This window comes from Lolium perenne, chromosome 5 (assembly GCF_019359855.2).
Source record: "Lolium perenne isolate Kyuss_39 chromosome 5, Kyuss_2.0, whole genome shotgun sequence".
Classification (NCBI taxonomy): Eukaryota; Viridiplantae; Streptophyta; class Magnoliopsida; order Poales; family Poaceae; genus Lolium; species Lolium perenne.
Window position 1 is genome coordinate 108,167,881 of NC_067248.2, and position 72,089 is coordinate 108,239,969.

Below are 72,089 nucleotides of genomic sequence, written 5' to 3' on the forward strand. Positions count from 1 at the left end.
GATATTGCATCCCCAAGCCCCTCTGCCTTTATGCTGCCAAAGGTTCCTTTCCAGCTTTCCTCCAAAAAGGACTGCACAAACTGGGGTGCTTATCTTCGACGCCACATGAAAAACAAAGGCCCTGTAACAGAGAAAGAACACACGGCCTTATTAAACTTCTGGTTGGAGCACTTCATATTTTGTGGCCCTTCCCTTGCTCCCACCAAGAATTACATTTCCCTGGCCTATGAACTCGCCAGGGGCACCCAACTTGGCATTGGCAAACTGTTCCTTGGAGAGGTCTATCGATATCTCCAGCTGATGTCTGTTAAACTGTTTTCCCAAAAGACAGTCAAAACAGGAGGTCCTTGGTGGTTTATTCAACTATGGGCCCAGCTATACTTCTAGAACCACATCCCAAACTTCCCTCGTCTGGCCACTCGCACCTTTCCAGATGCCACTGGGAAGCAAATCCGATGCACTAGCTACGGCCAAGATTTGTACAGCCTTCCAGGCAGTAAGCTGATCCCCCAAGAAGCCTCAAAATGGTTCAGCATCTTCTTCCAAGGCCTGGACAATCCCCTCTTCTTCCCTTACACGGAGTCTGAGCATTTTGAGAATCCAGTCTCCTTCAGGCTAGACAGCTTTGCCGATGACACCAGCACCCGACAATTATACTCCATCATGATTCGTCCCTGCTTTCTTCCAGTGGGCATGAGCACCTCAAACAGGATCACCAAACCTGGCTATGAATCCTATCAGCCGGTCGTATCAGCCCGGCAGTTTGGTCTTGGGCAGGTGCCTCCCCATTTCTTCCTCCATTACTTGACAGAGAGTAGAGCTGACTTGCCCGATGTCCTCACTAGTCAGAGGTGTTACTCTTTCTTTGATGCTCTAGCCATCCCAATTCCTCACAACCTCTCTTTCACCTCATCAACGGATGATTTCGAGGCCTGGTGGGCAATGTGGAAGACTCATGCCTTCCGGAGGGCTCTAGGACCATTGCTGAAACAACTTGATGCTGAATATGATATCCCTGCTCTGTCTTCTTGTAGCAACAAGATGGTCCAGAGCCTGTACATGATGATGGTTCCCCTTTCACACTCCTCCCACCAGCTCCGGTGGTCCTCTTCTGCAAAAACTCACCATCCTTGAAGAAGGTCGTGATGGAGAGCCAGCCGATTTTACCAAAATCGGCTCCCAAGAGCGGAGTGTCTTCTAGGCCAGCTGCCCCCCCCGAGCCTCAGCTAAGGCGAGAACAGCAGTGAGGAAAGTAGCTGCCAGGAAGACCTTGAAGCGCCAAACCTCCCCTCCAGCCCAAGAAATTTTGCACGTAAGCTAATCCATGCCTTGGCTGGTTTCATCCATTCTTCTAGGCTTCTGTAACATGTTCGTATTTCTTTCACAGACCTCTACTGAAGAAATCTCCAGCGAGGATACACAGTCCAGTCGAGGAGACTCAAGCTCAGGCACCTCCGGGCAGAACACCACGCCGAACCAGCCAGACTTGCCACCGTCGGCTTCCAAGAAAAGGTCAGCTCCCGAACCTGTTGCTTCCCAGGCTTCACCAAAAGCAGCACAAGGTGGTCTACGCACAAAGAGCCGATGCATCAAGAGAGCTCGCCAGACGCCACAAACCTCTTCATCAGACCAGGAGATTTCGAATGTAATTGCTCTCCACATTCTCCTTGACTCATATTTTGTGCTGACCTATTGCTGTTCCTATCGGTTAACCACTCCCTTTACAGATTGATGACACCTCTAGTGGGGAAGTCGCGGAGGCAGTGATGCCATCCACCACCCTGGACCTAGCAACCTCCAAAAGTGGAGCTGACAACGCTGCTACCTTGGCCAAACCCTCAGCAGGAACGCAAGAGCCGATTGCCTCTTCATCAGCTGCCCCTATGGTCTTAGGAAAGGTATACTTAATTCCCTTAGCTCTTCCTTGCTTTTTCGCTGTGTACTGACGTTGTTCTCGTTGTTTGTCAGGGTTATGACCTCTCACGCTTGCTAACGTTCGACCCTGAATTCATCGAACCAGCTGCCTCTAAAGCAAGTGAAGAGTCCGGACCCAGTGCCACCCATGGTCAACTCCAGCAGCTCAAGGCCTTGCTCTCCTCCTCAATCGAAACATTGGTTGAAGATACCGAGGGAATAAAGAGCATTCTTGAAGACCTCCAGCCTCATCTCCCGGTGACATTGCAGGTGAAGCTCTGGCCAGTTGTGACTCTGTCTGCTTACAGGTCAAGGGTGACATTGGCTCGTCAGAGAATCAGCTTACGCCACGCCCAGCTTCCATTGAAAACCGATATTGCAGACAAGTGTCAGCGGCTTAATGAGAAAAAGGCAGCTTTGGACGCAAAAACTGACACGTCTATCAGCACCGCTGAACTGGAGATCTTGCGAAAGGAGTTGGAGGACCTTGAAGAGAGGGTCCGGGTAACCAAGCAGCTCATCCAAGATAAGGAAGCTCTCATTGCCCGCTCCCACGAGGAAGCAGAAGGTCTCAAAGCTGAACTGAAGACTGATCTGGCCGAAATACGCGCCTTGAACAAGCAGCTGGCGACGGGCCAGGATGAAGATGACGAGGCTGAGATCGCCGAGGTAGATCGTGTTCGTGCTACCGCACTCCGTGCCCTTGAGGCATTCCTTCAGTAGAGCTCCTCCATGTAACGATAACTGCTCCACTGAGCTCGTACCTCTGTCTGTAACAGCTTGTACCTCTTGAGTCGATGGCTGTGCATCGGTTTTTTTTCTAAAGTCGATGTCCGAGCATCGGCTGAACTTAAAATTTTTCTATTTTCGATTTTTTACTGGCCGATCGATTTCATGAATCGGCTCCTCCTGGGTACATACTTCGTGGTCGTACCTTCTCCGTGTGTATGCCCCCCCGAGCCGAATCTTTCAAGTAATTGAAGATATCGGCTTTCCAGCCATTTATAAGCCTGCCACAAAACAATGCTAAATAAGTGCTGCACAGAGTCTAATACGTGTGGCGAGGATAATTTTAGCCGATTGCTGGAATCGGCCTCCCTTGTAGTTGTATCGCACAATAAAGGTCCATACTCTATCTGTATTCCACCATTACGTGACATGCTTGAGGTGAGATCATTGCTTTTTTTATTTTTTTGGGGCCGATCGCAGGGATCGGCCTTGCCACGTACGTCCATAGACTTGGATCTTGCTACTCTGTCAGGCCGGTGGATAAGACCAGCCTCACCCCGTTTTTTGAAGCTTCGATGCGCTCACAGCCGTCCAAATTGATTCCAGAGAGCGGCTCTTGGTCGTCTGCATCCCAAATGTTCATGCCAGCTAATGAGATCTCGATCGAGTCATCCGCATGAACAACCTCCACCTCATCTCCATCCCATTGTATGATGCACTGATGCATTGTGGTGGAATGCAACAGTTAGCGTGGATCCAATCTCTCCCTAGCAGGACAGCGTAAGTGCTTTTGCTGTCGACAATGAAGAACGACGTAGGGATGGTTTTTCGGCCTACGGTTAGATCTACGTTCAGAACACCCTTGGCTTCTGACGCTTGGCCGTTGAAATTGCTTAGTGTGACGTTGGTCTTGATCAGATCTTCGTTGGAACGTCCCAAACGTCGTAACATGGAGTACGGCATTATATTGACTGCTGCTCCCGTGTCAACCAACATCTTGCTGATAGGCTGCCCATTGATGTAACCTCTCAGGTACAGGGCTTTCAAATGCCTGTAGCTTCTCTCTCGTGGCTTCTCAAAGATGATTGGCCGCGGGCCGTAGTCAAACTCTGCCACTGACACCTCCTCGTCTTTTGGAGCACAAAATTCTGACGGGAGTATGAACACCATGTTTGTATCAGCCGATGCCTCTGCATCGGCTTTTGTCTGTTTGGGACGCCACACTTTCTTTGGCGGGCGAGTCTCCATCTCCAACGTTTGCTGAATTTTCACGGCCAGATCGGGCCGTGCTTTCCTCAACGTGTACAGGTACTGCGCCTCGGCTTCCTCCAAGTTACGTAGCCGCTGCACTCTACGCTTTTGGGAGTGGCTGAGTCCATCAGGGCACCACCTTGGCCGGTGATACCTATCTTCTTCTTCATCTTCTGATTCCTCGAAATCTTCATCTCGAGATGACTCAGCTCGTCTGTTCTGAGGTGGGAGAGGCCCTAGACGCTTGAACACTGAAACTTCATTCGTTCCCTTCCTCTGCTCTCTACATTCTGGGCAGTTCTCGATTGTAGGCAATCGGCTCATTCCTGAGTCCCAGCAGTGTTTAAAGAAAGGACAATTCCAATGCTTATCCAGGTCTTCCTGCTCTCTCGGCCTCCCTCTAGCGTGACGCTCATACCCTTCATTGTCTCTATCATATCGACGGTATTTCCTGTCATCTGCATCAGACCGACGATATCTTTCATCATCTACGTCGTAGCGCCGACGTCGGTCATACTGCTGCTCATATTTGTTCAGGAGGTGCGCGGAGAGTGGTCGTTGATACCGCACGCTTCTCACCTCTTCCTCAGTCAGGTACCGTCTGTCATCATATTGGGGCCGGTCGCGTGGATCGGCCTCCGCTTTATCTTTGCCACGGGAGTGACTGCTTTCTGCTTTATCCTTGCCATGACGATCTACAAGCCCTGCCATGTTGATATCACAAGAGAAACCTGGCTCGCATCTTATGCAGTGACTGAGATCCACCATGTTGACGTCAGGAAACGGATGTGTGTCAACTTTCATGGCAAACTGACCGAAGATTAATCGGCCTTGTTCTATCGCCATTTGAATCTGTCCGCGCAATACTTTGCAGTCGTTGGTGGCATGGGTGAACGTGTGATGCCATTTGCAGTATGGTCTCCCGTTCGCCTCTTGTAACGTAGGGATTTTGTGGCCTTCGGGTAACTTCAGCTGTTTTTCCTTCAGCAGCAAATCAAAAATCTGCTCTATTTTGCTTAAATCAAAGTCAAACCCTTTTGCAGGCCCTGGTTGTTTCACCCATTTGCAGGACACGGGTACTGCCCCCCGAGCCCATTCAGCCACGGCAACTTCCTGATCTTCTGCAGCGTCTTCATCTTCTTCTGCCGCGACCAGGGCGACCGGGAGCTTGAACTTGTCCTGGTACAACTCTGGGTGGCGCTGTTCATACGATGTCAATTTCTGAACCATATGCGCTAGTGAATTGTAGTCTGCTTGGAAAGTCAGATCCTTGAGCGGCGCTGAAAGGCCTGCTATTGCCAGATCAACTGCTTCCTTCTCAGATAAACGAACCGAATAACATCGATTCCCGACAGTCCTGAAACGCTGAATGTATTCAGACACCGTCTCTCCTCGCCTTTGCCGCACCTGCGTCAGATCGGCAATGCCAGCTTCGGTAGCTTCTGAATGATATTGTATGTGAAACTGCTCTTCCAGCTGCTTCCATGTTCGAACCGAATCTGGTGGCAGCGAGGTGTACCATCCAAAGGCTGGACCCGTCAGAGATTGCGAAAAGAACCTCACACGTAGCTGGTCTGAGGCTGAGACCATGCCCAACTGTGCCAAATATCGGCTCACGTGCTCAATTGAGCTAGACCCTTCTGATCCACTGAATTTTGTGAAGTCAGGGAGCCGATACTTAGGCGGTAGTGGGATCAGGTCATACTCGTTGGGATACGGCTTGGAATAGCCGATTGTTCTCTTCTTCGGCAGGATACCGAACTGGTCTCTCAAGATTGCACTGATCTGATCCACAGTAGGAGTTGCAGAGGTTGAGCTTTCATGACTCGTTCCAGTGGCATATTTAGCTAGCCACGCCTGTTTCTCAGCATCTGCTCCAGAACTCCCTCCTGCTCCATCAATCCCTCCTGCTGTAATCTGGTTCGTATGCATCCAGTTGTTGCAGTCCGGCACGTATGTGCACACGTATCCATGCGGGATCTCCTTGGGCGGCTCAAACAGGAATTGGTAATCGCCAGGATCACCTCCAACCTTGTAGACGACGTACGCCGGTGAACCTTGTTGCTGTGGAGCTGCCAACGTGAATGGCAGTGGTGGCCTAGTGTAGAACGTTATTTCTCCTTGGTGAGTTCCTAGAGCAGGTCCCGACGGAGAATACTGATGCTTCATGATTTCTTGAACCACACGAAGCACAACACGCTCAAGAGTGTTCACCAGGCTCTCAGAATGCCGATGTAGAGAATGAGCCACCGCATAGTTAATTTCCTGGCGCAGGGCTCTGGTACGTTCCTCCGAAGGGAGAGACAGATCTAGTCCCTCAAACACGCCTTCAGGCTGGGATCCTTTGAACCTAATGCCGTGCGAACGGGTCTTCTCAAAAGAGCCGATGAGATCGGCTTCGAAGATGGCCTTGAGCTCATCATATTTCTTCTTGTGCTCTGCAGGCAGATCTTCGTACTTGATCGGTTCGTCCGCCATCTTGGATGCAGGTGTTGACGTGGTTCCTGTAGAAAGTGTCCCACCGGGCGTGCCAGAATGTGTTGCCTGCCAAAACCCACCGGCGAGCAGTGGTTAAGCAACACGAAGAGCCGGGAGGCTGCCAAGACTGCTGGGTGGGCCCTGGTCCCTCGACGTCGTCCCGCAATGTTCTGGCACATGTCCTGGCGGTTGCAAGGGCGTGCCACCTGACCTATACCTGGTCAGGAAGGTGTTGGATTGCTTCGACTAGTCTCCTGCATGGTAGACACATAAACATTAAATACGAGCCTGATCGGCTCTCAGGTTGCCCTGTGGATCGGCTCAAAGAGCCGATTGCCCCATGGTTCACGTTGGGTATACGATGACCTGGGGATCCTGCTTGATCAATACAAAGTTAAACCAATCCACGATAGTTTAGGGTTCTCACCGCATGATCGGAACATCCTACGCGTAGTTGAGCCTAATAGACACGAAAGATGATGGAAAGTTAACCCTAAAAGAGGCCTAAAAACCAACATTAAGTCAATTCCCGGAACAATCCATCTTAGGGCTAACAAACCGCACCTCTCGCACTACCGGATCATTCAACCCGTTTGCAAGGCCTAACCATACGGATATTAAACTAATCCTTGAAGAACAAGGAGCAACTATAACAGATTGGATCTACTAAACAACAAACAAGCAAGGTGCTGCCCTTACACCTGGATAGGTATAAGGGCAGCTAGATATCGAGGGACGGCATAGCTAAGCAAATATGCATAAGAAAAGCATCAATGCAAGCCCCAAAACATCTACGATAAATAGTGTTACTCGCCATCAACAACGCTTCAGCACGAGCAACACAAGGTAACGAATAAACGTGTACTGCCTAGATCGCAAGATGCGATCTAGGCAGCATGATGCTTACCCGGAAGAAACCCTCGAAACAAGGGGTGGCGATGCGCCTGGTTTGTGTTTGTTGTGAACGTGATTTGTCCTCCTTTCTCGATAACCCTAGGTACATATTTATAGTCCAAGGGACTTTCTAATTCAGACGTACACCTAACCGTGTACGGGTTAAACTCTATCTTTTAATTCTAAACTAAGATGCAATCTACTATAATATACAGATACACGGGCAATCTAGCCCAAACTCTTCGTGCAAGGCCGCTTCGAGGACGCTCCACGTGTATATCCTTTAAGCCCATCTCAATTACGGCCCATCTCCTGATTTGGCCAAAATCTGGTGATAACAGTGTCGAAGACGCATTGAGCACCAGTGACGGATTCGGAGAAGAGCCTCCACGCCGGAGGTTGAAGATACACCGCCTTTCCGGCAGAAGATCGTAGAGGCGAGGTTACCTCTTGCGTGTTTGAGCTCATCATCACAACACCACCTCCGGAACTCCGCAGATCTGCAAAGTCCAGCAACAGACCGAAGCTTCTCTTCTTAGCCACCACCTCGGTGACCAGAAAAGAAGAAATCCAATCTGGCCGCCTTGATATGGAGAGCTCCAAACGAGCTTTATTTCGGAGGATTCAGATGCAGTGCCTCCTCCCACCTCCGTCTCCATCCACAGGAGCACCATGAGAAGCTACACCACCATCAACCGCCGCCAAAAGCAGCTCGGAAGCCTAAGCGTTGAAATCCCCATTGGCACCTCGCCATTCTCCACAAGGGTAAAGGCTAGACATAACTCTGACGAGGACCTACCCCTACTACTACTGCTGTACAGAGAAGGTCGGCCTCCTCTCCCCCGTCGTCCCCGGCCGACAGAGCCGCCGGAGAGGAGGGGGAGAGGAGCCGGGGCCGACTAAGGCTCTCTCAGAAAGGGGCGGAGAGAGAGAGAGAGAGACAGAGCGGTGGGAGAAAAGAGAGCCCCAGGTGAGTCCGACTTAATATCGAAGAAATATCCACAACCGCCTCGAACAATCTTCCACCGAAATAATATTCTGCATACATGCATCAAACTTGGGGTCTAAGAGCATCCCGGCGGGCCGATCCATCCTATCCTGGGCTGTCCGTTTTGGTCCGCGCGGACTGGCGGACTGGCCACACACGCTTCAGTGGGGCTACGCAAACGGATCGACCCGTCGGCCCCGACGCATCCGCGACTCAAATTTGGGAAACCGATGCGTCGACAACGCGCGTGTCCAGCCATCGACCGTTGGGCCCGGTATGTAGGTGCTAGTAAATTGTTCATTAGCAACAGACAACTAGTTTTACAAAAAGGCTCGCATCCAGAAAATAAACTACCGCTACACTACGCGGCCGTTCACGTCTACACCCCCCGCTGGCGACGTCGTCCTCGTCCAGCACCGCCCGCTCAGCCCATATGGCTGCTTCCTGGCGGCGTGCCCAGTGGCGATTCTCCCTGTGTTGGGTCTCCCGGCGACGCTCGTCCTCATGGTGGGCCAAGGCGGCGTTGAGCTCGGCAACCCAGTGCGCCCTCCTGATAAGAGGTGGCCCGATCTTCTCAGTAAGCGAGGTGGATTGTGATGAACACGATGATGAACTCGATGATATGGTGGATGATAACTTGTATGACGCTGACGATTCTCTCGATTGATTCTTGTCGCCAATGCAACAGCTCTCAACCCAGCAAGATATTCGCAACTCCACACACTTGCGCACGTAGCCGCCGACCATAAAGCGGTAAATTGCAATCTTCTAATCCCCAATGAAACATCATATCACACAAACTTTCAGTAGCATAAAACTCCAGATCGAAACGAATTGGAGAGTATAGAATTCAGTAGTTTTGCGTAGCAAACAACTATGCACTAGAGTTTATCATTAAACATGGTCTAAACCTAAAAGCCACGACTTACAAGCATATATAAAGGCTACTAGACGTCCAACATAGGGTTGGGGTCGAAATCTATCATATCTCTAGCTTTCCTTACATGAAAAATCCTATATCTGGAAACTGCAAGAAATGACCGTCGACTTGTTTCCATCACCGTGGCCAGTACGTGACGAACCGGTATGTAAGGGCTCACCCATTGGAAAGTACATGAAATTATATTTCCAACAAGTGTTTATTTTCCCGATTTGGAGTTGGTATGAAGAAACCACGCCCGTTTTAAATTTGGAACTTCTGTCTGTCCGAACCGAACCAGAACTGATTTCGACTTCCTCTTGTGTTGCGCATGCCTCCCTCTCCTCCCTCGCGCGTTCATGAGTTGTATTCACGTATAGCTCTTCTTGTTGCTCCTCTCCTTCCCGTGCAATGCTTGTTTCACCCTCGAACCTAATCATACACAAGTGCATAGATTTAGGTACTATAACGTTCTCATAAATCCAAGCATTACTATCAACCAGGAAAGAATCCACCTTATAGCAATCGTAAATTAGACTTAATATTTCTTTTCAGCTCAAGCACGCACAATCATCATATTCCATGGGTATGTCCTCATCATCCTCTCTTTCTTCAGAAAAAACCATCCTCGGTTTTGGGTAAGCTGAAAGGGAAGGAGCAAAAAGAACAACGTGTACACACAATATATGTAGATATAACATGTTGTTTCATTGTTGTGTACACAAGTGATAGTCCCATAATTTAGATTGCAACTTATCTTGCATGTATAAGTGAAACACATATAATCATGAGCACAATCAAGAACAATTATATATGTATCATTATTGTTGAGTATTAAATCCAATATCCTCACAGATGATCTATGATCAAATTTATTATGAATAAGGTCAAACCAATCCAAAATATTCAAACATATAGATGATGAATACCATGCTTCTACTGCGCGACTCTGATATCTAGAACAAGTAGGTATGGAATCATGACCATAACTCATAGTGTATAATATGCAACTTAGCTTGCAAATATAAGTGAAGCATACAACAATAGCATTGAAATGCAACATGTGTTGGGACAAACACAAGAATATGACAAATCTGATTCTATGCTAGAAGCATTATAACAATCCAACATCGGTAAAATTACTTCTGTTGGCTGTAGTATATCAACTATAAAGGAATCAATATTCATACAATCATGAAAATTATGTACTATCCCACACCAAAAAGATTTTATCACATATCATATAGGATCACAAACAGCAAGTTGCAATTCAGCAATCATATCACAAGTAATGCATATGTGATCTACCAGAAATTTCTCATCCATGCTATAATCACCAATAAGATTAAACATGAAAGAACATGCATAAGTGCTAGAATTCACATATGAAATTTCAGAAATCTTATCCATAGAAAATTGCATACTCATAGGTTCATTTAACATGATATAAGACACTTATCATGTGGTATTTTAGCAAGTACTTCCTTATGAGTAATTAATACCACATGATCAGAATTCAAAATTTGCAAGTCATCACATGGTTTTGAAGTACATGTGCAAGTCAAATCCAATGAAGGAACCAACAAATGAGTATACTCACAACATTTAGTCATATGTACCGCTTGTAGCTCCAAATCAATCCCGAATACCTCATTGGTTGGATGCAACCCCAAATCAGTACCATAAAAAATGTCATCCTCCTCAGATGTAGTAGGTATTGGAACATCTTTCCCAAATGATGATGCACGTTCTGGTGATGCAGGTTGTAACACAAGTGGCTCCCTTTCTTCTAAAGCAACCTGCGTATCACAAGAAACAACACTAGGAGTAGAGATAGTTACGTTAGTAGAAACCTCACATGTTTCCTCAACTCCTACTCTCGGTTTTTCAACTATATGATCAGCTTGTGGTTTTGTGTACATGAGGACATATGTCTCGACGCCTAATATCCTGAAATTTCTTAATGTGTGTATGGTATAACCACATGTTTTTCCCATTTCAAAAGATATTAGGATCCGTATGAAAACCATCAAACACAACCTTAAAATTATCACACCAACATTTTCCCAACATTAGATGACATAAATTTAGTTTTCTAGAAATCACATCACATATAATTTGCACAATATGATCATAAATGGTTATAGGAACAAGTGCAGCCTTAGTAATTGGCACTTGATGATTATTAGTAGTTAACATATATGGACAACAAATTAGAGTTGTAGGCAACCACAAGTTTTCAACAACGTCAATACTAATCAGGTTTATGCAAGAACGATTATCAATGGTAATAGCAACAGGTATATCACCAATGTCTGTGTCGAAGTGAAACAAACCCGTTCTAGGCTCCCTATCAAAATCTTGCTCCCAGAAGGTGTTGCTGCAATAAGACCTCACACGTATCGGAACCTCCTTTTTCTGCATCACATCAAAATCACTAGAAGACATGATTAGTAGGTTAGTGTAAAAATCTTTGGTGACACTCTCACCACTCACTCCAGAACTGATAAGAAAGGTAAATCTTACCGCTCCAAAGGTAAATCAACTTGGATTGACGAACTAGTGCACGAATGTGATGAAGCGAATATCAAGGGTATAAAGACTATCACACGACAACCAGGGTATAAGGCGGGGCTTGGCTTGGATACCTAACAACACCAAAATACTAATCCTAGTGCTGATCGTGTGACACAACACCCACGAAAACACACACACACACAGTGGAGATAAATGGAGCAATTGCAACTCTGAATATGAGCTTATATATAATGTATGTCGGAGGATATGCTCGTGTTGCAATGCACAAGAGAGACACTAGCAATAGCTCAATGTAAACAAGCACAAGATTGCTCAATCTACTTATTGCAAACATCAGTGTATAATTGCTCCAAAACAGCAATGTATAGGACCAAACTTGCAGCCACTTTTCTCTCTCTATTATTTTTGAGTATCTTTTCTTTTTGGTCTCTTTTACATATATATTCTTTTTGAGTCTCTTTTTTTTTTCTTCTCTCCGTTTGTCAACAAGATGTCGCACCGCGGAAAAATTTCACAACACGGACACAAACGATGCACTAATTTTTTTCCATATGAGTAGCCTGTAGAGCATGGATATGCTATTCTCGTAGGTTAAAGTGCCTATACCAATTTGTATAGAAAGGCTGTGTCTATGGTTGACAAACAAACGAAAAATGACTCTATGTGGACTCGGTATGAACAAAAGAAAAAGACACAGATTTGTACCACGGCATAAACACAACAATATAATGTGCCGCAGCAAGACTCTAACACCGAAACTGATGGATCTCGGCGACTCCGACAAAACCCTAAAAACCGAAAGATGTAGAAACACAAACCATAAACAATCTACTAGACAACTTGGTGGAAGAAAAAGTTACGCAAAAACAAGACTACGACAAGCACAAGAACTAGTAAAATGATGTAATCTAAGGCTATGCCAGAACTACAAACCCTAATATTTTTGTGGCTTTTTTCTAGATAGGATCAAACACAAACGCAATCTATGGGATGGATTTGTGGATGCTTACCGAGGAAACACTGAGATCTGATACCAAGATGATAAGGGGTGGCCCGATCTTCTCAGTAAGCGAGGTGGATGGTGATGAACTCGATGATATGGTGGGTGATAACTTGTATGACGCTGACGATTCTCTCGATTGATTCCTGTCACTAATGCAACAGCTCTCAGCCCTGCAAGATATTCATAACTCCACACACTTGCACACGTAGCCACCGACTACGAAACGATAAATTGCAATCTTCTAATCCCCAATGGAACACCAGATCACACAAACTTTTAGTAGCATAAAACTCCAGATCGAAATAAATTGGAGAGTATAGAATTCAGTAGTTTTGTGTAGCACACAACTATGAACTAGGGGTTATCTTTAAACGTGGTCTAAACCTAAAAGTCACGACTTACAAGAATATATAAAGGCTACTGAACGTCCAACATAGGGTCAGGATCGAAATCTATCATATCTCTAACTTTCCTAACTTGAAAATCCTATATCTGAAAACTGCCAGAAACGACCATCAACTTGTTTCCATCACCGTGGCCAGTATGTTACGAACCAGCATGTGAGGGCCTACCCGTTGGAAATTACATGAAATTATCTTTCCAACAAGTGCTTATTTTCCTGATTCGGAGTTGGTATGAAGAAACCACGTCCGTTTCAAATTTAGAACTTCTGTCCGTCCGAACCGAATCAGAACTGATTTTGACTTCCTCTTGTGTTGCGCATGCCTTCCCTCCTCCCTCGCGCGTTCATGCGTTGTCTTCATGTCCATATCTTCTTGCTGCTCCTCTCCTTCCCGTGCAATGCTTGTTTCACCCTCGAACCTAATCTTACACAAATGCATAGACTTAGGTAGTATAATGTTCTCATAAATCCAAGCATTACTATCAAGCAGGAAAGAATTCACCTTAGTAATCGTTAATTAGACTTATTATTTCTTTCCAGCTCAAGCATGTACAATCATCATATTCCATGGGTGTGTCCTCATCACCTCCTCTCCTCCTCCTCCGCCGCTCGCGCCGCCTCCTCTGCTGCTGCCTCCGCCGCCTGTCGCGCTGCGTCGCGCAACATCGCCGTTGTCGCCTCTGCCCTCGCCTGCATCGCCGCAGACGATTCCTCGTCATGCTCCCGTGGTTGAGGTCTCTTGTGGCGGGCCTGCGGTGCGTCTTGCGCACCTGCCAGTCCTCCTCCTCCTCCTCCTTCCCGAGGAGATACCAAGCCATGGCTAAGGACGGCTGAAAGGATCGTATGCCGCACCTAGAGGGGGGGGGGGGTGAATAGGTGCTAACAAATTTTTAGTTCTATTTCAATTTAGGTTTGACACAAAGGTAAATTCTCTAGATATGCAACTATGTGAATTTACCTATATGACAAGGTCAACGACTAAGCAAGATATAGCTACGCAATATATAGGGGAGATAAAGGATAGAGGTAACCGAGAGTGGAGCACACGGAGTTGATTCCCGTAGTTCCCTTCCTTTGCAAGAAGGTACATCTATGTTCGGAGGAGTGTGGTCGCTACGAAAGCCAGACCAACGCCACGAAGGTTTCACTCAGGTCTCCTGTGAGCAACGCTACAAAGGCCTAGCCCACTTCCACTAAGGGATTTCCTCGAGGCGGAAATCGGGCCTTTACAAAGTTCTTGGGGCACACATCCACAACCAAATTGGAGGCTCCCAAATCTGTAACAACACAACAATCAACAAGAATACATCAACAACAAACAACTAGGGATCCAAAGAGGAACACTAGCAAAGGGGCCCTCAATCATATGAGGGGGAAATGAGAATCGCTTCGGTGAGAATGTAGATTGGGGTCTTCTCCTTCGGATCTCCAAAGATCAAGAGCTTTGGATGGTTGGAGGAGAAGATCTTGTGAATCTTGTGTTTCTTGAAGTGGCTCTAATATAGGATGACCTTGTGCAATGATTGAGCAACTTGTCCCAATGGAGAAGAAGGCTATTTATATGAGTGGGGCTTCAAATCTGACCGTTGTGGAAGTTTTCGTGTAACACCGGAAGTTTCGGCCAGGAGGGCCGGAAGTTCCGGCTGGATGCGTTCGCATCAGAAGTTCCGGCCAACTTCCGGAATTCCGAGAAAACCTTACTGGACATTCTGTGGCACAAATCGTCCATTTCCGGAACTTTCCCGGAAGTAGGGCGGACTTCCGGCCAACTTCACCGGAACTTTCGGCCAGCTTACGTCGAGCCTCAACGTGAGGGGCGTTGGGAACCTGCTGAGAGAAGCATCTGGGCGGAAGTTCCGCCAGCAGGGGCCGGAACTTCCGCCTGAAGAGAAAAAGCAGCAGTGGCTTCAGTTTTGTCAATCCAATCCACAAGCCATGTATATATAATTAGACCATGTACCTGTCTACATCAACACACATAAATAGATACCTATTGTTGACATCAAACACACAAAACCCAAAAGGGCGGGAAATGTTCTTTCATCGGCGCCCCCGCCACACGGTCCTCCTCCGCTGCATCGTCGGCGGCACGGTACGCCTTGTCGCGCGCCACCTTCTCCGCATTGGTGGCCGCATCGGCCGCCGCCGCCTCCGTCGCTGCTGCTACCGCCTCCCTGGACGTTGCCGTGACGCTGCGTAACTCTTGGACGATGATGGTGGCGGCATTGCGCACCGTAGACCCCAAGAGCGTCATGGCCGCCTCGTGGCGTTTGGCACGCACGGCCGCCGTGGCGGCCTCATTGGGCACCGCTTGCTCCGCCTGCTGCGCCGCCGCCTTGACAACCTCCGCCAGCACTTGCTGCGCCATGTTTCCTTCGTGCTCGAAGGCGGCCACCTGGTGGCTCGCCTGTATGCGGGCCATCTCCGTGGCCATGATTTCGACCTCCTCGTCGGACCGACGAGGCCAGCGGGATCGGCAGATCTCCCTGATGTGGTCCTAGTTGGAGATATTCCGGCAAGTCACGTGTTTCTCGGCGTCGATTGGGTGTGCTGGCTGATGCCGCGCATGTGGCCGCCATTTATAGCCTCATTCTTGGGCGGGAACTGGCCACCGGTGCCGAACTATTCCGGCTGCGGCGGGAAACATGAAAACGCGCACGGACGGGAAACCGGAGCCACCGTGGGCGGAAACCATCTACGGGGCATGTGCGAAGCCAGCGACCGTTCCCATCGCCATTAGAGGCAGAGCGTCATCGTTGATATCGGCCAGTGGAGGGCGATTTGGGTCGGGCCGCAGGACGAACCGCCTAACCTAAGCGGACCGCGCGACGCATCTTGTCTGCGGGCTGACTCAAACGGACAGAAACGAACCGTTTGGCTCGCTGGTTTGGGTCAGCCCGCTAGAGATGCCCTAATCTCTTGTGGACTGGTATTGTGGTATGAAGGTCCAGTCTCCTCAATTTATTCTCTAAATGGGCATATCTATTTCTTACCCCTCCGTTCCATAATACAGTATGTAACATCTTGTATTCCCGGAGCGAGGGAGTATGATAAATACAATAGAGAGTGGTGTTTTGACACATGGGAGTATATGCTTCTTTTATTTTGAAATGTACGCTACGTATATTTTGATTTTTTTTTAAAATGAGATCAAAAAGTCGCACGTACATCTTTACGTGCTACCCGCTCAAAAAGTTGTTGCATGAAAAATAGACTTATCATGTAGCGTGGGTAAGAAAGGTAAAATTCAATGCTAAAAATAAAACTTTTCAGAAGATATTTTTTCTGTTTTTTTAATATAGACCACAAAAAATATTGGTTCCTTGCGAAACTTGACGAATACACATATATTATGGAGATGAATTTTTTTCGAAATTTCAAAATATAATATTTTAGTAGAGGGAGCATATGCATCCAGGAGTTGAATTGAATTTCCAAAATATAGGATTATTTATCAAAACACACTATTTAACGGTAGGAGGAGAAATTCAACATGATATCACCTTCAATTCCCCTTCTCATGGATACAGTACAGTGAAAGCCCATAATTCCCTGAATTTATCACTCCATAGTCTATAGGCATCTGCTTTTTATGATAAGACGAGGTTGATTATTTGCATGTTTTTTCATCGCAGCCGCAGTAGAGCCTCTCAGCTGTACAAGTACCAGGTGGCTGGGCTGGATCGTTGCATGTAGTCCTATAGCAGCACGTAGTAACGTAACAACTCTCGTCAGTGTTCCCTGGGCAACAGTGGCAAAGGTCACACTGCTTTGATGCGGTTGTCTGGGGCGAATAACGCGTTTGTAAAATCGTCGTCCTGGATGGCACCGGGATGTCTGCTGTGATGTTGGCTCCCGATGATCCTGTATTCACCAAATACATACAAGGCAAGTATCATGTTGTGCAATAGAATAAGGACGTGTAATCTACTTCATCGTTTGGGAAATCAAATTTGGTAGTAGAATGTATAAGATTTCACGTGAGAAATTAAGATGACGAATTTTATTGCGCTTTACACAGGAGCATTACTCTTTAAATAAAACAAATTCGCAAAGAAGAAAAAACTCTAGGTGATCGATATTGCAAGCAAACAACGATGTACAGTCAAGTATACAGGGTATTCATGCATACCTTGGACCTGGAGGCAGATGAAGAGAAAGGGAATGATCATAAGAGCGACGGAGATTTGTGCAGATTTTTCCATGACACTTTTAGGCTTTCTGATGTCTGCGTTGTAACCGGGTAGAAAGGTGAAACGGAGGAGGGCATAATATATACACGGATACACTGGATGTCATTGGAAGAAATTTATTGCGAAAATCAATCTTATTTATCACGTACCATAAAACTCATACGAGTTATTATGGTTTTCCAAAAATGTAAGCACGCGAATCCGGCCCGGCCGTTGCGTGCAGAACAGCCTAGCGACGAGACAGGCGTGCTGTGGTCTTTAGGGACTGAGATCAGGTGACATGCCTTAGGCATGTCACGCACGAACAGTACGGTGACATGCACCACTTTTCTCACCGTCGGATCTAGATTAGATGGTAGGATATCACTGCTACAGGAACCATCTACAGTGTATTTGCTACAGGATATTTGGCACAGAACATTGCTACAGTTCATGCGCTACAGGGCCATCTACAGTCGCGCGCTACAGTGTTTGATCGTGTGTGTTCATTTTCAATCCTACGGCCTACGGTGCATGTTACCGTACTGTTCATGCGTGACATGCCTAAGGCATGTCACCTGATCTCAGTCCGGTCTTTAGAGCATCTCAAGCAGAAGAGAAATATTTTGACGCTGTAAAACTTGCTTCCCACGCGTTGCAAATATTTAGCGCGCGCTGCGCCGAATTTTCTTTTACCGGAACGTTATTTCGCTGCACGCGGCTCGTTGGAAAAGTGCACGGAGAGGAAGCACTATTTTAAGCGCCACAAACACATTTTTACTAATATTAAGGTGAAACAGGTAATGTCATACTTCTCATGATGTCACACTTCTTGTTACTGTATTTGCAAATGCCACTTCCACTAATAAAATCTATTTCTCCCAGGCCCCCGTACTTCCCGTCCGTCTCTCCCGCAGAGATGAGCGTCCACCACGGAGAGATAAGCGCCCACTATGCATGCGATCCTCGCTTACTAAAAAAACCTAAATTGAATGGTCCTCCTAGGCTCATTCTCCTGACGCTCGGGAACCCCGCCGCCGCCGCCCCGCGACTTCAGCCATTGTCCCCGGCAGCACACTCCGTCGGCCGCCTCACGAGGAATCCAGACTCCATTTCATTGTTGTGTGACAGCCAGGTCTCTTCGCCAAGTTCGCTGCCCAGGATCTTGCGGACCTCGTTCCCGCTGGAGCGGCGGTTATAGAGCCGGAGCGTGTCGGCTGTGCGGAAGTCTTCCAGCTCCACGGCACTACCCCGCCCAAGATCCCGCAAACTAATCCAGCCAGCGTATCATCGTCCTGCAACGTCCACCGGGCAGATTCAGTACAATAAGTTGGAGTATCTATTTCCCGTGTCATGGATTCGCGAGAAGGGATTATGCTTCGTTGGAAAGCAAATGTAGGTCTGTACGAACATCTTCCGTCCGTCATGATCTGAATATTTTGTGTACTCCAGTACACGAGGCTCTTCTGAATGTAGTAACAGCGCCAGATGCAAAACAAGATGGATCATTTCATCTCTTCAATTTGTTATCTCAGTTCTTTCACCAAAAAGTTGTTGCTCAGATTTGGCTTTCCGACATTCATTGTTATTGCAATTTTAGAGTACAAGAAAAAAATTTGGTAGATGGGAAAGAGTAGATCGAGCTGTATTGTATTTTGTATGAATACTGAGTATTGACGGAAATTTGCACGCTCGGGTTATCTAATCGATGGCATGAAAAAAGTTTGTTGACACATGATAATTAGTCAGACTTATGTACACTTGTGTTGTTTCGCCTCTACCAACAAAAGTAATTCAGTAAGGTAGAGAAAAACTCTCATATTTACTACTTGGAATGAAAATCTTGGTAACTATGCGAGTATATTGACAATGTGTGATTTTCATTTTTAATTCAAAATATTTATAGATGACTGTTATTATTTAGCTATTAAGTTTTCAAATGTCATTTTTCAACATTCCTATTGTCAGACAATTGTTTAGCCCACGAGGCCACGAACTAGCTAGGGTAGCTAGGTGTTCGACGGACAAACTGTGGCTCCGTGATCCCCGGAGTTTCTTATTCCCCTACTCCTGGAAGACGCAACTTTTATTTGAAACGAATAAAGCGGGAGTTGGATGTCCTATACCACTATCAACAAACGGTATGGAGGATTTTGTGGCATGGAGATACACAAAGAATTCTCTGTTCACTGTTGGTTCAGCTTATCACGGCGAGTGGAAACACCAGTTTGGGAGTAGGGAGAGAAATATTCACGCTCCAGGACAGTCAAGCATAAATAATGTATGGGATTCTCTATGGAAATCTTCGGTTTCGGCAAAGGTAAAAATATTTGCATGGAAATCTCTTCATGGTATTCTTCCTTGTTATGGTGTCCTTGTAAATAGACATGTGCCATTATCTAGCCAGTGCCCACGATGTGACATCCATTGTGAAGATATACGGCATACTCTCTTTGGCTGTGATAATTTTTTGGAAGTTTGGAGGAAACTTGGACTAGCAGATAAGATAGAAGATGCAATGCTAGTTGACCGAGCAGGTAGTGCTGTTCTTGAAGAATTGATAGTGAATCAGCAGGTTGAAAATACAAGAGAATTGATTCTTACCGCCTCCTGGTATATATGGTGGATGCGCCGCCAACTTGTGCATGGTGAGAAAGTACCTACAAGTTCGATTGCTGCGATGTCCATTCGAGTAATTACAACAAATAATATAAGGGCAATCAGAAAGAATTCAGAAAATAAGAAGAGCGCATGGACAAAAGCGAAAGAAGGACATGTTATGGTCAATGTCGATGCAAGTTTCAATCCAGTGAATCTTATAGGTGGAATTGGAGCAGTCATTAGAGATGATCATGGGCGATTTATTGCTGCATGTAATGTTTCGGTCCAATATGCCATTGATGCAAACACTTTAGAAGCTCAAACGATTAGTAGAGGCATTGCATTAGCCAATGAGGTGGGTTGTTCACGTATTATTATTCAATCCGATTGTCTACAAGTGATTGAAGCCCTTCAAACGGGAAGTTTCCCATCAACCGATATCAAACGGGAAGCTCAAACGATTAGTAGAGGCATTGCATTAGCCAATGAGGTGGGTTGCATTAGCCAATGAAGGCTCTTTTTGAAGATATTTATATCCAAGCTTCTACGTTTTCTAGTTGTGAGTTTAGTTTCTGTAATAGGGAAGCAAACTTTGTTGTTGATTGCTTATCGAGAGAGACGGATTCACTCCCATGTGTGTGGGTAGATGATCCGCTGAGTTTCATTGTTTCCCTTTTAATTGATGATGTATCTATTATTTAATTAATAAAGCTTGCAGCAGAGTCCGGCTGTTTCCCTCAAAAAAAAGTGGGAGTTGGATGTCAAAAAAACTCCAAATATACCGGAGCGAGAAGGGGAAATGCAGCCCTCTTATCTGAAGAACTCAGTCACGCCTAACTCCAGTCGGAGGAAAACAAAATATGCCGAGCGTGGGTACCCGCTAGAGTTGCTCCCCTTTATGATGGTGGCCTCGCTTGTAATTTAGTACCAATGCATGTCGTGATGTTCCATGTTTGGAACATATGGCTCCAATTGCAAATAACAGTTTCGAGCTGATGGACGACTGCACAACGCGTCTCTGACGTGTCTCCATCACTCTCCTCGCGCACTATGCGTTTGTGGCTTCATGCGCTACCTCGACACTGGCACCCGACCACAATATCGACCACGGCAACCCCTCGTATGGCAACCTCGACCAAGGCTGCATCGCCCAACGCTCTCGGCTACCTCGACATCGGCACAAAGGGTTACCACATCGCCTGAGCCTCACCAGCACTGTCTACAATTCAAGCTACCACGCCGAGACACCGTCCACGAAGTTTCCGCTGCTACTGCGGGGGATGTCAACACGCTGGTTCTACTTCGCTCTCCAGTCTGACCGTCCGCGACGCTTCAGTTGTCCACGACGCTACCGCTACGAGTGCGGGGGATGTAAGAGATATATTGTGCATGTCTTTGGTAGTTTAGGATTTGCAATCCATATCCTATCTTATCTCTAGAAGAGCCTTCTTGACCTCCAAGTCTTGTACCATTATATATACTCTCCCATGAAGCTCAATACAATATCCAACATATTTTGCATATCTCCTTTTATCGTTCTACATAAAGCACGATAGTTGCCCACAAAAATGACCATGACATCCTTCCTCCAGCACCCCACCAGATGCACCTCCTGATGTCCCGCGTCAGAGTGCCATCGCCGGAATAGGAAGCTTCTATGGCATCACCCCTAGTCGCATAGAAAACAATATGAACGATGGAAAACACTTCTCTATTTGAGACAAGATTTTTTTTTTTGAGATGAGACAAGAAAAATTAAGTTGCATAGGAAGCAAATTCTCTGATAGCTGGAAGCAGGATTTGGGCTTCTTTGGAAACAAATTAACATGGAGAACCGGCCTTCTGTTTGATAAAAAAAAAGTAGTTTCAATGGAAGCAAATTTTGTAGTTGAGGAAGAAGATTTGGTAAAGGTTCGCACGGAAGCAAATGCAAATCAGGACTTGATTGAGTATCCCATTTAGAGCAAGTTGGCTGTAAGATATGTCCATGCCATCTATAGTGAGTTATATAGCCGATATGTACAATAGTAGGCGACAAAAATGTACTACTTTGTTAACTCATGACCTGCCTCTTACTCTCACAAAGTGCTTACAAACATGTACTATAGCTGGCTCTTACATTATAGCACACTTATCTTCTCTCTCCTTTTTTCTCTCCTCCAACTAAGTAACAATATAATCCTTTCGCTTCTAGATACAAGTGTATAGTTTTTGGCACGGAAATTAATATATGCATGAGGAGGAAAAATTACACAAGATTTTGAAGGGATTGGTCCTCAACAATTGACTTGAGAGAATAGGGGAGTTTTCAAAAGATAAGAAAACACAATCATATCCATAAAAAAAAGTTCACATAGGTTGTCCAACACAATATACCATATATTTTGGAGACTTTTCTCCTAGAAATAGAGGAAGTACTATTTTAATCCTTATAGCAAGCTAACTAGAATTTATTGTACTCGCTCATTATTAACGGTTCCTATTTATGGAGGAGTGAATTACGGAAGAGTCGTTACGAGAAGCATGCAATCGGACCTCGTTCAAGGAAACAGTCGTGCGGCCCCTCAAATCCAACGTCTATCATACTTCCAATCGTATGGCCAAACAATGGTCTGATGGGAAGCTTATTAGCTCCCAATCCAGTGGCTATATTTTAATGTCCAAGTAAATGTTTGGAAATAATTTAGAAACAAAAATTATACACATGGTTTGAAGAAACAGAGTGGATGGCCAATTAAAAATTAGTATTGAAACACATAAACAAAGATGAAAGCTTATAGCTTGTAAGGGCATGTAAACTACAAAATATGTGTTTTTCCTCTCTTTTCCATTTGTATACCAGTTCCACACCCTTCACCATTAAAATTTCTATGTTCCATATTTATTAAATTAAGTGGCCAAGATACATTTAAAAATAAAAATAAATATTACATGTTTTGTATGACAGGAATCATTTTAAATACAGATAACATACAATTTAAAAGTAATGAAAGATGAGAACAAAAATACAAAAAATTTCATCCATATTGCTTGGCTCTCATTCTAATATTACCCTCGCTTCATTCCTTTGTCTCAACTAAAAAATCATTTACTATGCATAATTGTTGCTCGAACTAGAAAAACTTCTACAAAAGTTGAAAATATATGGCAAGGGGCCAATACCCCCTCCCTCCAATGCGAAATAACTCACGAACTTCCCTCTCCTTTTTTTAGCAACGCGAGAATAAATATTTTTTAGTTTTTCTCCAATCAAGGCAATCATCTACAAAATAATCTCGACATAATTGTTTCTTGAACTAGAGAAACATCTAAAAAAACTTGAATAAAATATAGCGAGGGGCCATTGCCCCCTTCCCCCGCATAAAATGACCAACGAATTTCCTTATTTTACTTCCAAATGTTGCCACACTTCAGATATCAAATAATTTGCTATGTAAGCCTTTCTTTTTACAAAGCAAACTCGCTTCTGAAACTTTACCTAAAAGTTCTAAAGGATATGCAGAGACTGGGGAGATACCCCCATTCGAAAAAAATAAGTTCTAAAGGATGCACGAATACCATGTGGAAATAGGATATGCAAAAGGGAGATTGTGAATCTTAGTTTTCAATCATGTACTGAGTTGACTTGCACCAAATATTCTTTGCAGGAAAACTGCCCTTCTATCTTTGATTGCTTGGATGAAATCAAAGCAATTGTACAGGCAAGGAAGATTGCGCTGTTTCTTGATTATGACGGGACCCTTTCACGCACCGTTGACAAGTATGATGAGGCGTTCATGTCAGACGATGTAAGTATCATGCGCATGCTTGTTGCTGCCATGCTATTAAATGTACCCGAACTTGATTATTCTAAATTTCACAATCAGATGAGAGACGCCGTAAGAAGAGCTGCTGAATTGTTTCCCACCTCTGTTGTGAGTGGGAGATCCTTGAAGAAGGTATCCATGGGTAGTTGGCCTTATTGCTTTGTAGTGTTACTTATTTACATGCTGATGAGTGTTGCCGTTTGTGTTCAGCTGAAGGAGTTTGTACGTTTCGACGAGCTTCACTATTCCGGTGGTCATGGGATGGAGATCATAATGCAATGGAGATCATACAATGCATGCTTATTAATGTTTTCTAAAATTTGGTAAATTTTTTCCAATTCAAGAGCTATGAAACCGACCCTTACAAACCTGCTGCGGGGTATGAAATATTCATAACGGAGGTATCAACAGTCTTGTTTTAGTTCACTTTGCATCTCGCCTTATTTTGCAAATACAGAATGATAATGACTGTTTGCTGATAGGTCACCCATCTTCTAGAAAATGCCGTTAGCACAATTATCGGCACCTCCGTAGAGAACAACGTGTACTGCATCTTGGTACAGTACCGAAATGTACACAACTATGCGTAGGTAATAATAACTTGTAAAAGAATAATGAAAGGGGTGGGTGTGGGGGGGGGGGCATTAGCCCCCTTCCCTCTACCAAAAAATACTCAAAGTTATTGAATATATAGAAGCATCATCACCAACCTATCTAGCTATCTATATCTTCTTATAAAGGAAAAACTCATTTTGTAGTCCATCTCCACATGCAACATATTCATAACACTAGAAAAATATTATCGATCTGATAGGGATGATGGAAATATCCCCCCGAGATAATAATAAAGTTGTATTATTTATATTTATAGTTTCATAATTTATGTTTATGTTTCCACGCTATAATTGTATTGGTTCCAAATATGTGATTTGGAGGAAAACCTAATAACATGTGTGGAATAATAAACACAAATAGAGTTTCCTAGTATTGTCTCTCAGACTAGTTCATATATTATTTAATAGTCTTATTTTCTTTACTATGGGAATAAGTAAAGTGTTACGTGGTTACCAATAATATATGAGAGCAACAATGAGTGGGAACAAATGTTGTTGGATAAACTATGTTGATATACTACGAAACACATCGTGAATATGTTTTAGGTATTTTCTCAAGTTACATATTACCGTTTACTAGTTTTTTTAGACAATTAAAGTGACGTAAACTTGGGTATTTAACGTATATCATGGGATCATCAAATGTTATCTCTTAACTGGGTAGCTATAAAGGTGATAATGTGGTATAGCGGAAAGTACACCATAGTTCTTGTTATCTCGAGATGGGGAAAGTACGCCATAGTTCTAGTTATCTCGAGATTGGGATTTGCTCCCCCGATGATGGAGTGATACTATCTGGATCCACTCATGTATTACGAAGCTCATTATGGTCTGGCTGGATGTAAGGGTATATTTCCCCTAAGTGTTTTTATAAGTAATAATAGTCCCTATAAAGTATGAGCTAATGATTTTTATTGAGTTTTCTATGAGGGAATCTTTCATAGGTAATGCTTGAAGATCATGTGTTGCATTCAAGAGTGGATGTTATGATAATAAATATGTATGTTGAGTGTTGGCATAAAGATCATCATTTTAAAAATATGAATTTAATATGATCATTAAGGAATTAAAGAAGATGAAGTTCTTGAGTGGAACTCAAAGGAACCCATGCTCATGCTTATGTGGGAACTGGGAAGCCTTGGAGGTTAAATATGTATGATTTGAGTAGAGCTTTGCAAAAGCAAGATGAAGATATTGTTCATGCTATTCAGGTTCTCGATGACACAAAGTTCTACTTGGGGGCTTTGCGGTCTGATGCTGGTTGGGATGATTTTCTCACAAAGGTCACATCTTTTTGTACAAAGCATAAGATCACAGTTGTTGATATGGAGGGTCCTTACTTCCCCGTTGGCCGGCCTAGAAGGGGTGTATGAATGGTGTGATCAATTACCACCGCTTCAAGGTAGATATGTTTGTGTCTGTCATTGATAGGCAAATTGGTGAGCTGAATGGCAGATTTGATGAGGTAAACACAGAGCTACTTATTTGCATGGCATCATTTAGTCCACTTCATCTATTTGTTGCTTATGACCAAGAGAAGTTGGTTAAGCTTGCTACAAAGTTTTATGCTTCTGATTTTACAAGAGATGAACTAGCAAGGCTTCCATGGCAACTAAACATGTATGTTGCTAATTTGCGTAGAGATGAAAGATTTCAAAACTTGAAAAAATTGTCTGAGCTATCAGTTATGCTTGTCAAGACAAAGAAGCATGAACAATATCATATTGTTTACAAGCTTCTTAAGTTGGTATTGATTCTACCAGTAGCCACTGCTAGTGTTGAAAGGATGTTCTCTTCAATGAGCTATTTGAAGAATAAGCTAAGGAACAAAATGGGTGATTACTATTTGAACTATTGTATGGTTACATTTGTTGAGAGAGATTTCTTCAAGCAAGTAAAGGATGAGGATGTCATCAATCTCTTTCAAAAAGGCAAGCGCAAAGTTATAATGTAAGATGGAACATCATCACTTTATCAATCAAAAGGTACCTATGTATTCATGTCGTTATGGGCTTATAAATTGAAATATTGCTATTATTGTCATGCTAGTGTTGTTTTATTCATATATTGATAGTATTGTGATGTTTGATTCATATATTACATTTAGAGCAAAAAAATTTTTTTTGGGCGAAATACCCAGGCGACATTTCCTGGCGCCGCCACTGGCTCCATGCTAAGGCGGGACGGCAACACGTTCATGTTCTATTTATTTTTTTGCCGGGTAGTGTCCTAATTAACTCGGACGATTGTTTTTGCTGATTGTTTTTACTGTTAGCAACCGATCGTGCCGGAGCAGCCGCAGACGTACGGCGTGCGAGTCTCCAATAATCTGCAGGCAGTTCATCTGCGTGCATGGTTGGGTGCTTGGGGCTGGGTGCACAATCCCAATTTTCATATAAAGGTTTGCGGTTTTTTCTCTTTTTACTCGTCTGTTATATTTCAGATTGATGGCCCCTGCCAAAAAAGAGTCAGAGTCCTGCATTTCTTGCTTTTTCTTTATCAGAGTTTGTACCTACGCGAACACAGGAAAGTTCTACAAGCTCATCACTGGTCAGCCGTCCCGCCTCTCTTAGAGTTGTTCCTCGATGAAATTTATGAGCCGTGAAAGTTTGATGTGTACATTTTCATTCAGTTAGCACTTGTGACTTCTGTACTTTTTATTTCGTATCTAAAGGTATAATAGAGGCACCCCCATGGGGGAACCTGGTAAATCAGATTTAACTAGCCTTTAGATTTTACCTTCATCAAATCTGGGCCATCCATTTTTTTACCGTGATGGTATAAAAGGTATCCCACAAAGTGAAACCCTAGCCGCCTTCCTCCAATCGTCTCACGCTGCTCCTCCCAATCCTCTCTCGTCTCCTACCTTTGCCTTTCCCCCAATCCCCTCCTGGTCAAATCTTTCAAGCCCCTCATGCTCCAACCCCCCATCCCCCTCATCTTCTCCCTCTGTCACCCCATCTCCTGTTCATCTCCATGGCCATAGTAGAAAGAGAGAGGCAAAGGGCTGAATCAGCGCCATTGCTAGAGAAGGGAGTGGTTGGTCGGCACCAGGAGGCACCACCGCCGCTCGTTGCTGGGAGGAGCCGTTGGTGGCCGGCGGGAGCAGCACAGCCCGCCGCTCCTCCACCTCCTTGTCATCACCAAGGTCGTCGTCGAGGCCTGCAACTTCTCTTTCCTGCACACGCAGGACAGACTACAAGTCTACAATGGTGGTTTGTCGGGTAAGAGGCCAGAGCAACCATGCTGGTGCGACTTGTACATAGAAGATCTAGAGAGATGGAAGTCCGATCTCCTCACTGTAGTTTTCTTCCTCTTTATATTATTCTGTCTTTTACTTGATTTATTGATCAAGAATACTTGATTTATTGATGCTTCAGTGGTTTCCAAATTATATGTTTGATTTGTTGAAACTTTGGTCCATGAGAAAACAGAGTACAGATATTATAACAATGAATTGTGGTTTTTGGTAGATTTGCAGAGGAATATGTTTTAGTTGATATATGTGATCTTTATGCTGGTTTTGTTGTTTATTATGCAGCAATGTCACACCAGTTCTTCAATTATAAATTTTCTTGAATATATTTATGCAGGCAGGCGGGTCTGTGCACTTTTATTCATGCTTGCTATGTAATGTGAAGGATTGCATGTTTATGGATACCCCGTGGCAGCGGATCGCGATAGTGTCTCGATTGAGGTGCATTATATCTGAAGGAGATCAACATGCTTCTGATTTGTATTGCCATAGATTCTGATTTATCTCTCTAACATTCCAGGTGCAATAGTTGTGAGATAAATGTGGGGCTTTAGATACGGATATCAAAATGCTGGTGTTCAGCAGCGGCACACATAGTGGTGCTCACAGATGCGGTATTGCAATGGTCGTTGGTGACATCCCAACCTTGTACAGATCAACAACTCTACAGCCTACTATCTGGTACCCTCCAGCCCTAGGTATTACAATCTTCCTTTTTTAGCTTTTGTTTTATGTTGCAGATCATATTTTGATTGATCTTTTGTTTTATGTTGCAGATCATACACACTGGTAGAAGGTTGAAGGAGTAACTATTTTGATCCTTTTTAATTTCTGTAGCTGCTGTCGAGATGGAGCAGGGCCGGCACTCATGTTGTTCTCCTCAAAGTGGTCAAAGGGAACTAGGGAAGAATGGAGTTTGTCGCCGCGCTTAGCAGGTGGGGGACGGGCCACTGCTGAAGTTAGTGCTACCCTCTGCCTTCTCCTCTCCGCGGGCTCTGAGCTGAAGTAGCATGGTTAGCTGCCGCGCCTTTCTTCTACACAACGGTAGCGACGAGTGAGGGTAAGCAGCCGCCAGCTCTTTTGGTGTTTGGTGCTTTGGCTAAATTGTAGGTTGTTTTTGCTATCTGGATGTCTGGTCAACATTTCTGCCCCAGGAGTGTTCAGAGGACCGAAATCAGTGCTACGCATTCCTGTGAGCTCCATAGTTTTCTCCTCATTTGTTAATTTCTACTTCTGCTACTCCTTGCACAATAAGAATAATCATATATATGCCATCCTTCTATGATTTATTCGTGATGTGAAACTAATCTAGGTTTGTATTCTTTTAATTTGTGTGCAGTCAATCATTTTGTCTCACCCTGGTCATTTTCATTCTTGCATTTTGAGAAGGGTCTTCTAAACAATGAGTCTACTAAAATGGAGTCTGTGGTTAAGCAGAGCTGATGCCCTTGCAGCATGTGCATCCAAAAAGATTGTGCTCTATTTGCTTTGTGCATTTCATATTCAGGTTGATTAGTGTCACTTCTCGCTGGAACTGATATAACCCAAAAGGCATATTTCCTCTCTGTGTTACCAAATTTACCAGTTCATGGCTATAAAGCGGAACAGTAGGAAACGCCCAAAGCTGTAATTGATATGTTTATATTAACCTTTTATTGGTTTGGCAAGATACTTGCAGAATTCATGTTATCCCCTGGCTGTAGCATTCATGTCAAGCTGTCTAAATAGGAGCATACTATCCGTACAGCCGTACAGGACCATATTTTACTTTGTGTGTAATTCTTCTTCATGGGTGATTTTGTTGTTTTGCTCTATTCATTCTTTACCTAATTCAACCCCACTAATATGTCCGTTGTTCTAACATGTTATGTTTTCCCTTTCCAGGACTTGGCCGGTCATAATAATGAGAATGGTAGTGTTGATTTGCCAGCTGACACTTCGAACAATAGCAACCATTCTGAAGACGTGGAAGGAAATTCGGGGGACATTTTAAATGATTCAAATATTCGATCTAATTTTCTTCGGATGTTCATTCTGGAGGACAAAACAGCCTAATGGTTAACGAAAATATGTTTTCTAATTCCATTGATGGACATTTTTTAAACAGTTCTAGCCCCAGTGACGAATTCCTGGAACTTAAAGATATGGAGTTTCATTTAGGCAATGATTCCACCATCTGGCATTTTGATGCTTGGGACTGGAGAACACCTTACCCCTCAGATGCTGAAAATGGGGCCACCAATGATGTTTTTCCAGTCATGGGTCTTCTTTCCAGCCATATGAATTGGCTCAGTTGTTGCAGACGTTGCAATATGACTCCTCTCTTTGGGCTCAACCATCGACGATCTCCCACAAATTCCTTTAAGCCAGAAGATGATCCTCTGTTGTTATTTGATGCACCCTTTTACTTCACAATGTTCAGTCATGGGTTTAGATAGTCGAATAGATTTCTCGGCTATCTGGCATTGACATGGTGGATGATGGTATGACATGCTGTGATGTAGTGGAGCATAAATTATTTAATTATATGATATGCTCTGTACAGAAGTCAGCTGTGAGCAATCCCCATGTTTTTAATGGGTTAGTTCTTACTCAAGAGGTATGCTATCAGTTACATGTAAGAGATGAACTCGCGCTACACATTGTGCAGATCGTTGATGTGATACTTGGAGTTCACATGCTATTTTTCTAACTTTACAGGTCATCAATACCACGTATACATAGGGTCCAACTCAAAAGGTTTTAGAACCTAATTTTGTACTTGGTGCCCCATCAGCCACTACCTGAAGCTGGTAGTCAGTTAAATTGTGTTGCTTTGTCGGGTGATTTTGGTACTGAAAATTATAGTAGGTCAGTTAAATTTTGTTGTTTCATATTCATCAATTGTCGGTTTCTTCTTCAACAGTTCTTATATCTTCGTTCCTTGGGGAAATGTTCTCGGTTATATTTACTTGCCCTGATTAAGTGAGACTGAAGTATTAGATCATTGTGTTGCGAAGAAAATCAAGCTTAGTTCCGCTTAATCAGGGCAATGTTACTAATGGCTGGTATTTAGCTTGTTAACTTGGACGTTGTACCTATAATTGAACATTATTTACATGTTTTGGTATTGTGTTCAACAGATTCTCAGCCCAAGAATAGTTCTATCGGAAAGCATTTCATAAGGATGTTGGATTCAATCTTGGCACCCCTTTATACTTAAGGTCTTAGTCATATGCTTGGATGTTATGACTTCAGCCGAGTTTATGCCTTCAGAAGCTAAAAGAAGCATTTAAAACTCGGTCCAGCATTTAGCAACAGACTTGATTATGAACACTTATAACTTGGATGATGAGTTGAGTTTAGTGCGTTCTTCTGACGTGCTGCAAACCTGATTGAGTCTATAAATGTATATACAAGTCATCAGTTTCTGAACCACTTGGAATATGCACATATTGCTTTATCTTATGTTCACAATGGAAATTGAAAACACAGTATTGGTCAAGAATTTTGGTTATTGTAGATTCTTGTGAAAAAACACCTTTCTTCTTCTTAATATACAGATATGTATCTCTTCTGCCTATCATGTATTACAAGCAATGAAGACCTGACAAAATATATTTAGAATGTTCGCAAGGTATACTTTATCACTGTATTTATTCCAAAATGGCGACTTAGTACCAATAAATGTGCATGCGTAAAAGGACAAAAGTAAAATTTACTGTGACTTGGACGATCTTTGGGCTTAAGAAGTCTTCATACTTTTTTCTGAAGCGCGAAAGGGATATCATAGTGGTTAAGATTGCCTGCTCAGTTTTGGTAGAAAGATTAAGACGTGGATGTATTTATGTCCACATAAACACTTTAAACTATAAAGGTTGAATTATATAGTTTGATACTTTGATATCCTATACCTTTCTTAAGGACGTAATATATGCATTAGTGAAAGATAGGGAAATAGCTCAGGTACATGCAATAGCTAGATTCAGATATGATGTACCTTTTTTTTGCGAAACAGATATGATGTACCTGGGAAGAGCCTGGACCATTAGATTGAAATCTGATACACGTTGAAATTCAGGATTTCAGCAGATGAACATCTTGCTGTAGTGACACAGACATAAGAGGCATGATATCAGGGTGACACTTCATTCTTCGCTCAAGAGAGTTTTCAGAAATTAACTGAACATGATTTCAGAAACAGAGGTGCTGGCTGGCATTCGAATCTTGTGTACTTACTACTTACTTTCTAGCGGTGGTACTCATATGTGGTCACGTTTGCACTCGCATTCTCCACGATATTCCCTGTTTGTGGCAGCACAAAACAAGACGACGATGGTACGTTTAGTAAACTAGTACAAATGCCCGTGCGTTGCCACGGGAACTCGAATTTTATTTCTCAATGCATATATAATTTACAATAAAATTACTACATCATGATAATACCGAACACGATAACAAGATAAACATTATTGTGCATCTACATGGTTCCAAGTTCTAGATCTTCTCGTTACTCTTCCGCGGAAAGTCCCATACCTTTGTTCTGGCCAGTCATAACTATCAAACAACACTTTGATATTCATAAATGTCTGGAGACAAACCTGAATCGCAGCCTTCTGTGTTCAACATATAAAAAGGGCTTAGCAAATTTTATAACGGCTAGGGTAAAAAGCTTCGTCAACAGGCCGGTGGTGCGAATTCTAATTGTTTTGGCAGCGATGTACCCTCATAAGAGCTGGAGAGTATTTATTACGAGGATAATGTGATCTTGTAAAGGATATATTAGAATGTTTAAATACACAATGATAATAAGAATAGTGTGACCCGCGAAAAAAGAAGATATTGTGAATTTATATACGAGTGTTGTATAGTATATTATTATAAGAGATAGATTACTACGAAGAGACAAATCAATAGCCATCAGTCATCTACTCCTTTCGCCCTACCAACCACACATGAATTATCATAGCGAACAACCCATTTCTATCCGCACCTCGTCTTCGCGCCACCAACATAGAATCCCACCACAATCTTGCTCGCCAACCCCTCGTTCCGCCCCATTTTATAATTATTTGGCACCACCCCATCCCCTTCCTCAAATTCTCCCGCGCGCCGCCCAACACAAGGACTCGTTAACATGCACCGCATGACACCGCCCAATCTAGGGACTCGTCGTCATGCACTGCATGCCATCGTGAGAGTAGCAACCTACCAACCATTCACATATTCAATCCATATAATTGGATCTTGTAACATCCAAGAATTGGTCTCACCTGCGCCGTGCTACCAGTGCATCCCGCGGACCTCCTACGGCTGCCTGCAGAAGGAATATGCAATTCTTTCAGAATTGGGGACAAGAGGATTGAGGGTTGCGGGCTAGGCACTGCTCATACTTTGAGAAGCACCTGCGGTGGTTGACGTTCCGGTGCCTACGACGCCGCTGGACGGTTCCATCCACACTGCTACAGCAGGTCGATGTTCCAGTGCCTACGGGTGTCGCTGGACGGTTCCATCCGCACGGCTACGGCCTCCCAACGCGAGGACCCAGTGGTGAAGGAAGCCTAGGAACGGAGCTGCGAGGCGAGATTGGGGACGCGGAAGACAATGGAGGAGGTGCCGCTCATAGACTGACCCGCAGACTCCACGACGCCAGCTGGCCCATCGGCAATGGATTTTGTGGGAGGTACATGCCAGAGCAGCGCCAGACAATGGCGATGTCGAGGTGGCCCGGCCAGAGGCGAGAATAGAGCCCCAAGCTGAGGCGAGGCTGGGGAGAAGAAGGATGAAGGCAACATGGTGTTATTTGAAAAAAGTGTTGGATGAAATAGAGGAAATTCGCCCTTTTTTAAGTAGTAGAGATATCTCTTGTTCTAAAGTCCAAAGTAAAATCTTAATAAATAGCTTGGCTTTCTTATTTTCTTTTCCTATCTTGAAGCTATACCAGATGAACATAATAGAAATATATTTGAGGAGATTTGAGACAGTAGGTCTAGGACTAAACATTTGGCATATGAATTCCCAACTGTGTCATGATTAGGAAGCTAACATGCTACCAAATCTTCCCTAGTTATCTAAGTCTTTAATTGAGTGGCAACCCTAATAATTCCAGAAGAAACAAAGCGTGCAATAACTTTACCGATGAATACAAAGAAGTACATTCTATATCACATTAAAAGACCATGTACTTACTTTTAATTGCCATCTCGGTACATCCCTAGTACAAACTGTACAGGAAAACAAAAGAACCCCACCAACAATCAGTCTGACCACCTTGAAAGAAATTAACAGAATCAAACTTATGGGCGCCGAGTGAGAATAGCATTTCAGGGCCTTCTCTAGGTGATAACACAACTTATTGACAACTGTATATCCTTTCAACACAAATTGGAGTGTGTGCTAGGCCATCATCGCATAGTGTTAATGCCGCTGCCATGTGCCATTGTCAACTGAAGGAAGAGCATGAATCATCGGTGGGGTTAACTGGTACTACACCGATATCCGCATGATTTACCTGAGGAAGAGAGATACATATTTGGGCTCCAATCAGTCAGGAGGTAAAAAAATCTATTGAACTGTTTTAATACAAAAAAAAAACCCGGAATCCTTTTGAGTAACTACTAAGTAAAAAAATCTATCGAAATGCCAAAAATTATCAGAGAAAATGGTGTACAACCGAATCTTGTGAACCCTAAATTAAAGCTGAGTGCGGCCATCAGATCAAATAGAGTTTCTGCTAGTGCTTAAAATGAACATATCTATGTAGAAGTAGAGGACATGATGCAATAGTTAATACATACACCAGTGGGACTACTGGGGACCAGTTAATAAGCAAGTTACACAAATTAGATACACAATCATTTCTGCACTTTTCCCTTTTGTAAGTTCTGCTTCTTACATATTTATGTTCTTATTTTATGAAATTGCCAACAATTTGATGGAAATTATAGTATCACATGTCTATTTGGATATGTTCTAGAAAATTTAACAAATTGGCCAACTAAAGGCGTGGTGCTAATGCTTATTTTTCCTACACAACATTACATCTTTTTCATGTACATCTTTCTTGACACTCCCAATTTGACATGTACATGCAAAAACCAAAAGTGGAACACCTTGAGCATACTCCACTCTAAAATGCAACTGGTTCTGCACAAACGAACCACTGTATTTTTACTGTCCATAAGAAAAGAATGGGGATCAGCATAGGTTTTTCACTACTTTTATTCAGCAAATAGAGTTTTGGGGGGATATCTGCTGAATATTTGAACTTCTGTAGGAAAAAGTATGTGAGCCTCAAAGGGAAAATTTTCACGATATTAATTAAATTTAGTTTTGTTGAAAACATTATCAAATGAATTAATATACAGGTACACAAGTCGCCGCCATTAGAATGGTCAATATCAAGAACTCTCTAATTGGTACCATCATGAAGAGAAGAGCACTTTCCCTTACAGAAAATACTTCATTACATCTATGGATATAGCAACTGACCTGCCAACGATATGCCATATATATACACTGCTGGCTCATAGTGTTCTCCCAGAAACCGAACATGAAGGAGATGATCGATCGCCCTGGAAAGTGAACAAACATTTTTCTTCAAGAAAATCCTCTATAGATAAAGACTAACTGCCATAGTTCCCTCCACTGAAGTATAATATACTTAGAATATTTACATTAAACATCTAAGAATTTTCGGTAATCCAGAGGAAAAAACTGCAAGTAGCAACTCTAATTTTAAGCACCATCAAAATGATGAACTGCAGTAATAATACTAATATCAATGGCATTTACCGGACATAAATTAAAACATTATATGCTGCTTGTTTGGCTTCCTATCTTTCCATCTCATGTGCCGGTGTATTTACCTCTCTCTCCTACAAGCTAAGACCTCACAACTGGAGAACCAAGTATAAGCTGTAGTTTCAGATCTTCTAGCGCAGTTGCCAGTACAGAAGAATCATATTGGCACTTATTGAGAGTGTGGTGCTCCAGCTCGGAGATTCTCTCCAGAGTTTAGTATTCATATCACCATACATATTACACATGGTACTGTTACACATAAAAAATAATACAAGTACACAAGAATATGCAAGCTTGGTTTCTGTAAATAAGATTTTGTAGTAACCGTGAGATATACCTGGAAGGGTCGAACCACAAACTGAAGTAACCATGAAGGCATGAATCCGCTGAAAATAAAAATGGAGTCAAGCCACTTCTATAGGCCTAATACTCCAACAATCACCTCGCTTGCTGAGTGTAGTAGGCTAACCACCTCGCTGATCTGAATCACCAAAATGAGGAATCCGAAAATTACTGTATACTTACCTGTAAGATAACCTATTGTCTAATGACGATTTCCCTAATGTCATATCTCAGCAAGCTGCTAAAATATATTACCAAGCTCACTGTAAAGTATTTCAGAAGGAATACTTTATAGTAGTGGAGGCCAAAATAAAATACGATCTGTGTGAAATCGCTTCCATAATGGATCTAGAAGTTAGAATACAGTGGATCTTTTTTAGTAACATGAAAAGGCCCGTGCTTTGCACTGGGTATACATGTTCTACTTTATACAACTGGTTAGCAATTTAACGTACGTGCAAACTTCATCGAGCAAACTGGTGAGACTTACCAGAAGCAACATAACCATATCAATTTCACTAAAAGATAAACACCTATACATGTATAAATTGACACATGCGGTAGCAGCGAAGCACAGGAAGCTTCAATTGTGTATCTTTCTGCACACATACTTCACAAAGTTACTTACCGAAATAGAAATCCAACCAATAGTTCAGTTCATGCACGCTGAGATAAAAATCTGAAAAAATATGGAGAAAAAATAAGAATAATTACATAAGAGAACCCACTTCTTGATGCAAGCTTTACAGCCAACACAAACAATACACATAAGAGAGCTCTACAAACTCACTGATATTTTAGTAAGGAAAATAAATAACAGGGAAGGAATATATTGCTTCAGTTATCACCTTATTTCAAGCTTGTCATCTCATCTAAATTATTGATGTCTTGGTGCCTCTAAAGCTGCAACAACCAAACATCAGTGGGCATAATTTCAGTCAAAATACATGTTTTAAATCATGACAACAGTGCCACAAGTGTTCCTGCTCTTCTCTGCCAAGTACCGGTGTCTGGCAGCGAAGAGGATCTAACTCACGTATTGATTGGTTTCACCCACCTTCAGGTTCTTGTCACACATACTAAGAGCTTCAAAGCTAAATTTGCGCTAGTACTCCGACCATAGTACTCCCACCGGTATTTTTTGTAATCATTTGCTTTGTCAATGGATAAATCTACAACCAAAATATTTAGCAAGTCGTACATCAATTACACTGCAAGACAATCACCTATTTACAATTTGAAAAAGGCATATGACTGCACATATTTAGCAAGGGGCAAATAGAATATTAGGAATTTCGTGCCATGTGGAGGTGAGAGGAAAGTAGCAAACCTTGTGGAGACAAATCGATCTGGCAACGCGTTTCCGTTGACACCAGCCATATGCTCCGCCTCCTCTAGATCGATCTGACCATCCCATCACCCGCTCCACCTCCTCTGGATCGATCCGGGCCAGATGGCGCGCCTGGTAGTAGGACCGAGCAGGATGTCGGCCGCCATGAGCGCTGCGCGTAGCGGCGGCCGGAGCTCGTGGACGCGGAGTAGAGAATGGTGCGGACAGCAGGAGGTGGCAGGGTGGGTAGGAGGCCGCGACGCAGCAGGTCAGAGGGGCGACGTTGGAGCAGGGGCGCTCGGCGCCGTCGCCGGCGAGGCGGAGCGGTGTGCGTGGGGAGGGAGACTGGGAGCGAGAGAGGATAAAGGGTCGTCGGCGCCACGGAAGATCAACCTGCGGCGGTTCGGTAGCGGGGAAGAGAAACCCTGGGTGTGGAACAGACCCTGAGTTGACGTCCAGCGTTTTGTTTCTGGGCTTGGCCCATATATGCGTCCGCTCGCGGGACGGAGCGACGACGAAAGGTTGGTCGTAGTGGCAGAATAGGGAACAAGTAGTGTAGATTCGTAAGCATCTTGAGATACGGTTGTCAGCGGCTCGATCACCAGTTCACCACCAACACCCACACCCCAGCAATTTGAACCGGTCGGTAACAGTATTGCGTAGGATCTAGCTCAATTAGCTCGTGGAGCTCGTGAATGATTGTGTACCGGGCGTGTGGATCAAGGGGTTCCAGATGGAGGGCACACGGCTGCCTCCGGTGGCCATGCCCTTGACCTGGAACGCCGAAGTCGCTGCCCCGAACATGAACCCCTTAAGAAACTCGTCCTAGCCCAGCCCGGTCGTGTCGACCGCCTCGTGGGCACGTCCCAAGCTGTCGCCAAGCAGCAGTGCCAGGATGCCGCGGGCCGATGGAGCAGCCGTAGCCGCACGCCCGCACCCATCCGAGCTAGCTTCCGACGAGGAGTGCGAGCAGCAGCTCACTCTCACTCTTGCCGGTGGAAATTAGAAGTGGTCACTTTCTTTCTGACGATTGTCGCTGTGCTCGTGACGTGTTCTACTCCTATAGTTCTATACTTTTGCCTATGGTTGGATCAATGGGTTGGTGAGCTGAATTGATATCTAAAAGCTCGGATGAAATATGTTGTAGGATGGCATGTATTCGAGGCTTACCAATATTTTCCTGATCGTGTATAATCATTGCTGAGCTCGGTTCTGGTTTCCTTTGCTTAGTTATTATATTTACATCATGTTGATACCTGTGGTTGGGTGGTTAGGATGACAGTGGCACCCCAAACCCACCAGAGTTCAAATTCCAGGTTTGATACTTTGGTATCTCATTACGGAATATTTTTCAGTGGGAGATGACGTTTCCGCCGACGGCGAGGCGTCTGTGGTGGAGTGTGACTGTATGTACATGAGCGTTTACATATGTACTATGTTTCGCAAAAAAAAATCTTTTCTAAATCCTATAAAATGTTTCCATTTACTGTAGATCGGTGCATACTTCTGTTGCTCTTGATATAGCCATCGAGTGTTTGTTACTATAATATATAATTTATTTCTTTATTTTTCTGGTTGTATATAAATGCTTTTTACTTCGTTTGTAATTTTGTCTGCTTTATCTTAGATCATCCTACCGATTTCGTTTTCTAAAACCTAAAAAACATTTTATCATTTTATACGTAATTTTAGCAGTGTTATATAAAGTACGCATCAACACGAATTTTACGGGATCGTGCGCCAAGGCGCACATCTAAATCTAGTTGAACTAATACGACACCGATTCAATACCCCTATCATATGTTTCCTCTATCCCTCCAACTGTGCGCTGCCTGATAGTCTTTCCGCCCCTTTTTCTCCGGATGAGATTAAAGCGGCTTTCGCCTCCATGAACAGGCAGTTCAGTCCTGGACCCGGATGGTTTTGGCCCATCTTTCTTTAACACCTTCTGGACGACTGTCTCCCCGGACGTCCTTGCGGTGTTCTCTTCCTTCTTTGACGGATCTATCGACCTGACGCGTATTAACCGTGCCTTTCTCGTGCTCCTCCCCAAAATCGATGCCGTTGTCCACCCGTCGCAGTTTCGGCCCATCTCCCTTCAAAACTGCATTATGAAAGCCATTACCAAGGTGCTCACCACCAGGCTTCAGGCCGCCATTCACTCGCTTGTGGACGCTGACCAAACGGGGTTCCTCTCCGGTAGACGCATCTCCAAAAACATCGTCTACGCGGCTGATCTCCTCCGGTGCTGTCACTCTCGACGGGCTCCCACTCTCGTCTTCAAGATTGACTTCCGCAAGGCCTTTGACTCTGTCAACTGGGACAGCCTCCTCTCCATCTTGCGGGCCAGGGGGTTTGACGACCGCTGGTGCCTTTGGATGAAGAAGATCCTTGACACGGGCCACACTGCGATCCTGTTAAATGGCGTCCCAGGGAGTTGGATTCGCTGCCGAAATGGCCTTCGTCAAGGGGACCCCCTCTCACCCTACTTGTTCATCATCGTTGCGGATGTGCTGCAGCGTCTCATCCGTAAAGCTTGGGAATCGGGTTCCCTGGCCCACCCTCTTTCCCCCGATACCCCGTGCCCTGTCCTCCAATACGCCGATGACACCCTCATCCTTTGCCAGGCTTCTGTGGAGGCGGCTGGCTGCCTCAAGCAGGTCCTTGATGACTTCGCTCTGGCCACCGGGATTGCGATCAACTTCCATAAATCCTGTTTCATCCCCATGCACACTGAGTCGTCTGTGGCTTCTGCTATGGCCTCAGCTCTTGGGTGTCCCATATCTACCTTTCCTCAACCCTACCTAGGCTTACCTCTTTCGCCCACAAAACTTCCGTCTTCGGCCTTCGCACCTCTCATTCTCTCCTTCGATCGTAGACTTTCAGGCTGGCGTGTGCATCTGTTGTCCGCTGGGGGTAGGCTCGTGTTGTGTAATGCTGTTCTGAATAATCTTGCTACTTACTACATGTGCTCATATTTGCTGCCGCGTGGGGTCATTGAAAGTATAGATAAGAGGCGCCGCGCCTTTTTCTGGACCGGGAAGGATTCCTGTTCTGGTGCTTGTTGTCTAATTGCTTGGGATAAAGTTTTGTTGTCTAAACAGGAGGGCGGCTTCGGCATCAAGGATCTCCACCGGCAGAACAGGTGTTTGCTCCTCAGCTTTGTTCATAAACTTCATCAACCTAACCCCCTGCCTTGGAAGACTTGGTACTTCTCCCACACAGGTCGCGACTTTGGGGACCCCTCCTCCTCTTCCTCCTTCTTGGAGAGGATCGTTCAGGAGTGCCTTCCCCTCTACCGTGCCATCACCAGGGTGACTGTGGTGGACGGCCGCTCCACCTCCTTCTGGCTGGACAAGTGGCTCACTGGAGAGCCGCTCGCGACGCGTTTTCCCGCCCTCTTCTCCCACAGCACTCGCCGCCACGCGTCCGTGGCCGCTGTGGTCTCGGAGGGGCTTGACCTCCAGGGTCGCCTCACTGTAGCTGCTGAGGCTGAGCTCCGGGTTGTCCGCCGCTACATCAACGAGACGGTGCTGCATGAGGGCGCCGACCACCGCGCCATCGACTCCCCCTCGACACCCTGCTTCTCCTCCCGTGAGGCCTACCGCGCCCTCTCGCCGGCGCGGCCCATTGACACCGCGGCCTCCTTGACTTGGTCCCTTCGGATCCCCACCAAGGTCAAGATCTTCGCTCGCCTCCTCGATATCGACCGCCTGAGCACCCGGGCGAACCTCTTCCACAAGGGGTGTGCCCCCTCTTCTGCGTGTGCTGCCTGTGGTGCCCCCGAGTCCGGGCGCCACCTCTTCTTCGACTGCCCCACAGCCGCCGAGCTTTGGGCCAGGCTGGACGTCCCTATCCCAGCCGGAGGGTTCTCCATTTGGGATCTTCGTGGGCCGAGCTGGTCGCCCCCGAGCACCTGGCACTTCGGGCTCGCGTCCGTTCTTTGGTCCATTTGGAAGTGTAACATCCCAAAAATTTAAAACAAAGAGAAAATGAATTCCCTTTTTCCAAAAATGAGAACCAACAAAAACTTTTATTAAATTAAGTTTGGTACATAGTGAGCATGCTTATATGTGGTGATATTGCCATGATTGTTTATTTATTGCATTGAACCTAATTCCCAAAATCCTAAACCCTAATCTTCTCACAATAAAATAGTATCAAATAAGAAGGAACTAAAATAAAATAAAATATGTGGGCCTATAACCCTAACATGCAAATATTGACTAATGACATTCTTACTCTTCAAAATAGAGGTGAACCATTGTGATACTCCACTAAACCCTAAACCTCACCCCTCTTTTCACCATCCTAGTTAAAATAAAATAAAAGGAAACTAAATAAGAAAAAGAGGCATATGTGCCTATGGCTATTTTTATAAATCTTTACCCCAAGCTCCTCTACTTTGTTTAGTGGTTTGGAAAACCATTATACACCCTATCTAGTACTTATCAAACCTAAGTCAAGTTGTTGCCAAAGAAAATAAAAAGAAACTAAAAATGCCATAGAGGCATATGAGAGTAAATTAGCAAATTTATGAATTTGAGAAGATTGACCCTAGGACTTGTTGTGAATGGTTAGATCACCTCCATATAACATATCAACACTCAACAACACCAATTGGGACAAGCAAAGTCAAATTAAAAATCAAATGCCACCTATGCATAAAGGCATATGTGACACATAGCCATTTTTCCAAAAACTTGACCTAAGCACCTCTACCTTGCCCAAATGGTTTGAAAACCTTACTAAACCCCATCTAACACCAAGTCAACCATAAACCATGACCTTTGATCATAGATAAAGAAAATGAAATAAAAAGATGAAATGCACATATGTGCATATGGCCAAAAATACAAATTTGAGCCAAAGACCATCAAACTTGTTTCCATTGCTTGGATTGTTTTCTTATATCATATTAAACCTCAACCACATCAAGGAGATCAAGAAAAACCAAATCAAATAGGAAATAAGAAGATTTTTTTTAATACACATATGTGGATATGGCCATATTTACAAATATTGAACCTAGACCATTATGGCTTGCACCATTGGTTGTGTTTGGTTACTAAACACATAATATCACTTTTAGAATCAAAGAACCTCAAATCAAATCAAATTTGAGTAAAATATGAGCTCACATAAAATTATGGTCAAATGTGACTTTTATAACCAGATGCTCACTTTGAGCCCTGTTATTTCAAGATTCCTAAACTAAACCTTGTCAAACCTTTGCACCTCATCCAAGTCAACATAAAAGTGAACAACTTTGCTCAAGCAACCTCATACAAATTCTTTCTAGATTCAAATATATCATCAAGCAAAGTTGGGACCAGATTTGATTTTGAAGATCCTATGCATTTTGGTTTTTTGCAAACCACTTCAAATTTGACCCCCACCACCACCAGTAGACTTCATTTATTATATATTTACAACCCACCAAAATTCAATCAAAAATTCAAATCTTTTCTTCTTGCGGCCATTTCATCGAGCACCTTATGTGCAATAATCTACCAACTACACACCTGCTATTATCCAGCATGTTTGAGCCTCCACCATCAAGCCTATGTCACCACCAGCTCCTCCTTACACCCAGGGAACAAAGCCAAGCCTCAGAGACCATTGTTCATACAGGAAAACTTCAAGGACATGACCATGCCGAGCATGTCATGCTCACCCCAATGTCAAACCTGCCTCTGGTCCTTCTCTCTTCCTCTGCCCTTGTCACATAGTCTCACCTCATCGCCCTGTACTGGCTAGACATGGTCTCTGGCCAGTAAACGACTCGCAGCACCTGGAACGTGACGTGGTCACCACCATCGAGCTCGCCAGCGCGCGCACAGGCCAGACCACGGACACGTCAGTACACCGCCGTGCCCCGTCGACACAACCCACCCCGTGACCTCTCCTTGTACCTGCAGCCTCCCCTCGACGTCAGCTACCTCGCAGACATCACCGATTGGCCGCGGACGAGCTGCAGACGACGCCCACGACGACGACTGTCCGCCAGTACCCGATGACCTCCTGCCTGCTCTCGTCCACCCCTGACCTCGCCTGGACGCGCGTTGTGATCACCGTGACACCAGGAACATGACGCACCCATCCCTTGCCCCTTCGTCGCCTCGGAACGACGACATCGTCGTCGACCTCGCCCGCCCCACGCAGCACCCCTGGCCCCTATAAAAGGAGGACGCTCCCGCCTCTAAACTCCACACCAGTCGCCTTCCCTCCTCCTCCTGAGACTCCTCGACCATCTCCCTCCTCGCATTGTGCCCTAGCTAGCCCCAATTGCTCGCCGGCGCCCCGCAGTACCCCAGCAACCGCGCCGTCGATTGCGGCCACCATTGGAGCTGCTGCGACCACCGTCTGCACCGCCGTCGTCTCCAACGCCAATCGCCCGCCTCGCTCACCCCGCTGGACCACGGTAAGGCCCCTCCCTGGACTCTCCTGGCCGCCGGTAGGGTTTGCTCCCGCCGGAGCTCGTCCTCGACGAGGATGACCTCTGGACTGTCGATCCCCCTTTCATCCAACGGCCCGCAGAGCTGCGCACCGCTTCGGCGTGTACACGTGCTGACAGGTGGGGTAGCCCCTGTCAGGCGGCCCGCGAGCCTCGCCAGCATAACTGGGCCGGCCCACTTCGTTTCCCGCCCGCGTTTGAATTCAAATTCCGTTTATTTCTTTTTCAGTTAATTGCTCTCAGATGCGGTTTTGAAAATTAAATAGAATAAAATCTACCAAACCAAATTGAACAAATTTTATATATTTAGAAACCTTGTTAAATTATCTACAAGACTACACTGGCCTCAACCTTAGATTTATTATAGAATTTAAATGATAAAAATAACAAGGCAGGGACTTTTCAAACTTCAAATAATTATTTAAAATCAACCATAAACTATTTTGAGATGATTCAAATTCTCATAAATCACAATTCAAATACTCTAATTGTTTCTGTAAAAATGTGATAGTAGTACTGTATATGATCATGGGCTAGATTCAAATAGTGGCTATAAGGCCATTTCTAGCTCATTTAGACTATTTCAAAAATAGTATTTAAATTATATGAGGTGTAACTTCTCACTTAAATCATTACTACAAGTGATTCAAAGTGAGTTGATGACACATGTATTAATAACCCATATGTTCCTAATTGAAAATAGTAAATCCTTCCCATGGTAGTTTTTAAACTATTCAAAACCACTTATTAAATCTTGTGAGATGTTTTGGTCTCATTTAAATCTTGTCTCAACTAAGTTAATATGGGGTATAGACTATGGTCAATTTTAAACTCATATTAAATTAGTTGATGATATTAAATCATTAATCATGAGTAATAAAAAGGCATGAGGTGGTGTGCCTCATTTAAATCACTTCCCAAATGATACTTATGAAGAGGTTGACTTTGGTCAACCTAGGTCATATGGCATTAATTGAGGAAATTAAATCTTAATATTATTCAATGAGAGGAAATTATTTTCTCTCAAGCAATAAATAGAAACTCTAATTAATATTTATAATGAGAGGAAATTATTTTTCTTAAGAATAAAATGAAATCAACTCACCTAATAAGCATGTTGATTGATAGCTTAGTAGGAGTGATTTATGTGTGTGCTTAGTCTAGTACTTAGGCTTTGTGTGGTAATTGTGTGTATTATACTCGTATTTAGACGCTAGTACCGAGGAGTACACCGAGGAGGAGGAGGACTACTTTGAAGAAGAAGAGAACTTTGATCACTACTCCAACCAAGGCAAGCTATACTCTGGCAAGCTAATATTCTTGCAAGTTACCCAAGTGCAAAGCTCTAATGGAGCAAGGCACCACTACATCATACTTTATGTTTAACGATCCTATCCCAAGTTTTTACCTTACAAGTTTTTTTTTGAGTTTTGTTTATCAAAGTTAATTTTTGGTTCATGATTCACTTGGTCTAGAGTAGAACAAGATCAGCAAATTTAGCCTAGAGCAATGAAAGATAGATAGCACCCCTCATGACTAGTTGCTAGTGCTAAATAAATAAAATTAACTACTTTAGATGGGAACATGTGAAATGACATGACTTTGAAAACCTTGGAATGATGAGTCATTCTATTGAAAGATTTTGAAGGTGAATATGACTTGTGAATGACATGGTGAAGTTTACAAAAACTGATGGTTGGGTTCGGATGCGATACCATTCCAATTTTGCAAGTACCCCCACAATACCTGATATGGGTAGGGCTTAACTGGAAGTTTATGTATCTTAGTATGGGTTCCCTCTAAACAAGCGTCATCGGGGTTATGCCAAGGGCTGCCTCCAAAGAAATATGAGATGATGTGAAATGACGTGAAATGAGGTGAATGTCCGGCCCAAGCCCTGTGCAGTTCCCAGGCTGACTTTCTGTCTTCACTGGGAGGCCAAGCTCATGGGGAGAGGTTCCTATACTAGGGTATGTAAGTGAAAGGTTATGGTTGGTAGTCCGCACACGGAGTGTGATAAATCAGGGCCAGTTAACCCTGACGGATTATTGCAAATGTTGTGGCACAAGTGTACGACCTCTGCAGAGTGTAGAACTATTCGAATAGCCGTGTCCACGGTTACGGACGATTGGAAAGGCCATACTGTTCCGTCATCAGACCATTTTCAAAAATGTAACATGTGAAGGGTGACTTGTGATTTGAACTTGAAATGGTGACTTTGACTTGAATCACAACAGAGTTGTGGGAATGACACGAATGTTCCCACTTGAGTTAGTCTAGCGACTCAAGCATCTTTACTAAATGTTTATGAAATAAACTTGGCTTTATGCAAATAAACCTAGAGCTTAGCATCCCCCTTACTATAGTTGATATTGCTTACATTAGTATTAGTTTGCGAGTACTTTAAAGTACTCATGGCATTGTCCCTGGCTATTCAAATGGCCAGACTATGAAGAGGAACAGCAGTACAAGGAAGATGGACAGCAGGATGTCTACGACAACTAGGACCACTCCTAACGTCAACAGTTGCCTGTGGAACAGATGGACCACGACCGCTACTACTTCGCTTCCGCTATGTGTTTTGTAATAGGATCTCTAGATCCACTATGATGTATTAAGACTGGATCATGTGATCCTTTGTTGTAAGACGATTATGTGTTGTAATGAATGATGTGTTGTGATATCAATCTATTATGTCTCGCAAAAACAATATTCCTGGGATTGCGATGAATGGCATAATAGGCATCTGGACTAAAAAATCCGGGTGTTGACAAGTTGGTATCAGAGCCATTGTTGACCTTAGGAGACCCTAGTTAGAATGGACGTCCTGAAAAATTTAGTTTCAAAAACAAATGAAGTGAATATTTATGAAAACTTATTCTCACCGTTGTCCTTGAGATCTTTTTCGAAGAAAGAAATCCATACTCTGCTTTTCCTTGTAATATTACATAAAATTTTGCACACCGGATCACTTCTCTAACTTACTTATCCTAATTGCTCACAGATGGAATACCAATGGGAGTGCTATCAGCTTGGTCATGGAGAAGAACTGAAGTTCGAAAAGGATTTGAAGCAACTAGTCGAATATCTAGGACACCCGTACCCCGAGTCCTTCGGAACATCCTTCAATAATCAGTTGGGAGGATCACCCCGGTGGGAAGTGTCTGCTGATCTAGGAAGAAAGCTTGGAGCCCCAGTATGGGAAACCATATGGTTTTCTGTAACGGGAAACACCTGGAAGGAAGGACTAGTCAGAGCTATGCAAGAAGCAATCGCCCGTCTGTGTGGACAAAATGAGAACAAGATCCGGAACACTCGTTTCATCTACTACCCAAGACATGACTCCATGGGAAGATCGATGACCATGCCACCACACACGGAGATGAACCCCTATGTAGCACACCAGGACTTCAGGCAGTACAAAACCCGCAGGGATTTGGACAACGCCCTCGCCCTTCGCCAAGCACCTCAACCGTAAAGACGAAGAATTCCCCCCTGAAGAGTAGTATTATTAAAGCACTATCGTAGGTGTGAGTTGTATCGGTCCCTTTGTATCATAGAGCGAATTAATGGTTCTTAAAACCAACGGTGTGTTAGATTTGTAATGTGTGATGCTTGGTATGAATGAAAAAGTGTTGTTGGTTTTTACCCCCTCAACACTACTCAAGTTTTGGAACTTTTTGAATTTAACTCAAACAAACCATAGAAATTTCCCTCTTATCTTATCATCTATCTCAATCTTCAGATGGCCCCACCAAACCGCAACGCCAACCAGGATGCCATGATGCAACTACTGCAGACCCTGATGACCGATAGGGAAGATCAAAGAGCTGAACGCCAAGCCAACCTTGTTGCACTGCAACAGATAGCTTAGAACAATCAGGGCCATGGAAACCATGATCACCCAGGATCAAAGCTGAAGAACTTTCAGAACACCAACCCTCTGATGTTTAGCAAGACCGAAGAGCCACTTGACGCAGATGATTGGCTCCAGACAATGGAGAACAACCTAGAAGTTGCGGGAGTAGAAGCCGCAGAGAAAGTACTATTCGCCACACATTACCTGTCAGGACCTGCCAGAGCTTGGTGGACCAGTGCCCGTGCAATGAATGCGGGACAAATGATGAACTGGGAAGACTTCAAGCTGAAGTTTAGCAAATATCATGTGCCCCAAGGACTAATCAAGAAGATGAGAGACAAGTTCCGCGAACTCAAACAAGGAAGGATGTCCGTGGTGGAATACCGCGACAAGTTTCTTACACTGTCAAGGTACGCTGTGGGGACCCCGAACTAGCTGTCCGAAATACCCTGTTATGTATACAGTTCACGTTCCCATGATCAGTGTGCCGTGAACACATAACCGAACTGATATCAAATTACACCATCAATTACAAAACAGAATAAGAAAATTACATCAAGGTCACATGACCAATCTATACATAATAGCCTCGAAGGGCCTAATCTAATCATCAGAGTCGCGGAATCACTTCAGCAGCGCAGAGCCCAAGTCATCTGCCTGAACCCTACAGGCAACTGACTGGGAAGACGTTCCTAGCTCGCATAGACGTCGTCAACATCCTTCTTCATCCATCGTGTTCCTTCAAGTCTGGCCAGGTAAATAGCCAGGGACAAAGCCGTGAGTACATTGGAATTGTACTCGCAAACCATCAAGAAGGTGATAACAATTCTAACTAGAGAAGACAAGAGGGGAAGAATAGTTTCTCTCATGGATAAAGCATGTGAAAGAGAAATAGTTTCTCGTGTTGATATATCATGGGAAAGAGAAATAATTTCTCTTGTGGATATAGCATGTGAAAGAGAAATAGTTTCTCTTGTGGATATAGCATGTGAAAGAGAAATAGTTTCTCTTGTGGATATAGCATCCCGACATCGCAATTGATGGAGACACTAAAGTGGTACTATGACACCTCTATATCTTTATTGAAGAAGAGTTAGTATACCGCCATCTCAGGTGATGGGAATACTAGGGAAGTCCTATGACATCTCTATATCTTTATTGAAGAAGAGTTCCTCTACATGAAACACTAGGAGAAGTTCCCCACTTGGTCTTAGTTTTTCCACGACCATCTCCATATGGTCGACACACGCCCCTTTTTCCGTACCTTTCCGGTACATCCAACACCACATTTCCTTTGCAAAGCATTTATCAAAACAAAACTCAAGCCCCGGTTAAGTATGGCCATTTCAACTTGTCCATGACCGCGGACACGGCTATTCGAATAGATTTGACTCTGAAGAGTTTGCACACTTTCCCCACAACCATCCGGATACCTATCGTGTGGGCATCATCCCCGCATAACAACATATGCCACGACGGATACCCGAACATAACCCCTTCCCGGCACCCCGGCAGCATACCTCCCTTTTGAGCGTATCTCCGGCGCCATGACAGAAGACCCTCAGTAATCGTCCGGCTATCAGTCTAGACAGTGTATTGCCTCCTCCAGAGCGCAACCCGGCGTCGGAGGTCATCTTGACCCTCCCTAGAAAGTTGTGAAGGGTGCTCCTGCCAGCTTCAACAAACTACGGGCTAAGCCCCGTCCCACACCAGGGTAGTGTGGTTGCGCGATAAAAAGTTGGGACGGCGAACACTTATACGCAGTGCTCCTTTGAAAACATTTTTCCCACACTTTCTTTACTTGTCAACAACCAACCATATTCCTCCAACATCCTTGTCCAAAGACCTTGTCTTTCCAAAACCTACACTTGGGTATAGTTAACTTACCCAAGGTTTTCATAAAACATTTACAACAAGGTGAGCCTTGAGGAGTTCCCAACCTATAGTTTCATGAGTTGAACTAGAATTGCCCTACGGCCGAGATGAGAGTCATCTTGCCATAGAAGGTATAAAGGAGAAATGGGTGGATCATACTTGCTTAAGATAAGCATATATGATGACAACACAAAGAGGATTATACTTTCAGATTTGTGGTACTAACTATAAAATTTGGATAGTGGAGAATCACTACCCAACCAACTCTCCAATAGGGTACCCGGCATACTCCTCTCAAGTTGAGAATTACACCAACATCATGTCGTTGATACCTCTAAATTACAAAAGTTGTGAGTGTGGTGAAAGTTACTATCTTGAGAGGGAAGATGCTCAAGTTGAGCATACAAGATGACCAAGTGGAATAGCACGACCTTGATACCATGTATCTCATTATCACATGACAAAGGTGGAGTATCACCACTAGGGAGTACCCCACTTGGAAACACACATAGTTGACATAAACAGAGAGAATAACACACATAGAATTCAAGGTGCTTTGGACATCAACAAATGACATCCAAATAGACACCAAATCAGAGATCAAAAGATGGCTTGCCTTGGCTTAATTGTCCCCGTACGTCTTCAACTCCATCAACATAAGAATTCCAACAACCTATAAAGAATCCTTGTCCAATCCACTTCTTCTTCTTCTTCGGAATCGTTCGCATCTATCGCCGGAAAATATAAAAGGAACACAATCAATCACATTGTACCAACAAAACAACATTCAACAAACAACAATCAATAGCTAACCACTTTACTAAGGGCTAACATATTAAGGACCTCTAGATACTACAAAGCAATTAAAAGAGAACCCATTTTATTTACCTAGTAAAGGTATGAGAGTATCACAACTTAGCAATTGCCTCTCTCGGTATCACCATGGCACAACTAAGTATCCCATGGTGGATAACATTAGAAAGATGACAAGTGCATTAGTTTGGCATCAAAAACATTTACATTATAATTTGAAACATTTTTGGAAGAGCGGGCAATCATTCTCCCTATCTTATAAAGCTTACAAAACACTACACAAGAATAGGAAGCAAATGATATGCCCCACCATTTGAAAACTTAAGCCAAACAATACAAGTAAGGTTAAGTTTCAGAGGTTTTGTTTTGCAAGAGTAAAACATTGGTTGACCAATTTTAATACAAAGGGGTGGTTAGAGTTTTCAAATAAATCAAAAAGTTGTGCTTCAACAACCTATGTCACACATACACATTACTAACAGTAACAAATATGCATGAACAGAGACTAACACTATTTTTCCTAGATGGCCAGTACTAATACAAGACTAACCCAATTGGATTCACTCAAAAATATTAAACCTACAAATTTAGGAATTTGTTTGAATCTGGCTGTACAGAAAACAAGATCTGTAAGCCATAAATTGTAGAAAAATCCTAAAAATATGAGACCACTGGCATTTGAAAGATATTTAAACAGAGGTGCATACACAATTGGATTTGGGTTCAAATTGTTTTTGAAACTCTCACAAATTGATTAACAAGGTTACTGCATGTCTTTACCATTTTCTTTACAACTGGATTTTCATAACAGATAAATGTTTGAAACTTGTTGGAGATGATTAAGAAAACAACCAGCAAGCCTACAAAGTTGGAATCACTCAATTAGGTTCAAATATGGGTTTTTGGTGATTTAAAAGCTAACAGCCATGTCTGCAGAACACCCAGAACAAGTTTAATTCGCCAAAAATCATACATAATTCATAAAAATATGAGGTCAGTTGCATCTGAAAGATATTGAAAAACTGGTTCTTACCCAATTTGTTTCATTCAAAAATTTGTTCCCAAGCTCCTGGTTTAATTCGACAAAGTCAGATCTGACCAGATCTTGATCTGTGAACCATTTCAGTTTCAGGAGGTCAATCGAAGTGAAAGCAACGCCAAAATGAAGGTACTGAACAGAGCTTTCACCCACCGTTGAGTTTGCTCAAAAAGGTTTTGTAAAACGAACCCAATCTAACAAACAGTGAATCTGCAAGTTTCCAGAACTTTATTTACCAGGGTAATCGGTAACGAATTTGAGGATGAAACCAACGCCAAGTTGTAGATCTTTTCAATATCTACCAGTGGAACTTTGAATCACTCGATTTGGATCTGCACACGAGATTTGGTGGATTTTACAAGTTCGTACCAGAATCTGAAACAGCAAGATGCAGAAATTACTGCAAGGTTTTGGACGAACTTTGTTCAAGAACTTCAGATCTGAGGATAGCTCATCCTTCTCCATGCTTGGACCAACATGCACCTGCATCAAGATCCAACCTTAGCAATGGAGGAAGAAGAAGAGGTGAGGAAATCAGCTAGGGTTAGGGGAAAAGAGAGAGAGAGAGATGCTCTCATGGTGAGGATGAGCTTGAGGGAGAAGGGGAGCTCCATCTTGGTGGATTTTCTTGGCCATGGCCGGCCATGTAAGCAAGGGGCAGTAGTATTTCGTGGGGAAGTGGAGGAGAAGAGTGTGAGGGAGTGGAGGATGAAAAGAAATGAGCAAATGGGAGTGGAGGTGGCCGGCCAAGCCCCTTTTATAGAGGGAGAGGGGTGGCTGCCTCCTTATTTGATTGGCCAAGGTGGGTGGCTGCCCATTTAATTGTTGGGGTAGTTGGGAGGCAAGACTTGCAAGAGAAGAAAGTGGGAAGCACAATGGCTGGCCGAATTTGTCATGGCCGGCTCCATTCTTGCCAAACTCAAGTGAACAATGTGAGAGATATAGAGATGGAGGAAGATTGTGATGGTAAAATATACCATGTTGGTATTTGTTGCATGATGGCTTTGTGCCAAGAAGATGATGGTGATGGTGATGTGCAAGGTTTCATGTGCATGCCATTTGTGAGATAGCCGCCACAAGATTTGAGATTTTAATTAAGCAAAAACAAGATGAGGCACATGGCACTCAAGTGCTCATGGAAAGAAAATAAATTCCTCCAAGTAAAGAGTCCAAGGTTTAGAGAGATGTTGAAGGATGTAATCATATACTCACAAGGATGAATATATTGACACAAGTCTTCAATTCATGAGGCCAAGGTGATGATGGAAAATAATATAAATTGCTCTACAAATGAGAGGTCAATTGGGAGTGGTTTGAAAGTATCAAATGATCATCCATGTGATCAAGAATTGGAGGATGAAGGAACATTATGGGGTAGATCAGAGATGTACACAAGATGTGCAAGAGTTGTCATTTGAAATAGAAATTATTGAAAAAGTATTTGAAACACCTCAATTGTCGAGGGACAATTGGGAATGAACTCAAGTGGAATGAAATTTGAAAGTGTTGAGATAAAACTAGTTGGAACATAGGGGTTCAAAATATTCTACTTACTTTCTCTAGTAAAGTAGAGTTTTCTCAAATGTAAAATAAGCAAGAGGAAAACAAGGAATGGTACAAGTACCATAAACAAGCCTTTTGTTAAAAAGACAACATACTAGAGAGTAATGTTTTAGAAATCAGTACTTGGTAGAAATGGGATGAAAAACAAAACCCATTTCAGTTCTTTGTTTTGTTTGAAGAGATTTCTTGAAAAGTTTTAGTAAAACTAGAAGTAGTTTTGTGATCAAAACTAGAGAAGGAAAAACAATAGGGTGGTTGAGAAAGAAAACTAATTTAGGGATGAGTGTTCTCAAGGGTAGATGGTGGCTACAAAATGTACCCATCATTCCCACTCTTGGTTTCTGTGAAGATTAAACTTGAATAAAAACAAGAGGTAAAAGTGAAGGAAGTGATCCAGAGTTGAAACAAAGGATAGAGTGCAAGGTCAAGTGAATTAAAGGAGTTGCAAGGGTAGACTGAGACATGCAAGACGTGGAGATTGTAGAGGGTATTGCACAGATGAGATCCATGCAGTGAGGTCATCAAAACAGTGGTGGGTGCTTAGAGATCAATTGCCAAAGTCTGGACATTTTAAGCCTGTCAACACAGATGGTCGACATGGCCTCAAAACCAACAAGGATGAGTGGGTAAAAGAGAGGGATGTAACTAGGGGTAGACGATCCCAAGTTTTGAATTAAGGATGATTGAGCTATCTTGTACAACAAAGAGAAAGTCAAGATGGCACACTCATGTTGTCATCAGGAGAGAGGATGGATGTAGTAAGAAGGAAAGCAATTCCTCCTAAGCCACACATGTGTTTTATATGGTGAGTTGCTTGTTTAACCACTAGGGGTGTTGTTCTATGAGGTAGCTCAAGACAAAACTCAACAAGCAAATCAAGGCAATTCATCTACCAACAAATCAAGGCAATTCATCATAACCAACAGATCAAGGCAATTTATCATAACCAACAGATCAAGGCAATTCATCTTAATAAGTCTTATAGAAAAAGTTTTTGTTCCCCCTGATTTTTGAAATAAGGACATCTAATCAAGGTTGCAAAAGTTGGGGTGTTACATACGCCCCGGATGAGACCGACACCAATGAAAAGAGAAAGGAAAGATTTCTGAATGGACTGCATGACGAGATGCAAACTGTGTTAGTGAACATCCCGTTCGCTGACCTCGAAGCACTCGTGGACTCCGCCATACAGATGGAAGGAAAGCTGCATCAGGCCAATGAGAACCGCAAGCGCAGGATGATGAACCAGAATGGACCCCACCATACCCAGAAGTACCGCAACAACTCCTCTGGAGGATTCACCCCAAGACACAACAAGCCCCCTGCTCAGAATTATCGCCCCAACTACTCCAACAACAACGGAGGACCCCCGAAGCCCGGAGGCAACCACAACCACCACAGCAACAACAACAACAGCCACCCCAACAACAACAACAACCACCCCCATGGTAACAACAACAACCCCAATACTGGCCCGAAGACTGGAAGCAATGCCATCCCCGTCACCCCAAAGGACAAGTCCACCGTCAACTGCTATGAATGCGGAGTTGTGGGTCACTACTCCAATGAGTGCCCCAAGAAGCTTGCCAGGATTGCCGCCAACACTGCTGCACCTGCCCAGCAACAGCGCCGCTTCGCAGGTAGAAGGAACCAGAACAACAAAAACGGCCGCCTCTACCACATGAATGCAGCAGAAGCACAGGAAGCACCTCAGGCCATACCAAGTATGTTTTTCTGTTAATCAAATTGCTCAATCTTTCTTAGGAACCTAACCTTTCTTAAAATCTCGGGACGAGATTTGTTTAAGGGGGAAGGGTTTGTAACATCCCAAAAATTTAAAACAAAGAGAAAATGAATTCCCTTTTTCCAAAAATGAGAACCAACAAAAACTTTTATTAAATTAAGTTTGGTACATAGTGAGCATGCTTATATGTGGTGATATTGCCATGATTGTTTATTTATTGCATTGAACCTAATTCCCAAAATCCTAAACCCTAATCTTCTCACAATAAAATAGTATCAAATAAGAAGGAACTAAAATAAAATAAAATATGTGGGCCTATAACCCTAACATGCAAATATTGACTAATGACATTCTTACTCTTAAAAATAGAGGTGAACCATTGTCATACTCCACTAAACCCTAAACCTCACCCCTCTTTTCACCATCCTAGTTAAAATAAAATAAAAGGAAACTAAATAAGAAAAAGAGGCATATGTGCCTATGGCTATTTTTATAAATCTTTACCCCAAGCTCCTCTACTTTGTTTAGTGGTTTGGAAAACCATTATACACCCTATCTAGTACTTATCAAACCTAAGTCAAGTCGTTGCCAAAGAAAATAAAAAGAAACTAAAAATGCCATAGAGGCATATGAGAGTAAATTAGCAAATTTATGAATTTGAGAAGATTGACCCTAGGACTTGTTGTGAATGGTTAGATCACCTCCATATAACATATCAACACTCAACAACACCAATTGGGACAAGCAAAGTCAAATTAAAAATCAAATGCCACCTATGCATAAAGGCATATGTGACACATAGCCATTTTTACAAAAACTTGACCTAAGCACCTCTACCTTGCCCAAATGGTTTGAAAACCTTACTAAACCCCATCTAACACCAAGTCAACCATAAACCATGACCTTTGATCATAGATAAAGAAAATGAAATAAAAAGATGAAATGCACATATGTGCATATGGCCAAAAATACAAATTTGAGCCAAAGACCATCAAACTTGTTTCCATTGCTTGGATTGTTTTCTTATATCATATTAAACCTCAACCACATCAAGGAGATCAAGAAAAACCAAATCAAATAGGAAATAAGAAGATTTTTTTTCAATACACATATGTGGATATGGCCATTTTTACAAATCTTGAACCTAGACCATTATGGCTTGCACCATTGGTTGTGTTTGGTTACTAAATACATAATATCACTTTTAGAATCAAAGAACCTTAAATCAAATCAAATTTGAGTAAAATATGAGCTCACATAAAATTATGGTCAAATGTGACTTTTATAACCAGATGCTCACTTTGAGCCCTGTTATTTCAAGATTCCTAAACTAAACCTTGTCAAACCTTTGCACCTCATCCAAGTCAACATAAAAGTGAACAACTTTGCTCAAGAAACCTCATACAAATTCTTTCTAGATTCAAATATATCATCAAGCAAAGTTGGGACCAGATTTGATTTTGAAGATCCTATGCATTTTGGTTTTTTGCAAACCACTTCAAATTTGACCCCCCCCCCACCACCAGTAGACTTCATTTATTATATATTTACAACCCACCAAAATTCAATCAAAAATTCAAATCTTTTCTTCTTGCGGCCATTTCATCGAGCACCTTATGTGCAATAATCTACCAACTACACACCTGCTATTATCCAGCATGTTTGAGCCTCCACCATCAAGCCTATGTCACCACCAGCTCCTCCTTACACCCAGGGAACAAAGCCAAGCCTCAGAGACCATTGTTCATACAGGAAAACTTCAAGGACATGACCATGCCGAGCATGTCATGCTCACCCCAATGTCAAACCTGCCTCTGGTCCTTCTCTCTTCCTCTGCCCTTGTCACATAGTCTCACCTCATCGCCCTGTACTGGCTAGACATGGTCTCTGGCCAGTAAACGACTCGCAGCACCTGGAACGTGACGTGGTCACCACCATCGAGCTCGCCAGCGCGTGCACAGGCCAGACCACGGACACGCCAGTACACCGCCGTGCCCCGTCGACACAACCCACCCCGTGACCTCTCCTTGTACCTGCAGCCTCCCCTCGACGTCAGCTACCTCGCAGACATCACCGATTGGCCGCGGACGAGCTGCAGACGACGCCCACGACGACGACTGTCCGCCAGTACCCGATGACCTCCTGCCTGCTCTCGTCCACCCCTGACCTCGCCTGGACGCGCGTTGTGATCACCGTGACACCAGGAACACGACGCACCCATCCCTTGCCCCTTCGTTGCCTCGGAACGACGACATCGTCGTCGACCTCGCCCGCCCCACGCAGCACCCCTGGCCCCTATAAAAGGAGGACGCTCCCGCCTCTAAACTCCACACCAGTCGCCTTCCCTCCTCCTCCTGAGACTCCTCGACCATCTCCCTCCTCGCATTGTGCCCTAGCTAGCCCCAATTGCTCGCCGGCGCCCCGTAGTACCCCAGCAACGGCGCCGTCGATTGCGGCCACCATTGGAGCTGCTGCGACCACCGTCTGCACCGCCGTCGTCTCCAACGCTGATCGCCCGCCTCGCTGACCCCGCTGGACCACGGTAAGGCCCCTCCCTGGACTCTCCTGGCCGCCGGTAGGGTTTGCTCCCGCCGGAGCTCGTCCTCGACGAGGATGACCTCTGGACCGTCGATCCCCCTTTCATCCAACGGCCCGCAGAGCTGCGCACCGCTTCGGCGTGTACACGTGCTGACAGGTGGGGTAGCCCCTGTCAGGCGGCCCGCGAGCCTCGCCAGCATAACTGGGCCGGCCCACTTCGTTTCCCGCCCGCGTTTGAATTCAAATTCCGTTTATTTCTTTTTCAGTTAATTGCTCTCAGATGCGGTTTTGAAAATTAAATATAATAAAATCTACCAAACCAAATTGAACAAATTTTATATATTTAGAAACCTTGTTAAATTATCTACAAGACTACACTGGCCTCAACCTTAGATTTATTATAGAATTTAAATGATAAAAATAACAAGGCAGGGACTTTTCAAACTTCAAATAATTATTTAAAATCAACCATAAACTATTTTGAGATGATTCAAATTCTCATAAATCACAATTCAAATACTCTAATTGTTTCTGTAAAAATATGATAGTAGTACTGTATATGATCATGGGCTATATTCAAATAGTGGCTATAAGGCCATTTCTAGCTCATTTAGACTATTTCAAAAATAGTATTTAAATTATATGAGGTGTAACTTCTCACTTAAATCATTACTACAAGTGATTCAAAGTGAGTTGATGACACATGTATTAATAACCAATATGTTCCTAATTGAAAATAGTAAATCCTTCCCATGGTAGTTTTTAAACTATTCAAAACCACTTATTAAATCTTGTGAGATGTTTTGGTCTCATTTAAATCTTGTCTCAACTAAGTTAATATGGGGTATAGACTATGGTCAATTTTAAACTCATATTAAATTAGTTGATGATATTAAATCATTAATCATGAGTAATAAAAAGGCATGAGGTGGTGTGCCTCATTTAAATCACTTCCCAAATGATACTTATGAAGAGGTTGACTTTGGTCAACCTAGGTCATATGGCATTAATTGAGGAAATTAAATCTTAATATTATTCAATGAGAGGAAATTATTTTCTCTCAAGAAATAAATAGAAACTCTAATTAATATTTATAATGAGAGGAAATTATTTTTCTTAAGAATAAAATGAAATCAACTCACCTAATAAGCATGTTGATTGATAGCTTAGTAGGAGTGATTTATGTGTGTGCTTAGTCTAGTACTTAGGCTTTGTGTGGTAATTGTGTGTATTATACTCGTATTTAGACGCTAGTACCGAGGAGTACACCGAGGAGGAGGAGGACTACTTTGAAGAAGAAGAGAACTTTGATCACTACTCCAACCAAGACAAGCTAACACCAATGCAAGCTATACTCTGGCAAGCTAATATTCTTGCAAGTTACCCAAGTGCAAAGCTCTAATGGAGCAAGGCACCACTACATCATACTTTATGTTTAACGATCCTATCCCAAGTTTTTACCTTACAAGTTTTTTTTTGAGTTTTGTTTATCAAAGTTACTTTTTGGTTCATGATTCACTTGGTCTAGAGTAGAACAAGATCAGCAAATTTAGCCTAGAGCAATGAAAGATAGATAGCACCCCTCATGACTAGTTGCTAGTGCTAAATAAATAAAATTAACTACTTTAGATGGGAACATGTGAAATGACATGACTTTGAAAACCTTGGAATGATGAGTCATTCTATTGAAAGATTTTGAAGGTGAATATGACTTGTGAATGACATGGTGAAGTTTACAAAAACTGATGGTTGGGTTCGGATGCGATACCATTCCAATTTTGCAAGTACCCCCACAATACCTGATATGGGTAGGGCTTAACTGGAAGTTTATGTATCTTAGTATGGGTTCCCTCTAAACAAGCGTCATCGGGGTTATGCCAAGGGCTGCCTCCAAAGAAATATGAGATGATGTGAAATGACGTGAAATGAGGTGAATGTCCGGCCCAAGCCCTGTGCAGTTCCCAGGCTGACTGTCTGTCTTCACTGGGAGGCCAAGCTCATGGAGAGAGGTGCCTATACTAGGGTATGTAAGTGAAAGGTTATGGTTGGTAGTCCGCACACGGAGTGTGATAAATCAGGGCCAGTTAACCCTGACGGATTATTGCAAATGTTGTGGCACAAGTGTACGACCTCTGCAGAGTGTAGAACTATTCGAATAGCCGTGTCCACGGTTACGGACGATTGGAAAGGCCATACTGTTCCGTCATCAGACCATTTTCAAAAATGTAACATGTGAAGGGTGACTTGTGATTTGAACTTGAAATGGTGACTTTGACTTGAATCACAACAGAGTTGTGGGAATGACATGAATGTTCCCACTTGAGTTAGTCTAGCGACTCAAGCATCTTTACTAAATGTTTATGAAATAAACTTGGCTTTATGCAAATAAACCTAGAGCTTAGCATCCCCCTTACTATAGTTGATATTGCTTACATTAGTATTAGTTTGCGAGTACTTTAAAGTACTCATGGCATTGTCCCTGGCTATTCAAATGGCCAGACTATGAAGAGGAACAGCAGTACGAGGAAGATGGACAGCAGTATGTCTACGACAACTAGGACCACTCCTAACGTCAACAGTTGCCCGTGGAACAGATGGACCACGACCGCTACTACTTCGCTTCCGCTATGTGTTTTGTAATAGTATCTCTAGATCCACTATGATGTATTAAGACTGGATCATGTGATCCTTTATTGTAAGAAGATTATGTGTTGTAATGAATGATGTGTTGTGATATCAATCTATTATGTCTCGCAAAAACAATATTCCTGGGATTGCGATGAATGGCATAATAGGCATCTGGACTTAAAAATCTGGGTGTTGACAGGAAGTCCCGGAATGACCTCGTCTTCAACGGGGTTAGCCACTCTTCCGCATCGACCATCCGGCGTGCCTGCGGCGACCTATCGCTTTGGAGATGGCGGCTCCGCCCTGCTGAGCGGGAGCCTCTTGACCACCTCCGATCTCTTTTTCTTTCTCGTGTTGTATCATAAATAAGTCCCCCCCCCCCCCCCCCCCCCCCGGTTTCCCCTCTTGTACACATGGACTGGCTTCTTGGCCGCTTCGATAATTAAATAAAAACCGGTGGGGTCCCCCCCCCCCCCCCCCCCCCGTTCACCTCGGAAAAAAAAATACTCTATGTTTCCTGCCCTTTTGTTCTTGTCCTTTTCAGGTTGAGTGGTCACGCACTGAACAGGTCATTTACCAGGCTCCGATGCTCAGGTTGAGGAATGTAGGAAGCATCATATGCGGTCAACATAAGGACTATCATGGTGTACCTTTACTGCGGATTATAAACATATACGGAGTACTTTCTAGTTTGAGATACTCAACTACAAATCTACAAATCTATACATTTTCGAAAAACTACAAATCTACAAATTGATGGTTGGGTGGAGAGTTATTTTGATTCATTTGTGTTCGGTTAAGTTTATATACTCCAATATTGCATGTTAGGATCATTCTCAATATATATGCTTTGGATTATTAGAAGAGGCTTTGATTCACTGATCGTCCAAATTCACCTAATTCGTATGGTCATCAGTAATCTTCGAAGTTGTATGCACCATAAAGTAGTGGTCGTTATAGGCAATCAAAGTGATGAAATGGATGGTCATTGATAATATACATTGGTCACCTATGAGATTTGACTCACCATGAAAATATTTTTTGCCGCTAGAAAAAGTGATTTTTAAAACTAGAATTGTGGTCGTTAATACCTCACAATTAGTGACAACCCCCCTCCTTCCATGGCACACGGAATGCTCTTTCTGTGTGCGTTGCGGAAGTTCTTGACACCCCAAAAGATTGACCGTCTGCAGGTCCTTTACCCGTCTGCGCCGCGAAAATATCACACACGGTCTATAATACAGAAACCGTATGTCATAAAGCGCAAACGTTTTCCTTCAGTAAATTGTGTGATTATTTTCTCTTCGCAGACCATTTGTTTTATCCAAAGCATGTGGGATGTTTCCTGTGTCCCACCGCTTAGCTGCCTTCCCGCCACCCCTGGCTGTCTGTAAATTCATTGAGCGCTGCCCGTAGTTTATACCTGCAAAAATATCTGAATAAACTACAGGAACAATTGCATCGCTGCTGCAGAAATGGCTGAAAACGTTATGGACTTAGGATACTGACCTAGGCATTACCATCAGACAAGCACAGAAACAAGTACTTTTTGAGATGTTCAAATTTGAAATTGTCTCCTCCATATCCGAGTCATGCATAGGCAGTATAATAGTCTGTGATCAATGGAATAACTTTTGCTTGCTAGAAAGATACCAGATATCTTTATGCGACAGCGCAGTGGCTGTTCATTGACGCCACACACCTCTCTACACTTTGTGTGATGTCAAAACGGGATCTTGTAAGAGCATCTCCACTCGTCCTCCCAATAACCTCCCAAAACGAAAATAGGGGCACCAAATACTCCCTCAGCCACGCGTCCCAAAATTGTTTTCGCACCGGCGCCCCCAGGCCAAACCCAATCCGGTGGGAGACTATTGGGGCCGTCGGATGGCGCTAAAAGAGAGCGCGGGCCAGCTCTGTCGGCGAGACATGACTAGTTTCCCCCAAAAATAATTAGCTTTCCCGCCATTTTTGGCACCATACCACCCCATTCCCCTTCTCTCTCGGCCAGTTCACGCCAATCCACCCGCGCCCGCCCACTAGCCATCGATCGCCTCCGCCGCCCTAGCCGTCGCCTCACTCCGCTGTCCAGCCATGAAGACAAGGCAGTACGTCGCTCCGCACGCGTCGGCGGAGGACGCCCTTGCCGCCAAGCCGGCTCCCGCGAAGAAGAGGGCGGCGCGGGCACCCATCGTCAAGGAGAGCCACCGGGGATGACCAACGCCGAGTGGGCGTTCGACATCCAGCATCGAGCGATGGAGAACGCTAGCCGGTGCTCGAGGGAGGTGAAGCTAAAGGCGAAGAGGGTTGCGGCAGCGGCGGTGGCAAAGGAGGTTGCGGTGATGGAGCGGGCCGCTGCCATGGCGGCGCCCCACACCCCGGCGCATCCGCCCGTCCCCGCCACATGGAGCGGAAGGTAGGGCATCGTCTCCTCGCCGTCAGCGTCCACCTCCTCGTCGTCGCCTTTGTTCCATGAAGCCCAAGGTAACCCACCCCACCTGTCCCGCTTCTCGTCGAGCTACCACGATTTTGACCCGCTCGACGGGTTTAACCCCAACACCTTCGCCGCCCCAAACACTTTCATCGCCGCCGATCTACACATACAGGTGGTCGGATCGCCTGAGCTCCGACGCACTTCATACAGTGGAGGCGGGCCTCCTCCTCACCCAGCCCTCACCCCGGCTACCAGCAATTCGCCGCGATGTCGGGCGACACCATCATGGAGGACATGATCATTGACGGCACCAGCGGGCTACCGTCCTTCACGCAGCAGGAAGCCGAGGCGTACGCCAAAGATGACGAAGAAGGCGACGATGTTGGGTGGGAGAACAACGTGTACACCTACGTCGAGGCTCCCGAAGAGATCGCGCCGGCCGTCACCGACCCCAAGGGCCAGAAATAGAAGGTCGGCACCACGCCGGGCGCCGCCGCGGCGGACCCGAAGAAGAAGGCCGGCGGGCGCGGGCCAAAGTGGAGCTCGCGGGAGGTCGAGTGCCTGGCTGAGGCATGTAAGACTGTGAGCATCGAACCTTTCACCGGCACCAACCAGAACACTGAGTCTTATTGGAAGCGGGTGAAGGCCGCGTTCGACGAGCGTCGGCTACTCGATCCCTACTTCAAGGCGCTCACCGTCGATCACAACGTCTCCGCCATGTCTCACCATTTGTACATGATCCAGCATGCATGCAACAAGTGGCACGGCGTTGTAGACGAGGTTCTCCGCGTCCACATTAGCGGCACCAACTTTGAGGATCAAGTACAGTTGCCGCTCCCATCGTGCATTGCCCTTGTTCACCGGCGTTTCAACCGTTGTGCATATGCGCGCCATGGTCAGCGCCTACCGCGAGGACAACGACGACGTCGAGTTCAAGATCGTGCATGTGTTCGCTCGGATCGAACATGCGAGAAGTGGAAGGAGGTCCGGACTGCCCTAGCCAAGGCCGACGCGTTGTTCGACCCCAACGACGCGCATACACCGGCTGCTGTTGGTCGGCCCATCGGGAACAAGGAAGCCAAGGCAATAAGGGATGCCGCGCCGGCCATCGAGAAGCTCCACTCGTCCATCCTGGCGTGCATCGCTGACGCCGTCGCGCACGCTGCCACGCGGGCGGAGCAAGCCACGAAGATGGAGGTGGTGGCGTCGGCAAGGTGGGCGTCGGTCATGGAGAGGCAGGACATCAAGCTCGACCTGATCAAGGCCAACATCGTCGTCAGAAGGAGGATCTAGCGATCCTGCTCGTCAACACCAATGGCATGGACGAAGACGTCAAGGCGTGGTGCGCCGCGCAGCGCGCCACAATCCTAGCGGAGAGTCGAGCTCCACCCGCGCCCCATCCTAGCACCGCGAGCGATTCCCCATCGACTGCCTCGTCGCCGATCGCTACGCCGACGACGTCCACCATCGTCCCTGATTCCCCGGTTGAGGAAATCGCTTGATTCCCGCGTTGTCGGCCGGCCTGTGTGCCCTTTTTTTTTTGGTTCGCTAGACATTTCAATGTCGCGATTTGCGACGAAGTGTTCGTCGAGACTTCCATTATTTGCGACGATGTGTTTCGTCGATACAATGATCTTTTGGGCGCGGAATCTAATCAGCCAACCTTTTTAAGTTTCTAATTTGGGGGCGGGCATTTAGGGGGTACGGCTGGACGCTGATACCCCTATTTAGGAGTTACGCGCCGGCACCGCCATACGGTCAGGCGCCGGACGCTGGATGGGGAGACGAGTTGAGATGCTCTAACATCCTTACATGCTAGCAGCCCTAGAGGCAGAAAATTCTCTTTGCCACAATAGAAGAGATGTCGTCTTCGTAAATCAGACATACATACAGGAAGTCTGTACAATTTGGAAACCTAGATTCGTGGCAGGCAACGTAGCTTCACCAGTAGGAGCCATTCCTGACGTTGCTGAACGTTTACAGCATGGCAATGCCGTCCGCTCTTCCTCCTACGGAGTATCTGTCAACTTACTCATCTAAATCGCTGTCAAACCGCTGCTCATCTTTGTCAGTCGGCGGTGATCTTCTCCTTAGCAAGAACTGAACCAGTGAGATGGCCACAACCAGAGCTAAATCCGCATGGTCTGAAGTGCTGGTCTTGATGCAGAGTCGGCCTAGGTTTCTGCTGTGTATGTTGGCGCCAACCGATAGTTTTGACCCACGGCCCACTCGGAAGACTGACTGAAGATTGGCACTGAGTACATTCTCTTTCTCGAACAACAGAACAGTGGCTGCGATGGTGGTGCTCTATTCTCTCACAGGGTAGTCTTTTCCCCTTTACTGTTCGACGTCGCGAAATGACGTCAGTGTCTTGATTCCGTGGCATCTAGCAGCATGCCTGGAGCACGTCGGCGTGCATCATCCCTGAGGTCCCTTATGTACATGCTCGAAGCATCTCGACCGGCGAGCCCAATAACGAGAGCCGACGGTAAAATTAGGCTTACACCGGCATGCCCAATAAAGAACCGACGCTGTTTCGAACCCAATAAAACCGCCAGCAACCCTGTGCCGGTCCCTTTGCGCAGGGTGCCGAATGGGCGCGCCGAAGTCTGGAGCAACGTAAGAAAACGCCCACAGGCCCCGGCCGTCAGCGAGACATGGCGTCGATCACGTTTTTAAAGATGCGTCGCCGGAAACCGAGCCCGCAAGGAGAACATACACCGTACGAAACACGCGCGGCGGCGACCTAACTCTCCGAGTGGTACCAATGCTGGCCGGTGCGGCTACATTAACCCCGTCGACAGCACCGTCTCCGCCCAACCCTAGCCACCATCGTCTCAGCTCAACCCTAGCCGCCGCCGTCCAACCCTAGCCACCGCCGAATCCATGGCACACAACTACGAGGCTGGCGGTAGTGGCGCCGACGGCCAGTGGTCCCACCAGTTCACGCTGGACGAGGCTGACACGCTCTACCGGCACCAGTTGCCGGCGTCGATGGAGTACTGGCTACCACACGACTCTCATATGTCCGCCGCCGGCTACACGGTGCCACTGCCTCCTCCGGGTGGGCCGGAGCTGCGCTCGCTCATCGAGGAGCAGCGGTCCCAGATGAAGGCGCCGGACCAGCGCCGCTTCCAGATGTGGGCACCGACGATCCCGGATTGGCGCGGCCTGTTCCAGCAGGAGCGCGACGTCGAGGTCGCCAGGTCCACCGGCCCCGAGGCCGAGCGGTTCAACCGCACGAGCCGCCGAAGCTGGTGGTACGGCTGTGACGTCGACGGGACGCTCGCGGTGTACGGCTATAGGGCCTGCATCCCCCGCGACCCGCCGCGCTGGCATCTGTACTTCCAACAGGCGCAGCGCATGGTGGTGTCTGCGCACGCACCAACACGGTTGGTGTCGGGCGCTTCTCGATCCGGCTCGTCCGAGTCTGGGGGTCGGCAGTGCTCGGTGCCTACGCAAGGCCGTCCGGCGGCGTCGTCATCCGCGACGGCGCGCGAGGCGGCTCCTCCGCACCGGTGAAGGTGAAGAAGGAGTCGCTTGGCTCGCTTCCACGCGGACGGTTCGAACTCCGCCGCCCCAAGGAGGAAGACGTACACCCACCTCCATCGTCGGAGCCGAAAACGTGGTGGGAGATGGAGCTGGAGGCGCAGGCGGCCTACCGTGGCCCCGATGACCCGGTGGACGCGTCGGGGCAGCACCTGCTCATCGGTCGCTCTATCGACGAGGACTACCGACACGTGGCATATAGCGCGAGGGAGGCGGAGCTTTGGTCCTCCAGGGACTCCGAATACTTCGTCGACCTAGCCACCGCCACTCCTTCTCAACCGCTGGCGCCAAAAGAGGAGGAGGATGACTGGGACGTCTTTGCAGAAAGCGGCGACTACGCTGCCTTCAACCGCCGGTAGTTTAGTTCGTTGATGAGGACGTCCCTACCACACTACTACCTCCATCATTACAAGTTGAAGATGATCCTGCTGTGAAGCTCAAGTCCAATGAAGTTAGGATTGGACCAATGACACGAGCCCGTGCGAAACTACTTAAACAACTGGTGAACTTGTTCCTAAGTGATACTTTGATCGATGAGAACTTTATACTGCCTAAGTCGTATTACTTATGTATGATCAGGTATGAAGAAGGAGCAAGCATCGCACGAGGAGGAGAGGAGCAGCTGGACAAGAAGATGGACGTGAAGCTGGACATGGAGCTGGACATGAAGACATCCCGTGGACGCGTGAGGGAGGAGCGGGAGGCATGCGCGAGTGGAGGAGATGTTCAGGCCGGCGCCCAGCCCGGTCAACCGGCCGTGCTGCCGGGTCGCCCGGCCCCAGGCCCGGTCCGACCGGCTCCCACGCCGGATCCGCCTGGTCCAAACCGGGTCCCACGCTTGTGCCAGCCGGGGCGTATCCAGTAAGCCTGTACGCCTGACCAGTCGCCATCCGGTCCCTGGCCCGGACCAAACCGGACCGGCCGGTCCCAGGCCCGGTCGACCGGCCCCCAGGCCGGCCGAGTCCGAGTCTGTCTCGACTAGATCTATTCTGGGTCGGTTATTTTTGTATCTTTTTGACCGAGGTCGTCCTGAACCCCTATATAAGTGCCCAGGACGCCCCCAAAGTAGCTTTATACCACGTTTAAGATAAACCCTAGTTCATAGTTGATTGCTTTGCAACTCTACTGAATCTCTACACCCGATTGCATTGATTTGGTGTGGAACCTCTGAAAGTCTTGTGTGATCTGCTGTTTGATACGTCTCCAACGTATCGATAATTTCTTATGTTCCATGCTACATTATTGATGATATCTACATGTTTTATGCACATTATATGTCGTATTTATGCATTTTCTGGAACTAACCTATTAACAAGATGCCGAAGAGCCAGTTGTTGTTTTCTGTTGTTTTTGGTTTCAGAAATCCTAGTAACGAAATATTCTCGGAATTGGACGAAATCAACGCCCAGGGTCCTATTTTTGCACGAAGCTTCCAGAAGACCGAAGAGGGAAGGAAGTGGGGCCACGAGGCGCCGCCACAACAGGGCGGCACGGCCTAGGGCTTGGCCGCGCGGCCTAGGGCTTGGCCGCGCGGCCCTGGCGTGTGGGGCCCTCGTGTGGCCCCCTGACCTGCCCTTCTGCCTACTTAAAGCCTCTGTCGCGAAACCCCCAGTACCGAGAGCCACGATACGGAAAACCTTACTGAGACGCCGCCGCCGCGAGTCCCATCTCGGGGGATTCAGGAGATCGCCTCCGGCACCCTGCCGGAGAGGGGATTCATCTCCCGGAGGACTCTTCATCGCCATGATCGCCTCCGGAGTGATGAGTGAGTAGTTCACCCCTGGACTATGGGTCCATAGCAGTAGCTAGATGGTCGTCTTCTCCTAATTGTGCTTCATTGTTGGATCTTGTGAGCTGCCTAACATGATCAAGATCATCTATCTGTAATTCTATATGTTGTGTTTGTCGGGATCCGATGAATAGAGAATACTATGTTATGGTGATTATCAATCTATTGTTTATGTGTTGTTTATGATCTTGCATGCTCTTCGTTATTACTAGAGGCTCTGGCCAAGTTTTTACTCTTAACTCCAAGAGGGAGTATTTATGCTCGATAGTGGGTTCATGCCTTCATTGACACCGGGACGATGATGAAAGTTCTAAGGTTGTGATGTGCTGTTGCCACTAGGGATAAAACATTGATTCTATGTCTAAGGATGTAGTTGTCGATTACATTACGCACCATACTTAATGCAATTGTCTGTTGCTTGCAACTTAATACTGAAAGGGGTTCGGATGATAACCTGAAGGTGGACTTTTTAGGCATAGATGCAGTTGGATGGCGGTCTATGTACTTTGTCGTAATGCCCAATTAAATCTCACTATATTTATCATGTCATGTATATGCATTGTTATGCCCTTTTCTATTTGTCAATTGCCCGACTGTAATTTGTTCACCCAACATGCTTTTATCTTATGGGAGAGACACCTCTAGTGAACTGTGGACCCCGGTCCTATTCTTTACATCGCATACAATCTACTGCAATACTTGTTTTACTGTTTTCTTCGCAAACAATCATCTTCCACACAATACGGTTAATCCTTTGTTACAGCAAGCCGGTGAGATTGACAACCTCGCTGTTTCGTTGGGGCAAAGTACTTTGGTTGTGTTGTGCAGGTTCCACGTTGGCGCCGGAATCCCTGGTGTTGCGCCGCATCACATTTCGCCACCATCAACCTTCAACGTGCTTCTTGGCTCCTCCTGGTTCGATAAACCTTGGTTTCTTTCTGAGGGAAAACTTGCTGCTGTGCGCATCATACCTTCCTCTTGGGGTTCCCAACGAACGTGTGAGTTACACGCCATCAAGCTCTTTTTCTGGCGCCGTTGCCGGGGAGATCAAGACACGCTGCAAGGGGAGTCTCCACTTCTCAATCTCTTTACTTTGTTTTTGTCTTGCTTTATTTTATTTACTACTTTGTTTGCTGCACCTAAACAAAACACACAAAAAATTAGTTGCTAGTTTTACTTTATTTACTGTCTTACTCTCTATATCAAAAACACAAAAAAATTAGTCACTTGTCTTTACTTAGTTTACTTTATTACTATTAAAATGAGTAATCCTGAAGTTGAAGTTCGTTCTTTTAAGCAACAAGGTGGAGAGAGTTTTAAAGATGCTTGGTATAGAATTAGTAATGCTCATCATAGGTGCATTAAGAAACACTCCACCACTATCCTTCTTAGGAACTTTTATGTTGGTTTATCTAGTTGGAATAGGTATGTTCTTGATACTCTTTCGGGAGGCAATTTCCTAGGTACTCCCGCTTTAGAAGCTAGTTGCATCATTGAGAGTCTAGTTGGAATACCACCTGTTAATGAAGTTAAAATTGAAATCTCTCTTGAGGATGTTATGAAAAAATTGAAAACCATAGAGAAAAATTTTCCAAGTATCGAAATTAAATTGGAAATGTTATTGGATAAAACTGATGAACTTGATAAATCCCTAGGAGGAATTGATGAAAGAATTAGTGTCCTAGGAACTTGTGTTGTCCATGATAATCAAACCAATAGGATTGATGAACTTGAAAAAGCTATGGGAACCTTCGGTTCAACCTTTTCTTCTCTCAAGTATAATGAGAAAGCTTATGTGGGTAAAGAGCAAAAATTCATGTATGCCTCTAAAGTGCCTAAACAAAAGAATTACTATAGGCCTAAAATTGCAAAACCCCTAGCACCACCATAGAAAATTTAGATAATGGAGCACCTAAAGTACCCTCTGCAACAAGTTGTGTTTGCATGAAAAATAATGATGTTGATGCTTCTACTCTTGATGTTACTTGATTTGCATTTTCTGCGCCTAGCTGAAAGGCGTTAAAGAAAAGCGCTTATGGGAGACAACCCATGTTTTTACTACAGTACTTTGTTTTATATTTGAGTCTTGGAAGTTGTTTACTACTGTAGCAACCTCTCCTTATCATGTTTTTGTGCCAAGTAAAGTTTCTATGTTAAAGTTGATGTTATATTTGGGATCGCTGCACAGAAACAGCATTGCTGTCGGTCACGAATCTGGGCACAAGTCTCTGTAGAAAATTCGAAAAAATCTGCCAATTTACGAGCGTGATCCTCAGATATGTACGCAACTTTCATTAGTTTTGAGTTTTTCCATTTGAGCAAGAGTGGTGCCATTTTAAAATTCGTCTTTACGGACTGTTCTGTTTTTGACAGATTCTGCCTTTTATTTCGCATTGCCGTATTTGCTATGTTGGATGAATTTCTTTGATCCATTAATGTCCAGTAGCTTTGTGCAATGTCCAGAAGTGTTAAGAATGATTGTGTCACCTCTGAATATGTGAATTATTAATTGTGCACTAACCCTCTAATGAGTTTGCTTGAAGTTTGGTGTGAAGGAAGTTTTCAAGGGTCAAGAGAGGAGTATGATATACTATGATCAAGAGGAGTGAAAGCTCTAAGCTTGGGGATGCCCCCGTGGTTCATCCCTGCATATTTTAAGAAGACTCAAGCGTCTAAGCTTGGGGATGCCCAAGGCATCCCCTTCTTCATCGACAACATCATCAGGTTCCTCCCCTGAAACTATATTTTTATTCAGTCACATCTTGTGTTCCTTACTTGGAGCGTCGGTTTGTTTTCGTTTTTTTTTGTTTGAATAAAATGGATCCTAGCATTCACTTTGTGGGAGAGAGACACGCTCCGCTGTTGCATATGGACAAATATGTCCTTAGGCTTTACTCATAATGTTCAAGGCGAAGTTTCTTCTTCGTTAAATTGTTATATGGTTGGAATTGGAAAATGCTACATGTAGTAATTCTAAAATGTCTTGGATAATGTGATACTTGGCAATTGTTGTGCTCATGATTAAGCTCTTGCATCATATACTTTGCACCCATTAATGAAGAAATACATAGAGCTTGCTAAAATTTGGTTTGCATATTTGGTCTCTCTAAGGTCTAGATAATTCTAGTATTGAGTTTTGAACAATAAGGAAGACGGTGTAGAGTCTTATAATGTTTACAATATGTCTTTTATGTGAGTTTTGCTGCACCGGTTCATCCTTGAGTTTGCTTCAAATAACCTTGCTAGCCTAAATCTTGTATCGAGAGGGAATACTTCTCATGCATCCAAAATCCTTGAGCCAACCACTATGCCATTTGTGTCCACCATACCTACCTACTACATGGTATTTCTCCGCCATTCCAAAGTAAATTGCTTGAGTGCTACCTTTAAAATTCCATCATTCGCCTTTGCAATATATAGCTCATGGGACAAAATAGCCTTAAAAACTATCGTAGTATTGAATATGTACTTATGCACTTTATCTCTTATTAAGTTGCTTGTTGTGCGATAACCATGCTTCTGGGGACGCCATCAACTACCCTTTGTTGAATATCATGTGAGTTGCTATGCATGTCCGTCTTGTCTGAAGTAAGAGGGATCTACCACCTTAATGGTTGGAGCATGCATATTGTTAGAGAAGAACATTGGGCCGCTAACTAAAGCCATGAATCATGGTGGAAGTTTCAGTTTGGACATATATCCTCAATCTCATATGAGAATAATAATTGTTGCTACATGCTTATGCATTAAAGAGGAGTCCATTATCTGTTGTCCATGTTGTCCCGGTATGGATGTCTAAGTTGAGAATAATCAAAAGCGAGAAATCCAAAATGCGAGCATTCTCCTTAGACCTTGGTACAGGCGGCATGGAGGTACCCCTTTGTGACACTTGGTTGAAACATGTGCATTGCGAAGATCCGGTAGTCCAAGCTAAGTAGGACAAGGTGCGGGCACTATTAGTATACTATGCATGAGGCGTGCAACTTGTAAGATATAATTTACATAACTCATATGCTTTATTACTACCGTTGACAAAATTGTTTCATGTTTTCAAAATAAAAGCTCTAGCACAAATACAGCAATCGATGCTTTCCTCTTTGAAGGACCTTTCTTTTACTTTTATTGTTGAGTTAGTTCACCTATCTCCCTCCACCTTAAGAAGAAAACACTTGTGTGAACTGTGCATTGATTCCTACATACTTGCATATTGCACTTGTTATATTACTCTATGTTGACAATATCCATGAGATATACATGTTATAAGTTGAAAGCAACTGCTGAAACTTAATCTTCCTTTGTGTTGCTTCAATACCTTTACTTTGATTTATTGCTTTATGAGTTAACTCTTATGCAAGACTTATTGATGCTTGTCTTGAAGTACTATTCATGAAAAGTCTTTGCTTTATGATTCACTTGTTTACTCATGTCATTACCATTGTTTTGATCGCTGCATTCATTACATATGTTTACAATAGTATGATCAAGATTATGATGGCATGTCACTTCAGAAATTATCTTTGTTATCGTTTTACCTGCTCGGGACGAGCAGAACTAAGCTTGGGGATGCTGATACGTCTCCAACGTATCGATAATTTCTTATGTTCCATGCTACATTATTGATGATATCTACATGTTTTATGCACATTATATGTCGTATTTATGCATTTTCTGGAACTAACCTATTAACAAGATGCCGAAGAGCCAATTGCTGTTTTCTGCTGTTTTTGGTTTCAGAAATCCTAGTAACGAAATATTCTCGGAATTGGACGAAATCAACGCCC

The 72,089-nt window shown here is 44.5% G+C and overlaps 3 long non-coding RNA genes across 3 annotated transcripts; 1 reads left to right on the forward strand and 2 right to left on the reverse strand.

The window, feature by feature from the left end:
• Window positions 1-16,650: 16,650 nt before the first annotated feature.
• On the reverse strand, window positions 16,651-17,325 carry LOC127304743 (uncharacterized). Its single transcript, XR_007853519.1, has 2 exons — window positions 17,250-17,325; window positions 16,651-16,981 (listed from the first exon to the last, which is right to left on the reverse strand). It is a non-coding gene; the product is annotated as an uncharacterized lncRNA (long non-coding RNA).
• A 9,814-nt stretch (window positions 17,326-27,139) lies between these two features.
• Window positions 27,140-31,091, forward strand: LOC127299593 (uncharacterized). Its single transcript, XR_007850496.2, has 7 exons — window positions 27,140-27,534; window positions 27,904-28,007; window positions 28,087-28,264; window positions 28,404-28,758; window positions 29,451-30,165; window positions 30,267-30,416; window positions 30,689-31,091. It is a non-coding gene; the product is annotated as an uncharacterized lncRNA (long non-coding RNA).
• Window positions 31,092-35,146: 4,055 nt separating this feature from the next.
• LOC127299594 (uncharacterized) lies at window positions 35,147-37,127 on the reverse strand. The gene is made up of 4 exons (XR_007850498.2): window positions 37,021-37,127; window positions 36,748-36,862; window positions 36,539-36,593; window positions 35,147-36,369 (listed from the first exon to the last, which is right to left on the reverse strand). It is a non-coding gene; the product is annotated as an uncharacterized lncRNA (long non-coding RNA).
• Between the last annotated feature and the right edge of the window lie 34,962 nt (window positions 37,128-72,089).